General features: G+C 30.3%; 1 protein-coding gene across 1 annotated transcript; it reads left to right on the forward strand.

Moving 5' to 3' along the window:
• The first annotated feature begins 25,365 nt into the window (after positions 1-25,365).
• Positions 25,366-52,318, forward strand: LOC107437901 (pancreatic lipase-related protein 2). Its single transcript, XM_087161705.1, has 8 exons — positions 25,366-25,704; positions 29,193-29,488; positions 31,058-31,204; positions 33,933-34,062; positions 38,473-38,583; positions 44,503-44,625; positions 47,222-47,500; positions 52,074-52,318. The coding sequence occupies exons 1-8, from the start codon at positions 25,650-25,652 to the stop codon at positions 52,106-52,108; spliced, it is 1,176 nt and encodes a 391-aa protein (XP_087017831.1). The 5' UTR covers positions 25,366-25,649; the 3' UTR covers positions 52,109-52,318.
• The last annotated feature ends 19,771 nt before the right edge of the window (positions 52,319-72,089 follow it).

Genomic DNA, 72,089 nt, shown 5'->3' on the forward strand with positions numbered 1-72,089 from the left:
TATTCGCTCATTGTTTATCTTAGAAATGAAACCGCAAATTTTGTTTTCAGAAAGTGCCTCAAAACTGCAAGAGAAGGATCGATTTAAATTACTAATCTCAATTGTAAACACACTGTGTAGTTTTGGCTTCGTTTCTTTCCCACCGAATAATGAATGAATTATCGTTTCATTTCTCAGAGGAGTGGCCCCTAAAAGAGTAATAATTCTCTCACTGATGTAACTGTTTTCACATGCTGAGTCAATTAGAGCAGTGGTGCGCAAACTAGGGGTCGCGACCCCTGTGGGGGTCGCCAGAAGTTTTTTGGGGGTCACCAAATTTTTATGAAATGCATTATCCCTGCATGCTGCATACCATACAGTGTACATATAAAGAGTAAAGCGCCGTCACTCCCTGTTTAATTGCAATTTCATGCCGTCAACTCTTTCTGATGGTGCTGCAGCATTAACAGGTTCGAATAAAGGGCTCAGAGGCTTAATTCAGAAGGTGGCGCCTCATATGGTATTTAATCACTGTATGATTCATCGGCAAGCTCTTGTTGCAAAAGATACGGATAAAGAGTTGCACAACGTATTACAAGACGCTGTTAGTTCAATTAACTACACTCATGGACAAAAAAATTAAGCGCACCAAGAAGGAGTCGTATAAATTAAACAAAATTTTACATACGTAATGACTACTTTGATATAAGTAAATGATTAGAAAATCAAAGAAAAAGGATAATTTATTTCAGAGATAAAGGCAAAAGAATGGAGGAGTTAATACCCCGTTGGACCCCCTCTAGCGCAAATGCACGATGTGATACGATCAGGCATTGAGGCATCTAAGTTCTGTATGATGTCTTGAGACATTTCGCTCCATATTTGCTGTAACCTTGCCTCTAGTTCGTTCAAACTCGTGGGATGCCCAATTCGCCGTCCCAAATGATCCCAGATTAGCTCGATTGGAGACAAATCTGGGGATCGGGCAGGTAACAGTACGGAGACAGTCTTGTGACGCCCTTTCCGCATGAGGCCGAGCATTGTCTTGTTGAAAAATGGTTCCTGGGAGCCGTAGCATGAGTGGCAACACATGTGCCAGCAGGATTTCATGGACATACCGCTGGGCTGTCATGGTGCCACGGAATAATACTAGGGGTGACCGTGTATTGTAGGCAATGGCACCCCATGCAATCACACCAGCTATGGGAGCGGTGTGTCGCTGTACAGCAAAGGCAGGATTGAGGCGTTCACCACGGGGTCTCCACACACGAACACGATTGTCATCACTGCTGAGATTGAATCTGGATTCGTCGCTAAAGACGACTTTGTTCCATTCCGCTGCAATTCAGTTTCCTCGTGCGCGGTCAAACTCTAAACGGAGGTGTCGATAGGTGGGCGTCATGGGCAGCACACGCAATGGGCGCTGCGATACCAACTGTCCTTCAGCCAGGCGCCTTCGTATGGTTCGAGAAGACAGAGGGGCCCCTAGTATTGTTCGGTGGCACCATGACAGCCCGGCGGTATGTCCATGAAATCCTGCAACCGCATGTGTTGCCACTCATGTAACGGCTCCCAGGAGCCATTTTTCAACAAGACAATGCTCGACCTCATACGGAAAGGGTGTCACAAGACTGTGTCCGTACTGTTACTACCCTTCCTTGGCCTGCCCGATCCCCAGATTTGTCTCCCATCGGGAATATCTGGGATTATTTGGGATGGCGAGATGGGCATCCCACAAGTTTGAACGAACTAGAGGGAAGGTTACAGCAAATATGGAACGAAATGTCTCAAGACATCATACAGAACTTAGATGCCTCAATGCCCGATCGTATCGTATCATGCATTCGCGCTAGAGGGTGTCCAACGGGGTATTAACTCCTCCGTTCTTTTGCCTTTATCTCTGAAATAAATTATCCTTTTTCTTTGATTTTCTAATCATTTACTTATATCAAAGTAGTCATTACGTATGTAAAATTTTGTTTCATTTTGACGACTCCTTCTTGGTGCGCTAATTTTTTTGTCCATGAGTGTACATTAAATGCAACAGCCACAACAGCCGTCTCTTTTCAATACTTTGCAATGAGATGGGCTCAACGTATGAGTGATTACTGTTACACACCGAAGTCAGATGGCTTTTACGTGTGAAAATACTACGACGGATATTTGATTTGAGAAATGAAGTGTACATGTTTTTAATCGAAAAGAAACATAGATTGGCAAGTTATTACATCAATGAAGTTTGGCTAGGGAAGCTGAGCTATTTAGTTGATATTTTCGAAAAATCTTAACGACTTAAATTTGAGCTTGCAGGGTGAGAATTCAACTGTCATAACTGCAGCCAGTAAAATTCAAGCTTTTAAGAATAAGCTTAGTCTCTGGCAAACTGAACTGAATAAAAACAACACCATGTTCCCTTGCTTTAACGATTTTATCAAGGAAAATAATATAGATATATTTACATTCAAAAACATCATTTCCAATCACATTGAAAAGTTAAAGAAAATTTTTTCGAGAAGATTCGAGGATTTTCCTGAAAACGATCTTGGTTGGATTCGTGATCCATTTTCCTTTGACATATGCAGTTCAACTCTTCAAATTAGTGAGAAAGAGCAATTGATAGATCTAACTAGTGATTATACTCTTCGAAATCAATTTAAGACTCAGCCTTGACAAAAATTTTGGCTATCCGTGGAAAAACAATATCCCATTTTATGCAAGAATGCCATCGGAGTGTTAATACAATTTGCATCAACGTATTTATGTGAAACTGGATTTAGCAAACTAGTTTCAATAAAAACTAAATACCGCTCGCGTTTAAACCCTGAAGATGATATGCGAATTGCAATTAGCAACATACATCCAAACATGGATGAGATCATTAGAAACTTGCAGCCACATACATCTCATTAAAGGGCAATTTACTGATTTTTGTGTTATACAAAAAGTATTTTCTTAAAATTATAATTAAAATTAATATGAGTCAAATATGATGTTTTTATTCGATGAAACGAAAGAAATGCGCGAAATATACATCTTATTTGTGAACATTTATCTCTAGGGGTCGCCAAAAATTTTCTCTCTACTAAACGGGTCGCAGTCGAAAAAAGTTTGCGCACCACTGAATTAGAGCTCGTATTTTCCTTTCCCTGCCTTTGACCTTAACCCATACACCAAGAGTTTGAAAATAAATTCCTTCGCTTTTATTGCAATTAGATAGAGAGTTATCCGATTTTACGAAAGTTTTTTGATCAGGTTTTTTATCTAATTCCGGGCACATAATTTCAAAATGAGAATAATTACAATTAGAACACTTAATATTATATTTAAGATCACAATTTTTACTTAAATGCCCTGCTTTACTTAAGCATGTAAAACAGGCTCCCTTTTTTAATAACAATTGTTGTTTTGAACTTAAAGACATTTTTTTAGCAGTATAACATTTTTCACTCGCATGATATTTACCACAAAAAACACAATTAGTAATTCTCTTACCTGCAGAATTTTCGGAGCTTACCAGGGCTGACGCAGTCATAACGTCATTCGATTTGATCCTTTCGGGAGGGGTGTCCTTCTTACGAAAATTAGTTCCAAAACCAGACTTCGCTAGCTGAACCATCTCTTCCCCTTGCACTTCTAGGCGAATAAATGTCATTAAATCTTCTAAAGTGCGCGCTCCTTTCGCTTCCGTTTCGTTGTTCCGACGTCTCTCCCAGGCGACCATTACTTCTTCCGGTAAACAGGATTCTACCAAAGGAATAAGAAAGTCTCCGTATTTTTCCTAGGTCCTTCCAAAGCTCTCAGTTTTCCTTCTAATTCGTCGTATAGCGATGGTAAATCTGTTTTCGATCTTCCATGGACAGCATTTTTCATAACTAAACTTTGCAGTTCTCGTACATAAATTTGCACAAGGAGGTCTTCGCGACCGTATCTTTCCTTCAGTTGTTTGATGGCTTTAGTGTACTTTTCCGCATTAGCCGGGAAACTCAATACTAATCTTTCCGCTTTCGACTTGGGTTCGACAGATTGCAATAAATATTGCATTTTGTCTTCATCAGCAATGGTTTTATCATCATGTATCTTTTGGAATTGACTCCAAAAAGTCAAATAATCCTTAGCTTCGCCGCTAAATTTTTTTAGTTCAATTTTTGGTAGTTTAAACCTTCTTTTTTCAATTTCGGTAGGAACAACTGCTTCTTGTAATTTCGAATCAATACGAGAACACATTTCAAGAAAATTGTCTCTATAATTTTCAGCTTTCTTTAAATCGTTTAAAAACAAGTCTTCGGTGTCACTAGATTGTAAGTATGAATTAGATACCTGTTCTTGATTCGTTTCCAGTCTCTGGAATTTATCCAATAGTTGCACTTTCAGAATCGAAAGCTGTTTCAAATCGGCTGTTTCTTTCATCAGTTCAGATTCTATCTTATTCAGGGAAAGGGAAAAGGCCGTTCTAAGACCCTTTCTTTGTGATTTCAAGGCATCTAATTCCATGTTCATAACAATAATTCCAAAGTTCGTATTCGTAATCTAACACACACCGTCCCGCCGAGGGTACCAAATTATGTTGCGAACAACACTAAAATAACTTCATAATTCCAATTCTATGGGCTGCATCTACCAGATGCGGTTGTGTTGTTAGTTTAAAAATAATTCAAGTTCATTTAACAAAAAACAACGTTTATTAAAGTAAAAACGATAGCAAGATCGCGAGCAATAGACGCTCGTGTCATTTCATTCGGTGATCAGAACAATAGTGACTACGTCAGTGGCTCCTTGCAGCGCCACTTACATACGCCAGTTCTCTACAATGGAATAAAGAGTTAACGTGATGTAAAAGTTTTATTTCTATAAATAACAATTTAAAAAGTACTTTGAATACTATACAATATTTCCTTTTCTAGCTGTAATAGGACGCTTTAAAATAATAGAAAAATAAATTATTAGTATTTAGAGATTATTTTAAAAATGTCTGATGAAAATTAAATTTACTTTCGAAAATGTCTTAGTTTTGGAATTGTTTTAAAAAGAGTACATCATTGTTTTCGAATAATTTCGAAATTAAATTAAACCTTTTTAACTTTACTAATAATATAAACTGTTTTAAATGACTGCTTTAAAGTTAAAGCAAGAAGAAGAGGATAATTTTGTATTCGTAATTTTATAAATTGTTCGTAATTTTGTAAATTGTTCGCAATTTTGTAAATTGTTCGCAATTTTATAAATTATTCATAATTTGATAAATTTTCTGAAAAATATTAACTCCAAAATATATCTAATTCTAATATATATTTGCAAATAATTGAATTTTACTAATTTGGAATGGTAATAATTAATTATTAATTAAATACGTCAAAATATTTGTAAGTAATATGCTTTTCATTATTCAGTATATAATAGTAATTAATGAGTAAAGTATATTTTTTTATAATTTTATACAGCCAACCCAATTTTTTGGGTTTGCGACTACTAATGTTCAACTCCATAGCCGTATAATTTTGAGCCCAATCCAGAAGACAAGAAAACTCCTGGATCAAGTACTGGGAGAAATTTACCCTCGTGGAGGACTTTCTGATGGAACTTACCCAGATTTGCTTTACATGGAGAGGAAGACCATGAGAACCTCTCACGGTTAGCCTCACAGTAAGGGGACCTTAACCCATGATCCGTCTACCATTGAGGATATTGCATTTCAGCACTGTGGTCGGTGCAAGCCGGATGCGGAATTAAGGTCTCTTATATGTTCATTGCGCAAAATATAAAAGGACCCCAATAAAAAGCTTTTTATCTAATGATCGGATCTTCACTTTCAAGGACTCAATCTTAATGGGTAGAAAGGGTGATTTCAAAAATGCTAAATATTGTGTGGTGCAGGCGATATTTTAAGTTACGATATTACTCGATTACGACACTTTGACAAAACATATATTTTCTTCGACTGTTTTGGATTTCTAACCCCCAAAAATTATGGAATAGCCGCAATCTGGAAAATATTGTCCTAATAGTTTGGTTAGTAGAGCGGTTCACAGTTTGGACCCCTTAATGTCAATATTTATAAGTGATATACTTTTCATTATTGAGTATATAATAGTAATTAATGAGTAAAGTATATCTTTTTATAATTTTATACAGCCACCCAAATTTTTTGGGTTTACGACTACTAATGTTCAACTCCGTAGCCTTATAATTTTGAACCCATTCCAGAAGACAAAGAAACTCCTGGATCAAGTATTAGGAAACATTTGCCTACGTGGGGAACTTTTTGATGGAACTAATCCGCATTTGCGTTACATGGAGAGGAAAACCACGAAAACCTCCAACGTTTAGCCTGATGCAAGGGGACTCTAGCCCATGACTCATCTACCACTAAGGATATTTTACGTCAGCACTGTGGTCGGTGACAGCTGGGTGCAGTATTCGTATCGACCAGCCATTGCTGGGATTCCATTCCGGTTCATCTCATTGGAAGATGAACGCTCTATCCCTTAAGTCACCATTACTTGAGTAAAGTATTTAGTATATTAAGAGTATATAGTAAATTATGAGTATGGGTATATAGTAAATTATGAGTATGAGTATATAGTAAATTATGAGTATATAGTAAATTATGAGTATGGGTATATAGTAAATTATGAGTATGAGTACATAGTAAATTATGAGTATATAGTAAATTATGAGTATGGGTATATAGTAAATTATGAGTATGAGTATATAGTAAATTATGAGTATGTGCATATTGTAAATAAGTATTATATTAATTGGTCAAGTTCACGAAAGGCAGTGAATTTTTGCTCATTTGCTTGAAAGTTGCCTGAAGTTTTGTTCTTTAACATTATCCGGTGAGCACCTGTTACCGTAGTCATGGAGACAAGCAACAATACCCACTCCACACTATCACAAATACCAGTTCATAGGGTAGGCAATGTTTACGCAACAGAGGACTAGAGAAAGAGATAACTATGCGCTGAGCGGGATTCAAACCCGGAACCTTTGACTTCGCATTCAGGCACGCTAACCGCTCGGCCAGCAGTTCGCGAGACAAAATTTAGCAAATTCGTAAGGGTTAGTTAAATAGTTTTGTTAAAGGAAACGTATATTAAATATGATAATATGCTTAGAAAAACTATGTTTATGTTTTTTTATTAATTAATACAAATTGAAAAACAAAAATTACTTTTATTCGTGCTGTTTATAATGCTATTGCATATATCGAAAATATTTCTTTTACCATTTTTGAAACTAAATTATGAAGTTGGTGTAGTACCATGACTTTTTATAGCTCTTAAAACTCATAAATTGGTGATAAATCAATGGTAGGAAAAAAAAGAATAGGGTTTTCAGTCCTTTAGATTGCTCAAGAAAAGTCAATAAAATTTGATCGCAAATCATTATTTCAAAGTAACGTTGAGCTAAGAAGTTGTTCTAAAAATTCAGTCAATTTAAAAAGCATAAAGAGTATGTTTTGTTTCTGAAAGAGCGCTGAAATAACTATTCATTTTATTCATTTCTTTTTCTTTTTTTCTTTATTTCTTTGAACATTTTATCCTAATAACATTTGTTTATTTTTATATTTTATTTATTTATTTTGTTTTTATTGCTACAAACTTATGTATTTATCATTACTTTTTTTAAACTAATTTTGAACAAATAAATAATGCTAATTAACTTATAAATACATAATTAAAGTCATGATTATCTTAAAAAGTGCAGTCTATGTCAGATTAGTTTTGAGGTAATTCTTTATTTCTTAGATACTTTCCTTTTTGTAAGTTTGCTTCTATTGCACATAGTATCGGAAAATAATTAACTTAAGCACATAATCCTTTACTTTGGAATCTAGAATATACTGAGAGTTTTAATGTGAAAGAGATTGTTGAAGTGTTTTTAAAAACACTTTCCAGTTAGCAATGTTTTGCATCGTGAAGCAGCATAAAATCTAACAACTCTTATCATTTCAAACATATTTCTCGTAGGAATTAAAAGAGGAAACATGAGAAAACGTTTTTTATTGTTTTACTAATTAAATTAATTTGTTACAGACAAGTTAAGTAGCAATTTTCTGTTTACTTTAAAGAAGCAAGCTTCCTTAAACAGGTTTTATTTGAAATTCTAGAAGTTAAACTTGCAGTCAATGAATGTACAGTGCTAAAAAAAAAATAAAAATGAACGGACCACCTTTAATGACTTTTGATCTAATGATCGATCTTCTCGTTCTAGGAATCAATCTTAATGGTTCAAAGTGGTGACCTTAAATATGTTTAGCGCCGACGATAAATTAAGCGCTGAAATCAAAAACGCAAGCGTATTTTTTCTAAATAAATAACCAGAACAAATAACTGAATAATAAACCAGAATTTTTTTTGAGAGTCCTACATATTTTTTTAATCCATTCAACGATAACCAAGCATCTGTCTCCGTTTACGGGCTCCATTTTTTTAAAAAGCCATGGTTGGAATGTAATTTTAACCTGACGAGAACAGCATCTGAGCTGGTTGTGTCACTCCAAATTTCCACACTACAGCCAATAAGAGGGTTTTCAGTCAAGGGAATTTAACGTGCACTTTGCTATACACATATATATGCCTGTTGTTTAGTCGGTTACTAGATCAAACTCATGACAAGATGCTCTTTGCCAGTGTGAAGAGAGCAACGTCCTTCACCGATTGCGCTATCAGTTATATTTTTTAATAAATGGTTGATAATTAGTCAGAGAAATATATATTAATGGTGATTACGAAACCACCTGCATCTATGGTTAAACATTAAATAATCATCGTAATTATCAAAAATATTTAAGATTGCCTTTTAAAAGCAAAATTGAAAAAAAAGGAAAAATACTTTTCATCCAAATTAAATGCTTAAAAAATTCTGTTAGTAAAAATTCTTGCACTTTTTTTTATTTATTGCTCGAAAGTTTTCAAAGAGTTGAAATTCTATGCTGACCATCTGCAAAAAAAATTTTGCTTGAAATAAAATCAGTTACATTGAAAATGGCAGCACTACTTTCTTTTTTAGTATTTGAATAGTAATATAATACAACACTACATGCAATAAAATGGCAATACATAGAATAGCAAAGATAGAATAACTGCATTGAACAGTTTGAAAACATAGAATATCAAACATGGAATAACTACATAGAGTAGTTAAACATAGAATTGCAAAGATAGAATAACTACATAGAACAGTTTGACAACATAGAATATCAAACACGGAATAACTACATAGAGTAGCAAACATGGAATAACTTACATTGAATTGAAACGTAGAATTAAACATAGAGTAGCATAGAATTGAAAGAGTAACATAGAGTAAAAAACATGGAATTGAAAACATACAATATCAAACATGGAATTACTACATAGAGTAGTTAAACACAGAATAGCAGACATAGGATAGCAAACATTGAATAACTACATAGAATAGTTTGAAAACATAGAATAGAAAACATAGAATAACTAAGAATAAGTTGCAAATGGGTATTTAGTCTAGAATTATCCTAACTAATTTATTTCAATTTTTCTATTCATTTGATATCACATTAAGTCTTAGTTAAACACTTTTCATTAAACTGATTCCTTTGAGATTAAAATATGCAAATAAATAATACAACCAAATACAAATAAGATAAAATAACCTAACCAAAGTTTTCTATATCAATGTTTACAAACTTTTTTTTGAATGTAAAACAGGAAGTTTTTTTAAAATACTTACATTGTGTATTCTATAACAAAAATCATCCGTTTAATACGATAAAAGGATACTTTAAAAAAAATCGTTGAAAATAAGCTAATAGATTCAAACATGTATATAAATAATTTAATTTGGTTCAAATATATTCATAAGAAAAGTAAAATGTATTATGGATTAATTCTTTTCTTAAAAGAACTTTCGAATAAATAAAATATTTAAAATCAAATCATATTGCTTTGTTATTCAGTAATATAATTTTATTGAAACTTGTGTCATCGTTTTTTTCTTAAGTGGTTTGAGAAATATGAGGAATTTTACTTTTAATATCAAACAATATTAAACTTATCAAGTTGATTCAAAATATTTAAGATTGCAAATCAAGTTGATTGCAAGTAAGATTGCAAGCAAGTTTAAGATTAATAATAAGTTTTTTCCGCAGCAACAGGATATTATAAAGCTTCCATTGTTCGTTCTGATATACATTTTTTAAAATATATATGGGTGATTCTCACGAAATATGACAATTCACTGTCCCTGTCTCCAAGATCTAATGCTATAATACTGAAATAACTTTTTATTAAAAAAAAATTAATAAATTGCATTGCTGTTAGCATTTTGAAATGACTTTGCACTAGCATTGACTCTTTTGTATAGTTTAAAAGTTTAATTGAACCTCAAAATGTCATTTTCCTAGCATGTCCCAAACAATGCTTCCAATAATAACTAACTTCAAAACTTCCCATAAATTTTTCAATATCTATTTTTTTCTATCTCAACCGGTGTAAGCATTTCTGGAATATACGCAGAGGGTACTATTTACAAAAACTTCGTTTAAAATAATTTTTTCAGTCAATAATTTGTTTGTCCCAAATTAATTTGTCATTTTCCTGGCTACTTTTATTTAGTGGTTTATAACCAAAGTAGATAGAGCCAGCAATCAATATCTTATGTTAATAGATTGATTAGATACCCTCCTATATGAACATGTCTTGTTGCATGAATTGAGAACCAATTTTCGGGTTCAAAATCTGTTTCAAAATATTTTTCACGATGAGTAGGTTTTTGTGTTGTCATTTTCCTGGCTTCTTGAAATCATAAATAACATAAACTACATAGATTTATCTGAGTTATTTTAAGAGATCCCGTTGTTTTCTGCAGAATGTAAATGTCTTAGGCCAAAATATTAAATTAAAGTTCTATACAATGGCGAATTTGTCATTATACTGGCTGTCATTTTCCTGGCTTATGAATGCCTGGATATTGAAGTGTTACCAGAAATTCTTTTTAACTGCTAATACTGTAAAGAGGAAAAGCAAATATAAACCTAATACCAAGTTTATGTATGATTATAATATGGTTGGATGTAATCAAAGTTATTTATTTATTTAATGATTGATTATTACACACAATTTTATTCTGTACATATCAGTAACAAAAAAAATTATTCTTTCTACGGTGGATAAAAAGAATTAATTTAAGCAATTTATGGTTCATCTAACATAAAGACTTAAGTTGAGTTACTTACTATTAACTTAAAATGACTGTTTCTTAAACTTCTAAGCTAATATGTCATTTTCTCGGCATTCAAGATTTGGTGAATTTCTATTTTTTTTTTTTTTCTCGAGCAATGTCAATAAACTGCACTGCTGTCTGTAAGATATTAATAAATGTAACTAAAGAAATATACACAAAAAATTTTAGATTAGTTTGAAGACTTTGAATTTGAAGAAATTTTTTGGTCCGAATTGTCATGTTTAAAAAGAATCACTCATATATTTGAATATTAGTGCTTGTCCTGGTGGTTTAAAATTAATTTGAAGTTGCAAATTACAAATTAGTTACAATGAAGCCACAAATTAATTATAATTAGCTACAAAAAGCAATCATAGGATAACATACATTGACGTCCTCATATCATATTAAAAACACTGATTACATTCTTTTTAATATAGTTTTCTAGATTTTCTTTGAGAAAACATAGCTTTGTCTTATTATTTAATTTATTTTTATACAAAGTTATTCAATAGTTCACTATGTATATAAAATTTAATTCCAGAGCTGTTTTTTTAAAATAATAAATAATTTAATAATAAATAATTTAATAATGAATAGTTTAATAATAAATAGTTTAATAATAAATAGCTTAATAATGTTACAACTTAATAGGGACTCAATTGCTTGATGCTTAACCTACTACCAGAAGAATTTTTGAAGGCAGAATATTCATTATAAATTTAATTTGCAACATGTATCATGCAGAAAAGAAATTTAATTGTTATTGGTGGTGATAATATAGAACAAGATGGTACAATAAGATCACTTCTTTATCGATAATTTATATGGGAATAAGATTTTCTATTAAAATGAAAACTAATGACTTAGAACTCTTAATTGATTTTTAAAATTGAAGATAAATATGACTTTCTACACAGCATGGCTTTCATTTCAAGTATGGCTAACAGATAAATATGACTTTCTAAAAGTGAAGGACAATAATGTAACGAATTCAATTCATTCGTCATGAAAAGACCGGATTTGAGACGAAACTGGAACTCTCATATGTAGTACGAAAATGTTTCCTCAACTTGAAATCTCATAATAATGCATTTACCAGTTTGCTAACTAGAATGGCGAAACTATTGATCCAGCTATATGGTGCCCACGATAACATGATTATAAGGAAAGCTAGGTACATTAGGCACTACAAGGCATGTTTTTTTTTTCTTTTTTGTGGAAAAAATAGAATGATGAAGTATTTCTTTACTATTGATGAAATTCATTTCGTCGATGAAATAACAATTGTTATTTCGTCACTTTGATGAAATGTTCACTCGGAGCATATAACAGGAAACGGTTCGGTTGAAAACGAAGAAAGTTTCATGAAATTTGACTATCCAGTTTTGTACAGTGTAATAAAACATCTTGCATAAATTGAAAATAAATCGTTTAGTAGCATTACGTTAGTTACCAAAAAAACTCATTTTTAAACTCATCTCCGGCCAGTTCTTGCTTGTTTTACTTACTACACGAGAAATTGCTGTAATGCTTACCGTGCTCACTAATTTTTCTGCTCCAATTTTCGTTTCTACAGAAGGAAAAGATTTTATTCGTAGTGTTCAAGATTTTGCATAGTATGTATTGTCAACCAAACACTCTGTAGCGAAGGGGTAACAGGTTCAAATTCTGCCGCAACCCCTAATGTATCCTCGAGCTACCTTTCTCTGAATTGGCTATCTGTTTCAATATTTGTCGGAGGCTTACAAGCCGTACTCATGTAATTGAGCACACAAGCCTGCATACACATGTGTATCAATAAATAAGATAAATTTGCATAAATTTATATTCTGCTTTTCAAAATAAGAATTTTAGGATTTATTAGAGTTACAGGCGTTTTCCATATATATATCGTCTTATATATTTACCAAATGCTCATCTGTCAGCGAGCTAAAATGCTTCCTGGTAATCATATAAGAAAAGCAGCTGTAATGCTACTTACAAATTTATAGTGTAATATATTTAATGTTGTAATACTATTTTGAAGGAAATTGAGTGGTTTACTATAATATATATATATATATATATATATATATATATATATATATATATATATATATATATATATATATATATATATATATATATATATATATATATATATATATATATATATATATATATATGAAATTTAAGTGAAAAAAATCAATTTGTGAGAAAATAACTGTAATCTGGAGCAATCTGGAATAGTGACAAAACAATTAAAATAGGCCGAATCCAGAAAAATTAAGTTACTGTATTAAAGTTATTCTAAATTTAGAAGAAAAAAGATTTGAATTTGATAAAACCGAAACGATTTTTAATGGTATATTACAATAAACGAGCAGTAATATTTCTACTTTCAACGTAAATATCTCTATAATAGAACAATCATTTTCAAATTAATGAGCAATTACATTTCATTTAAGAAATATTTAAGAAAAATGAAGGATAAAGCCATCATTAAAAAAACTCAATATTTTTTAAAGCTTTAAGATTCTATCATGTTAGCATTTTACGATTTAATGATGCAAGCTCTTTATTCAAAGAAAACATTCTGCTGTTGAATATACATTGTAAAAAAAGACTTTAATCTGAAAAAATAATTTTTTATTGCTCTAAGAGAAAAAAAAATGCGTTCACAAAAGGGATTGATCTATATCTTGGTTGCGAATTTGTTATATTCTAAAGACCTTTGTTAGATAGAGTGCTTTTTTTACGTGATAGCACAGTTAAGTATCTTCTAGATAACAAAAGATGCCTAAGGTTATAAATAACAATTAATTCTTTTTTAACGGTTACCCGAGTAAAAATATTTAAGAAAGCAGTATTTTTCATTTATTTTATAATTTAACCATCGTGTTTGCATTTATTGTTTTATATATTAAACAATGTGCAAACAAGATTTATGTGAAGTTTCTTACCACAGAAATACTATTAATATTTTAAGTTAATAAATTTTGCATTATTTAATGAACAAGCAATAGTAAATTCCAAAGTTATGATTGAAAAATATTTCTATACTCTGATATTTGCTTAATTTATAATTTCTTGTTAAAGCAGCGCAAAAATTTATCGTTAATATTTCAGTATTCTTTTTAGCTTCCCAAAATCATAACATAATTTCCGCGAGAATGGATTGAAAAAAATATTTGATAATTAGAATAACAATACTGTAATAAAAAATAAATTAATTTTAATACTAAGTTATTAAAATATACATTCTATTTAATATACGTACGTATTTTAATGTATTGGAATAGTAGGAAGCAATTGACGCCCAAAAAAATAGAATTAAACTAAGGATTAATCCCAAAGGAATAAATGGAAATTAGCAACAGGAAACGAATCATCCTAGATCATGTTTCATCAGAGAAGTAATCCGGTCGTGACAAGGGGATTCATCAAGAAATGACAGCGTCTTTTGTCTTTCACAATTAAACAGCTCTTAATCTCATCTATATGCATCACATATATTACATGTTTTTTTCCTTTGTTTTCGGATATCCAGCCATTTTGATAGTTAAAAAAATGTTTAAATGAAAAATCATTACAGAAGACAATAGTAACTCTTTAGATAAGATAAAAACTCACATAAATGATGTTTTCATCAAAAAACCTAAGAAGCTCTGGCAGGACGGGAATTAGATATTGTCTATTAAATGGAAAAGGGTTGAGAAAGAAAATGGTCCCAATATAAATTCTTAATATGCTACCTTTACAAAAAACTTAAATTATGACTCTCATACAAAAACTTAATTGATAATTCCTATACAAGAACTTAAATGTGCTGCCTTTAAATCTTTCTTCAAAACTGGCAAGAACTTTCCAGGCGGCATCATGAGATCTCCGCGTATTTAGCAAGGTTGAAACATAGCTAATGAAACATGACTAATGGTTGAAATATGATTTAGCAGGGTTGACTAATGTTTAACTAATAACTAATGTTTAAAATGGTTAAACTAATGACTAATGTTTCAAATGACTAATGTTTAAAACTCACACATTTATTTATGAATCAATTAATTTTAACTACAACATCAGAGTTCAAGGGAATATGTATTGCGAAATTCTGAATGAATAAGATAAAATACTTTCCTGTAAAAAAGTGGTATGCTGTTATTGTCACAAACATACACATAAATGTAGTTTATCACATTACATTGAAACATGTCAAAACCTGATCTCAACTGTTCACTAATATATAAAAACACTTGATTTTCACTGATCACATTTTTACGGTAAACATAATGTACCTAATTAAATGGAGAAAACTAAAACAACAATTCTACCTTATCTAGAAAGAAGTTAAATAAAATGATATATTTTAATATTTGTATAATAATATATCTTCGTTTATTTTTCAGAAGCATCATTGAGTTAACTAATAATGCAACACAAATAAACTACTATACAGAATATACATTAACTTTTATGCGAGCTGTATCCATTATTAACTAGATCTGTTAACACCAGACAGCCAAAAACTATTATAAAAACATATAACCTTCATAGAATAGTTCAGCTCTGGCCACAAGGGATGTTTAAAGGTTTTCTTGGTGACATATCTAAGGCTTTTTTTCCCTTTTCCTGCGCTAAATTGAAGGGAAGTAGTTCACTTCTTATGTTCCATATCTCACCAGATTGCTTTTCGCTCAATAAAGCAAATGTAATAAACTTGGTGGGAATCGATTGTTCTCAGGAGAAGTAATTTGTCTTATCCGGATTTCACCTCTAAGTAAAACTTTTCTCATGAAAAGCGCTGATGTTTTATAACCTTTAGCATGGATGGTATATATAAAATGTAGGGCAGAGTGTTGCATCACGGGAAAGGGACAATTTTTAAAGCTATTATGGTAACAGCAAAATTTCAATATCTAATAATGTTTTTCTAGTCAAACAATGGCATCACAGCAATAATTTGCATTTGAAGTCTTTCATTAATATTTTGATGAGAGAAGGAACACTTCAACACTTTAAATTAACATTTTTAATTTTATTTTATTTTCAAAATATGAATTTATAAAAATATGCAACAGAGTAAAATTTCAAAAGTGATAGTCATTGCAGATTTTTTAGTACAGCAAAAGCAATTTTTTAGTAATGAGTTCATTTGTATCTCGACCCGCCCTATTTAAGGGCATACGAGAGTAGATACATACATAAAACATACATTATAAATACGTAGAACTCAAAAAGTTACATCAACAACTAGTATAAAAATCAGAATATCTGAAATAATGATCAATACAAATCTATTAAAGCAAGTATAAACTCATTAAAATAGTAAAGGGGTTAAAAAACGAAATAACCCAAAAATCCAATTAATGTTAAAACTTTACAGAAGCATGTAAAACAGTAATAAAATATTAGAAGTTAAAATTCGGTATAAAAGTTCAAAAGCATAACAAGTTAAGAATCAAAACAATCAGTTTAAAATTGATTCAAAAAAATTCAAGTTAAATCCTAGAGAAGTTTAAAATGATGGTAGATAAAAACCCAAGACACCAGCAATAGTGTTCGCATTCTCCGAGCAGAGTTAAATGTGGTTCAGAATGTCCTCCAATGTTGCTTTTATAATTTTTTTAACAATGTTTCTACAGACCAAGTTAGCAAAGCATTGAGGCAAAGTTTGTCCTGCAAGATGGTTTCCACGGAGTGTCTGGAAGTGTGGGCAGTTCATGATCAAGTGTTCGATTGTTTGATTGTCCCCACAGTAGGTACAGTTTGGGTTCTTATTGAAAAGTCTATTTTGTTATTCTCCCAACACTCCGTGTCCTGTAAGTAATTGGCTTAGGTAAAAGTTGGCCTGTAGTCGTTTGGTGGAAGGGTCTTTAAAAAATATAGGTTTGTCTACCTCTCTCGGAGCTCTGCCACTCTGATTTCCATCGATTTAGGTTGTTGGATTTAACGATTGTTTTGATCTGGGCCTTGGAACTTGGGACCTCTAAATTGATTTGGCTGAGACTGACGGCTTCCTTGGCTGCCTGATCCGCCTCCTCGTTGCCTAGGATACCAATGTGCGCCCTGACCCAGTTACATGTGATGTTTGGCCTCCATAGTAGTTTAGTATTTTCTGTTTCCTTATTATTTGGAGTTGTTAGTTACAATTCAAAAGAATAGACATACTTATATGTTAAAAATATTAGAAAATTTCAAAAATTTGTAATAAGCACATTGATACAGAGCGTTGCTCTTCGTTCCTTTTGCAAATGTTGTCACTGACTGTGTACTTGTTTCGACTTATTCATCGGTATCACTTTGCACTTCTTCAGCTTTTACTACCGTTTCTTAAACCGACAACTCCCACGTTTTAATATATAAACAAAACCGTAACAAATTATTATATTTTCTTCATTATTAGTATAAGACTTACTATTTTACTTTTGAAAACAAAAATATCTCCCAGAATTTCTTAACGATAGACGCGAGAATTTTCTAGTTTCGAAAACGATTTAAACGGGTGTTATTCTCATTATAAGAATAGCATTTTGTGATGGCACCGTTAAAAATTTACGATACATACTGGAAACGTAAGATGCGGAATCGAGGTTCGTCTGTATGCATAATTTATATATATATATGGGTCATTCTCACGAAAATTGACATTTTTCAGTTCATAAAATCCCAAAAAAGTAAAGTGAATAAAAAGCTCTGAAACTTTTTATATTAATAGAAATATGTAATGGCATTATAAAGAAAGTATATATCCTATAAATTATACTTAATATTTAAATTAATTAATTTTTTAAATAACTAATTTATAATTAATTAATTTATAATAATTAATTAATTAATTTAATAAATAAATTAATTTAATAAATTTATTTATTAATTTTTTAATTTATTTTTCAAATTAATTAATAAGTAAATTAATTATTTTCACTATTTAAAAAGTGAGGGAATGACACTAATAGTGAGGGAATGATATTTTATTTTAATACATGTTTTTATCTAAGTTACATCTACCTGAAGTTTGAAAATGATAACATACTAAGTATATCTAATATTTATTATAATTTAGTCTTATATATTTAATAGGTTTTACAGGTTTGGGAAATAAAATTGGCTGGCACGATTGAACAAAACAAAATTTAATAATATACTCATCTTGAATCATTCCCTCACTTCAGCGTCATTTCCTCACTTTATACACTAGTGAGGGAATGACGAATTCAATAAAATTTAAAAATAAAAGTTAGGCCTAATTAATTTCTGAAGTCAATCACATACAATTATATTCATACAAGAAAGCAACATATAATTATCCACTTTCTCGATGAAGTTGTATTTTATTTTATTCTAAAAAATGACATGAGGGAATGACAAATGTAAAAAATTTTACCTGATTTGATTCATTCAAAATTATTCCACAGCAAAGCTTCTTTAAGTTGAAGATGGAAACATACTGCAATTTTGTTCTATGATGCCAGTTGTTAACTTCTGAAGTTTTTATTAAAATATTTTTATTCTAAGAAGATTGCAGGTGATAAGAACATTGTTGTGAGGGAATGACGCGAAACACTGGGGACAAAGTTTAAAATAGTGCTGTGTTAATATTTTTATCAGAAATTAAATTTAAAATTGATTTTCTGAATTCTATATTTCAGTATTCTGAAATAAAAAACACGCATTTGTAAAAAAAAAATTTTTATTTCTGAAACAATTTTTTTCTTTTTTTTAAATCAGCAGTGGGGACAAGTGAGGGAATGACATATTGGTATATATTTTAATTACCTAAAATAAATAAAAAATAAAAATTGATAATTTTACTTTTATTCTTTTGTTAGCTTGCATTCTGAAGGACACTTTCCCTGAATTTTTTTTTTCGTAAGCTGTAAAACAAACATAAAATATACCGGGGACATGAAAATGACTGTTTTTGTGAGAATGACCCATATATATATATATATATATATATATATATAAAGAGAGTCACAAATACAAATTTTTCTTACTTTCAGACTTCGCAGTATGCAAAGTTTGAGTTTGATGTCGAAGACGAGGCCTTAGGTGGCAACGAAATTAAGTAAGCTTTCAACTTAATGTAACACAAAGCTGAAAAGAATAACTGTCATACAGTAAGCTCATTGTTTCGATGAGTGCAATGTCTCAACGAAGTTATTTAACCGGATCAGAAGCCTGGAGAGTTGTTGGTCGGTTTGAAGACGGTCAAACACAAGCCGAAGTAGCAGAAGCCATTGAATGTGATTTCCAGGATCTGGATCAGTTTCTTGGAGACTGGAAATGCAGGCTGAAGGTCACGGCAAGGGCGTAGGAGTGCAACAACGCCAAAAGGACATCGTTATTTAACGCTAGCGGCTCGGAGGCACCGAAATAATAATACCACTCTTCTTCAACTTTTGCTCATCTACTGGCACCATAGTTTCAACATGTCCACTACCGCCTACACGCTGTATGCTCGCCCACCAATAGTGTGTATCACGTTAACAGCAAGGTACCGGCACGTCCTCAGGTAGTGGGGAACAGAGTATGTGAACTGGAGGAGTAATGAATGGTGTCCTTTCTCTGGCGAATCCTGTTTTTCTGTTCATCCTGATAATAGGCGTATTTTCATCTGGAAGGAACGTGGCACTAGAAACAATCCTGCTTTCGTGCACGAAAGTGTAAGATTTGGCGGTGGTGGTGATGGTCTGTGATGGCATCTTCATTGCTGGAAGCGCTGATCTCCATATCATTCGAAATGGAGCTCTGACCGGTCGCCGATATAGGGATGAGTCCTATTGTACTCCCTTACGCTGCAGCAATTGGATATGATGACAATTACAGGCCTCATTTACTTGGTGGATAATTTTCTTTTGGAGGAAGGAATCATACGAACGGATCGACCAGCGAGCTCTCTGGACATGAACCCAATCGAGCATGGACATTCAGGGCAGACAAATAGCTGGACACCAACCACTCCCACAAACTCTCCAGGATCAGGAAAGAGCTCTTCTTGAGGACTGGGAAATAATACCCTAGCCCCTCATTAATAACCCTCATTGACTCGAAGCCTCAAAGGTGTTTAATGTTGCTGGTCGTCCGGAAAAAGCATATCCCGTACTTAAAACGAATTTTTTTTAAAGAAAACATCTTTTTTTAATTTGTTTTATCATATGCACAAACTGTGTTTTTTTCCCCTTTTGTACCTAAATGCTCAGTAAAACGCATTTATTTCTGCCAAACAAAGATGATTTTTATCTCATATAGCCTACTCCGTCTGCGCATAATGTATCAATCATTCAAACAATTTTCCAGGTGCTAGATCAACCCACAACCTCAGCATCATTTAATTGTCTTCAGTAGTGTATATAATAAATCATTTATATTATAAGAATAAAACTTGCCCATAAAAGTGAAGATAAATAATTTTTAAAAAATGAAAAGCCGCTCAATAAACCTGACTTCAAGTGAATTAAACTATGCATTCAAAGTAAAAGATAAATACACATTCAAACGTCATAAACACTAAAAAAGTTCACCAAATGTGTTGAATGGATAGTTTGTAGTTTCAAAGTTAGTAGCAGTTTTAAAATTACTGAAAAGGTCTTGTTTCTAAAATGTGTCTCTAAGTAATATTTGGAATCTTTAAATGAAAGCTCAAAGGAATAAAAAAGTTTTTTTAAATTTCTGTTCAAATAATTTAGCTGGATTTTATTCAAATTAAATAAACCGTACATAGCTCTTTTATCTAAAATTCCTTTTTCGTTAGCGACTGAAGCGACGAACTGATATGAATGAAAAAATATGAATGATGAATATTTCCTTTTTAACGCAACTTCAAAAGTAACCACCTTAAAATCTTTTCAGTTTGATATTTGTTTAATTTCTACTTTTGTGACCATTGCAAATAAAGTGCATTGTATAGAAAGAAACCTAAAATATTTACTATTCATACTAAAATGAAATGTGTGAAATAAGTTTTGTCATGAATTAAGTATTTTTTTTTATGAAACTTTAAACAGAGGAGTTGTTGTAATACCATATGCCGCTTTTCATCTATTTATTTGTTTATTTATTTCTGCCTAGGGTAATGATATTTCAATTTATTTCTAAAAGTTGTCTACCTCGTTGTACAGCATTTTTACTATTTCCCTAATTGTTTAGTTCTTTCAGAGATGAAAATACACTAAGCCTTTTATTTTATGAAATATACTTTATTTAAGTGTGAAGTTTTGACATTTTAAATTCATTGGCACTCATTTTGCTATTGAAAAGAAAAACATAATTATTTCTTAATAATGAATAGGTCAAAATTAATATTCAAGAGAAAAATAAGTACAAAAGTAACGCGATAAATTCCTACTTATTAATGTAAAGTAAAATAAATTCTAACAATCAAGGGTAAATATTATGAAAGAACCATATTAAAAAAAATAGGAGTTAAGGCACAAGTCTTAAAGGAAACAAAAAAATTCTTATTGTCCTTTTTTTAATTTAGAAAAAATAAGGAATTTTTTATGTGAATGCAATACTACAATACAATTCATTAAGCATCTTTTTATTGGTCTGTTACACTGTTATAAATTTCTCGAAAAAAATGGCTAAATAACAACTTAAATGTTATTTTACCATATTCAAACAGAAATAGCAAATAACCGTAAATTAGATGGCATTCAAACTGTTAAATGTGAGAAAAACCGTTTATGTTAACTGTTTTTAACTAATACTGCTAAGGAAACTGAATTTTATCTCACCAACTAGGCCCACTTACTGAAGCCATTTAGTTCCTCCAATCCTCCTCATAGCTGGGGTACATATTATTGCCGAGAGGGCAATAATATCTAAATCCAGTGTCCAGTACACTCTAATACCTTGACGAAAAGTATAGTTCCTGTGTCCAGTTAAATTTCCATTCCATGGTCTTAAAATAATAATAATGTAATTCTAATAACGAAAATGGTGAAAAAAAACTGATATGGTTATAAAATTTAAAATGGGAATGTAATGGTTAAAAAAATCGCAGTATGCGTAAAAAAACTGAATAATTTTGTATCCAAGGTAATTATAACCATACAAAATTGTAAACGGTTTCAAAACCGTAAAAAATGTTCTTCACTGTAAACTTTACGGTTAGTTGGATTAACAAGCTGCTGTCGGCTATTTTACCGTAATTTGGGAATGAGAAATTCTTGATGTTGAGAGAATGATTTCCTTGATCCCTTTGAAGGATTTTCCTTTAATTTTATAATTTCGGTATGTTGTCATGTTCAATTTAAGAATTACATAATAAATTGATCTTTCCTCAACGATTTTATTTATTTTTCTGAAATAAATATATCTACATCATATCCAAATGAAGCTGTATCTGAAACGGTCATAATACTTTAAGTATAAAAGAAACTACATTCCATTAACCACTATGGACTAAGAATCTGGAATAAACAGCTACAATAATCTATATTCACGTTCCTAAATGATGCGATATATATATATATATATATATATATATATATATATATATATATATATATATATATATATATATATATATATATATATATATATATATATATATATATATATATATATATATATATATATATCGCATCATTTAGGAACGTGAATATAGATTATTGTAGCTGTTTATTCCAGATTCTTAGTCCATAGTGGTTAATGGAATGTAGTTTCTTTTATACTTAAAGTATTATGACCGTTTCAGATATATATATATATATATATATATATATATATAGATAGATAGATAGAATGAAGATGAAACAAAGGAAAATTACAGACACATGAAAAAAAGGGGGGGGGGGAATAATAATTAAAAAAATAACGAGCAACTGATTAAAAAAATATATGTATATATAAAAAGAGATATACGTAAATTTTATTTTAAAAAAACCGGAAAAATAAGATATAATCTTTTCATATGCCCACACGATTATATCCGCAAAAAAGAGTGGTTTCTGATATTGTATCAATATAGCCAAAGCCAAATATATTAATACAATAGTGTGAGGAGCACTCAAAAAACATTTTTACAAAAATTACAACAAATAAAATAGAACACAATAAGTAAAAATAATACGTCAAAACAGAAAATGAGATAAAATAAAAAGAAAAAACAGTATAAAACAAAAACAATAACTATAAAGCGAGTAGCGAAATCAGATGTACTTACATAAACGGGAAATTTTTCAAGAATGATTTAAAAATATTTTCGCAACAAGATTGCCAGATTACAAAATATGAAAACATAAGCGCAAATTGAGTGTAACGAGGGATTTTGTATATATATGTGTGTGTGTGTAGGTATTTATACTTACGGTGGGTGAAAACACTTTTAACAGAATTAGAACATTGTAATGCTGTTGTACGTCCTTAATTGTTTTCTAGTGGCGCCATCTATGGTCAAGAATTCGATTTCTGCCACACTCATACGTCATACTAGTTAATAGGGTGGATCCATTCTTATATCCATTCATTCATCCTCAAATCGTATTTTGACCGGAAATAGTGAACGATCAGTCTCCAGTCCAATACCCCCAGACGCATGTGCGAACATGAAGAACTTTGTGAACCGACCGTTTTAACTTGCACCAGTTACCATTTACTACGCAAGGAATCTTCGGTTGGTTGGATTCGAATACTCGAAATATACAGCTGTAGTTTTCATTCATTAACATATTCACTTTATTACTTGTAAATTTTATTAAAAATCTTCGAAAATATGCTCAGTAAAAAAATTAGCTCAGCAATAGATTTTGATGAGGAAGTCAAAAATAGAAAAGCATGAATTCGAAGTAATATGTAAGTTTCAGAAGCATTTTATCATCACTAAATTTTAGTATTTATTTTACGATTCAAGAAATTTTGAAAGAAGTCTGACGCAATTTTTCAATGATTTAAGTAGCACGTTCGAACTGTTTAAACTCAGATGTTGGAAAAGATTAAAGCTATACTAAATATGCAAATGTCTGAGAGAAGTTAAGTTTTGCTATATTCAAGGAATCAAACGAAAAGTTCTTAATAAAGTTTTATCCATGTTTCAAATAGCAAGTTCAAGATACCCACGTTTAAATGTTTAAAATGTTGGAAGCACTGTTAAATATGGGAAAATTTTTAAAAAACGAATAATTGTCATGGACAAAGAACCAAATGGTAAGTTTAAATTACAGTTTTATCAATATTTTAATATATTAAAAAGACGACGATTAAATCTGTAAAATTTTGACGAAAGTAACAAGGTCGGGAAACAAAGCCTTAAGGTTTTTACTAAATTATGTAAATAATTAAATCAATGTTAGAAATAACAAACTCAACTGTTAGAAATATTAGAAACGCAATTAATTCTGCATGTAGCCTTTTTTTTGTTTCATAATTATATTTCATGATGTGTTTTTAAAATATTTATACAACATGTCCTGACTGACAATTAAGCTGACTGTTTAAGAAAAGAAAATCTTGCTAAGAGAAATCTTTCTGCAAATTTATGTGAAAGGACATAAATGTCCCCTTTGATTAATTTAAAACCTTTATGACAAATTGCACAGCGGGCAATTGACATTTAAACCAGAGTAAAAAAATATATCTCATATCAAAAAATGTCGCAATAATATGATAGTAAGATGTCACATTATATAATAGATGTAATATTTTAAATATTGAGAGAAATTTGCCTTCGTTGAAGACTTTTTAATAGAACTAACTCGCGTTTGCGTTACATGGACAGGAAAACCTCGAAAACCCTCCAAAGTTAGCCTGACGGCGAAGTGGGGACTCTAACCCATGATCCGACTACCACTGAGGATATTTTAAATCAGCACTATGGTCGGTGCAAGCCGGGTGCGGAATTCGAATCAACCAGCTATTGCCGGGATTCGAACCCGGTTCATCTCATTGGGAGGCGAGCTCTCTATTCCCTGAGCATATTTATTCTCGTTTAGTTTGTTCATATTTAGTTTACTATTCGTACATGTTAATACGTTTTTGTTTTGATTTATAAGTTAAAATCATCTACATAAATTCGCATAAATTTAAGATAGCTCGTTAATTAAGAGAGCACGTAATCCAATCATTATTTCTGGCGTTATTCAAGAGTCAAAATGTATCTTTTGTCAACAGAGTTTTAGTTTAATGACTCTCCGCTTTCATGCAATCTCTAAGATTACAGGAATTAAAGATTTTTCCTTGTCATGAATTTGTAGTTTCTTGTGACAGACAAAATACTTTCGGATATTTTTCAGCTTTAGATCACGAAATTCAACTTAACTTCCTTATTTAAGTAATGAAGTAGGAAATTTTTCATTATTTTCTGTCGAATTCTTTTCGACAGAAGAATAAATTATCTCTCATTAAAAATTTGAGGTTACCGTATGAATGCTTGAATGAAAAGTTTAATTTACATTTCGTTTTTTTACATAAGCTAAGCTAATTTCCAAGACATTACTTAAACTGTTTTTTTTTTCTCATGCTGACGTTTTTGCAATGAAATAATGGTGATTTTATTAGACATAATTCTGCTCATATCACTGTTCGCCAATATCTCACGTAAGTGTAAAACTATATTTTTGTTGTATTTACTTTAGAAACTTTGATTTAAAAAAAAAAAAACGTTTTTAGTGTTGCATGAAGAATCGCAATAAAAATGTAGTATGAACTAAAGAATCCTATTAATCTCTCTTATCGATAGAGACCGATTATCTCTGTTAGATATGCAACAGAGATTATTTGTCTTAAGGTTTGGTTTCTTAGGACAGGACGCCGTCAGCTAGAAATCAGCGCTAACCTCTGATTGGTCCATTTGTGAGTTTGATAAACGTCATCGAACGCTCATCTGGAACTACAATTGCCGTCCAACTCAACTGCAGTTGGATTACAACGTGACGTTAACCACAGAAGCAATGGCGGACAACATCCAAGAGCACTTTGAAATCAGCCAAGATTTTGATTTTGACATTAAACATAGCACTCTTCATTTAGCTCAGCTATAATGTGTTTTTTCTTGCACAAAGTCATTATTTGTTCTCTAAAACACTGGTCGACAATAACAAAATCAATACAAATTCAAAATAAATATTCGTTTACGTTATTAACTCAGGCGCAATGAGAGATAATGTCTGCGTTGGACCGACTGCTCATGCTGAGCTAACAAAAAAGTATTTTTTTAGCGTCAGCTCTACGTCAACTTTCCGCTGACGCCCAGATAAGGCGCTTGTCCTAAGAAACCAGACCTTTAGTGCAACCCATCTAGATCTCAAGTTAAAATCTCATAACCAACATAAACCAACACAGAATTTGCCTACAGTTGTTGTTGTTGTCATAGGGCCATTAAGGCACTGGGGGTGCGATTCTTCTTGTATTCCAGTGGCGCCATCTATGACCAAAAATTCGACTTCTGCCTCACCCATAAGTCACACTTCTTTATACAGCGGATCAACTCATACATCCATTCATTAATCCACAGATCGTAATTTTGACCTGAATCAGAGAACGATCAATCTCCAATCCAGTACCCTCAGAGGTTTAATTTGTTATGGGAACATGAAAGACCTTGTGACCCAACAGATTCAACGTGCCCCAATACTACATGGGTAGTCTTTGGCCGGCTGAATTCGAACTCCCTTTTTCATGGGCGTGACTCCAGTTCCCAACCAATCAGGATATCCCGGCAAATTTGCCTACAGTGTTCCTAAATAACGAATTTATTGTTGCATTAGACAAAAGAACCACTTCATGCCTCAGTTGTAAATGATAAATATAAGCCCTCTCTTAAAAGAAAAACTAGGATTACATTCAGTATAATTTCAGTTACTACGTAGGTTCAGTATATTTTTGTTTCAAAAATAAATGTAGATGCTTACTATAACTATTTTGCTTGTTACTGTTTTCACTAGTTAAAGACGAATATGTTTGCAATTAGAGTACTATTGAAAGGCCAGACTGGTTTGGTCCATGTGCAATGGAGAAGAAGAAAACCGGACAGCCCAAAATAGCTTTTGATCTAACGATAGGATCTTTTCGTTCTAGGACTCAATCTTAATGGTTCAAAGAAAGTGACATCAACTATGCTAATTAATAAGTATAGACGATATTTTAAGAAACGAAATCAGGCACAAAAACGTACTTTCTCTGGATAAACATATCTTTCTTTTGACAGATTCTGATTTCTGATCACCAAAATATAGAGATTAGCCGCAATCTGGGAAATATGGTCCTAATAGTTTGGTCAGGAAAGCACCTTAAAGCTTGGACTCCTTAATGTTACTCTGCGTATTTCGGTATATCTCGAGAAATTTTTAAGCAAATTAAAACATATTTGCACACAATAATGATGGTAGAAAAAATGTTGAACTGTAAGGTATACAAAATCTGGCATCATATCAAAGAATATAATTTTTCAAGGCAAAATGCAAATTTTGAACAAAATCGGTCAAATAGTTCCTGATAAACTGAATTTTAAATATCTGACTGAAATTTTTTATTTTGCCATAAAAAATTATATTCTGCAAAATAATGCAAAAATTTGTATACCTAAAAATTCCAAAATTTTATCGTCCATTATCAAATAAAATAATAAAAAATAATAAATATTTTTAATAGTTATGTCTTGCAAGGAATTATCCTCAGATAAAAGAATTTCATAGTTGTGAGTAAAAATTCTTCAATTCGCTTATAAAGTTCTCGAGTTACAGCGAAATAAGAAAGAAGTAAAATGAACATTAAGTGGTCCAATTTTTCAGTCGACTGACAATAACTGTAGAGACTATATTTCCTAGATCTCGACTAACCTATATATTTTGGGGGTCAGAAATCAGAATTCCTCGAAAAAAAGGCATGTTAATTCATAGAAAGTACGATTAGGTGTCTGATTTCGATATTGTCTGCACTTATTAATTAGCATATTTGAGGTCAGCCTCGAAAAAAAATTTCAAAACCAGGTTAGTTGAAAATGGTTTTAAAACCAGGTTAGTTGAAAGTGGTTTCAAAACCAGGTTAGTTGAAAATGATTTCAAAACCATAATGGAAAGAAATGTTCTTTACCGTAATTCCATTATTTTACCATAATTTCAGAAGAAAATATCTAACCTTGTCTTTCTTTTATTATTATTACTTTTATTATTGTTTTTATTATTATTGTCATATTGTTTTTATTTGTGATCGAAACGATTTTAAAGAGATAAATTGAATTTTTTAAAATTTTATTTTAAAATCTGAATTTTAATGATTTTTTTAAAATCGAAATTAGCCTAAAAATGGTTACGCTTGCCGGAAAACTGGTCGAAATTTAGACAGCAAGATTTCATCATTAAAGATCGAAAGTAAAATTATTAAAAACCAAATGAAAGTCTCGTAAGCAGTCGTGCTTGCAAAGAACTGAAATTCTATAGAAATTACACTTAGAATCGAGAGATTTAATATAAAGGTTCAACGTATAAAGTTTGATAAAACTTTAATTCAAATTAACGATGACAAAATGTCGAATCGTTAACGATGTCAAAATGTCGTTCATCGTCCTTCACATGTAAATTCATTCATTCTTATTTGTACTATGTATTTTTTTTAAATTTCTTTTTACTTTTAGCTTCATTCTTTTCCCGTTTTCTTCCTATTTTCGTGTTAAGCATGCAAGGCAACGAACATTAAAAAGACAAAGCGAAAAAGTATGGTATTTCTCCTAGTTTAACTAATAATTATCTAATAGTAGAGTTTATCTAATAGTTCTCATACAACTTATACTATGTTGTAGAATGATTCAGTAGCGAGTGGGTGCATTGAATAAAAAAAACCATATGTAATAACAAGCAAATTTAATAATCGTAAAACAATAAAACAATATGAGTGTATGAAATAGGGCTTTCCAATAAGCCATCCAGTTGAATCCATTGCCTGTCTAATAAGTGATTACAGAATTATTGTGAGTGATTACAACGCTCTCTTTCGGTCAGGCAGAAATTCGAAACAAACTGCAATAGCGCCAGATTCTCTTAACATATTCTTAACTAGGGTTATAATAAAGTATTTTTTATCCCCCATAGCCTATGATCTGTTCGAAGGACTCTTCCAACAGAGAAACCCCTGTTTTGAAGTAGTTCATGGCGATTATTGTGATAAAACATTATCTGAAGTTTACTCACCTTCTTATAAGGGATCAAACATCAACAATACGGATACGCAACTTTGGCTCTTCACTGTTAAAAACCCAGAAAAGGGAGAACCCTTGCATAAATGTGGTGGAAAACTGCCAGAAGACACTGACTTCGACGCAACTGCAGATACAGTGGTTATTGTTCATGGCTGGTTGGATGGAGTGTGTCGAACTGCTTGGATGAGGGTAAACTATTATAATGTTTATACTAGAGAGTTAATTTTGCTAGTTTATAACAAAATGGCTTAGATTTCGTATTCCTTTCATCCATTTTTAAGAAATTTTCGAGAAGGATACTGAAACTCGTGGAAGAACCAAGTATAGGGAAAGAACCGAAGTCTTCGACAACTTAATCGTTTAGATTTCGTATTCCTTTCATCCGTTTTTAAGAAATTTTCAAGAGGGACATTGAAACTCATGGAGGAACCAACTATAGGGAAAGAACCGAAGTCTTCGACAACTTATAAGGCATTCAGCTGGTTTTCAAATTTGGGATGGAATTCCAGAATTTGTTAGGAAACTTGGGGTCATTGCTGTATTAGGTCATTGCTGTATTAGGTCATTGCTGGGGTCATTAGTTAGGGTCATTGCAGTATTCAAGAAATTTGGTTCTTGAAGAAATATGTAGCTAATGAATTTATAATCCTAAGACCCTGAATTCATTGAGATAGTTTGCATTGTAAAAAAGTTAGTTTTTAAGTAGGACTTCGTGGTGATATTGAAAATGCAGTAGCCATCGCTACAGCAACACTACATTTTCAGGGTTAAAAATTAAGGTAAGAAATGTCCACAACAGACTGCATTTAACTATAAATAACCACTTCGCAGGAGAGCATGGATGGCCTTCCATTTTAGAGGGCGGAACTTAATAAAATACAAAACTGCAATAATGCTCTAAATTCCCCCACATTGCAAAAATGGGATTTAGCAAAGAATGTGTCCACTCCTTCCGGATATGCATTGGTTTCATACAATGTTCTTGAGAAAGTGAATTTCAAAAAAGTAGGATATTTAAAATTTGATTTTTCAGGAACTATTCGACCGATTTTGCTCAAATTTTGTATTTTCCATCTAAAATTCGATACTTAAAAATGATATAAAACATTGTACACTTTACAAATTCAAAATTTTCCGAGTTTTATTTAATAAAATAATAAAAAATATTTGTTAAAATTTATTTTTTTGCATGAAATTGTCATGGGATATATCAATTTTATAATTGAATGCAAAACTTTTTCAAGTCGTTTAAAAAATTCTCGAGACATAGCAAATAAAGTAAAATTAACATTAGGGGGTCAAGAGTTTGGATCGCTCTCCGGTCCTAACTATTAGGTCCATATTTCCCAGATTGCGGTTGCTCCCTATATGTTGGGGGTTAGAATTCATAATCCGTCGTAAAAAGATTTGTTTATTTAGAGAAAGTACGTTTTCGTGTCTGATTTTGTAACTTAAAATATCGTCTGCACTAAATAGTTACCATATTTGAAGTTACCCCCTTGAACCATTAACCCCTTGAACGTGAAGACCCGATCATTAGATCAAAAGTTATTTAAAATGGTTCGTTTTTTTATTTATACTTTTTTTGACTCACTGTACAGTCAATGGAGTTAGGTTGGAGTAGAATTTGTTTTAATTGTGTGTTTCGTTCTAAATTACTTCAAATGTATATTTCTCAAGGTATGTAACACTTCACATACTTTTCGCACTTTGCACATTAACCAATTAAAAAGTTTCTGTATTTTGATATTACTTCAGGAGATAAAAGAACAACTCTTCCAACGCGAGAAATACAATGTTATATTAGTAGACTGGACCTGGGGTAACACTCTTGATTATGCTGAAGCCTCTGCCAATTCAATTGTGGTTGGTCAAGACATTGCTTTTGTGGTTATGAATATCATGGTATTGTATAATATTTATGCTTAATGATTTTCAAAAATCACCATATAATTTCAGTATAGAATATATTGTACTTCATCCTAAATTTATTTTTATGTAGAAATTTGTAAAGCCTTTCAAAAAATATATATAAGTCAAATTCTGAATTTGACTTATATATTTTTTTTTATCCTCTTTTTAATTACTTGAATATTTCACCCTCAGAATGTGGGAGGTAGTTGCAATGTAAAAAATATAGTCCAAATATGTATTTTAGGAAAGTGGTTAAAGGCTTAATAGTGCTAATTTTACTTTTTGAAGGCTTTACTATTTTTCCAGAACTTTTGAAAAGATTAAAAAATGTTTTTCACACAATTACTAACCGTGACAATGTAAAATTTTATTTCTTATAATTATTTATCATTTTTCAGCATTTAATTTACTAAAGATTCGAAAAATATCATTTATAAGATGTTAAATTATTATAAGATGCAAAAGTTTTACTCTAAATTTATTTGCCTTATTTTAGATGATTAAATCTAAACTTTTATACAAATCGGACGAATAGTTCTTGACGAATAAAAATTTGAAAAATGATACTTTTTTTGCATAACAACATGCTCAGTTTACATTCGGAGGTTCAATCTTTCGATCTCTATGTTGCAAATTTCAGGAAAAATTATGGTCGCATATTAAAATTTAGGCGAGGAAACTAAAAACGTTGTCAAAATCAGCGAATGTAGGAGATTGAGATAAGAAATCTCAAATATAAGTGATACATTGCTTTGGAGATGGAATTCCCACACGATCTGTAGGTCATTAGGAAATATAATTCCTTGCAGAAGCATAAAAAGATATATAAGAGATATAAAAGTCGAGCAAACTGAATTCTTAACTATAAGTGCGTGGTGCTTGGCTATTGACAATGCCAACCGTCATCTCTTTAAAGGTACCTTTAGATAGAATCAAGTTACCATTTCTTATATACTAGTGAATTGGAATTGAATGATTGTAGTGGTAACTACACTACAATACTCCCAAACCAGAATTTTATCCGGGATAGAATTCGATGAAAGGATATTTCTAGTTAATTCATTGCTGTTTTGGTAGTATCCCAAAGAGCTGTATTAAGGTAACCAGAATTTAGAGAGCTAGTCGTGAGAGATGTATTAAGATCACGGTTGTGTGTGTTGACTCTCTTATGTTGCTATTAGCAGGAGAGTGTATACAGACCCCCGTATTGAGTGATCAAGACTGAGTAGGAGGACAATGCCGCAGTGACAAATATCAAGTGATGACAAATATCACTGTGTTCCATCCATCAAACTAAGCATGTTCATGTCGAAGTGGGCGTTTTTGTTGAGGTGGGAGAGTTCAGATCAAGTTACCAACGCGGAAATAGGCAACCAGCAATATCAACCGTCATCCATTTAAAGGTACCTCCAGATAGACTGGCAGTCGTACTGGTTGGCTGGAGTGGCCTTTTACCCATTCAACATCAGGTGAGGATTGTTGAGGTGGAAAGCTTCTAGCCTTTGTAGCCTAGAAATAAAAGTGGAATCAAGTCCTAATCCTAGTGCTGTCGGTTGGTCAGGGTACCTGAGGCCGAAGTGGCCCTTTACCCCTTCATTATTAATTTAAGGATCATTGTGGTGGTTCCTTACGGTCCTAATAGCCCAAAAATAAAAGAAGAGAAATAATTATGAGCTCGAGTAATATCATTAAATAATGATGTATTTTTACATAAACATTTAAATAAATACTGGAGAAAAAGAATAATAGAAGTATACTTCCTGTAAGAAGTTTGTCAAACTTTATTATATATCTCTCAAATACAATACACTTTCTCATATCACATTCTCAACAATCACATACTCTTTACTAATTGGTCGGTGCAAGCCAGATACGGAATTCGTATCAACTGGGATTCGAACCCAGCTCGCCTCATTGGAAGGCGAACGCTCTATTCCCTGAGCAATCGTGGCTTCCCCGCCTTTCTTGGGATTAACTGTGCTCAGTTGCATACGTATAGGTAAACTGTTGCGTGAGTTCTGTGTCTTTAAAATGTTCAAATTTAATAAATCGTCTTCTTTTCTCGAGATACTGCGAGTGATGCGTTTTAGTCGGCAAAAAGCATGTCTGTTGCATACATTCACTGGCAGATTTGTGAAGTAGCAAAATTCCCTGTCAGCTATGACAAAGAACCTCTCCGCACGTCAGGTCCCAGCTTTATTGGACTCTTTTGGTAGGGAAGGATTTGACCATCCCTCCCTATAGCCCAGACATTGAGCTCAGTGATTTTCATCTTTTCCGACATTTCAAACATCATATTGGCGACAATCATTGAACGATGACGAAAGCGGGAGAACAGTCGTGACCTCTTGGTTAACGGAGCAGGCGGCAAGTTTATTCAAAGAGGGTATTATAAATCTAGTTGTAAGGTGTGATAAGTGTTTAAACAAACTTTTCAGCCATGCTGGGAAAAAAAGAGAAACCCATGTGGAATCTATAAATAAATTTGCTACTGGAAAATTTTCTTTCGTTTGGTGCTATTTTTAATCGACCCTCACCTTAAAAATAACCCTCGTATTTCACTACTCTTTAAAAAAAAGTTTTTTTCAAAAAGCAGCAAATCTATGTTACTAGATGCTTGTAATTATATCTCTAAAAACATAATATTGTTATTCGTCATAACAATAGTTTTAATATTCGTCATATTAATTCCTTAAATAAGCTCTTTATTTCCTTTTAGAAACAAACGAAGATGACCAATGGTAATAGATTTCATTTCATAGGTCATAGTTTTGGGTCGTTTGCAGTGAGCGAAGCTGCAAGATTTATATTAAAAAGGAAACCACAGTATAAAATTCGAAGAATGACGCGTAAGTATGAACATAGAATTACAAGTACAAACCCTTCAATAAGCATCCTATTGAGAAAAGATAAGATTTCTGACCCTCCATATCGACGGAGCAGAACTAAGAGAAAGCTATTCAATAAGAAACTTAATTCTATTGTTAAAGAGTGCGAAAGTTCTTAAATCTCTCCCCTGCATTCTTGATTTTCATGCCGAACGCAAAAGTTTGCCCATTGCCATTGATAATCTTAAATTGAATGTTCTAACGATTCTTGACACTAAAGCTCAAAGCTCTGTATCTGTTTGATTTACACAACTACAGATAGTTCAACTATCAAATTAGTTAATGAAGGCATTATTCCCATTGATGGTGATCAATTCCCCTGCATATCATAAATCTGACTTTAAATAATCCATTAATCGTAAAAAAGCTTTCAAGAACCTGGGAGGAATCTGTTGACTCCTCAGAGGGAAATAGCATTTCTTTTAACACCAGAATCAATATAAATAATAGTGTTATACCTGAGTTACAAATATTTAGTACAAGTCCTGCCTTTCTATTCATGTCTACAAACTTCATGGTGGAAGACGCTGTGACAATGACCGAAAGTTCTACTGGAATTACCCTCTTGTGTACAAGTTGATCAGTAACAAATGTTCCTAGTAAAATTCCATTAGGAACTTTTGTTATTGTCTGTCCGATTGCAAATTGTAATTGTTTATTCTATCTGTCTGACTCACTCCTAATAAATAGGTCATTACCAGATGGTCATTACTTTCTCAAACAATAAGATTTCAGGCCCATCCTCAGCGAAGAAGGAGTTCAATACATTTAAGGGCACCAGGCACTTAAAATAGACCAAAATTTCAACTTTCTTTTCTAATTTAGTTTGATAGATGGCACTTTTCTGAATCGATTGACATATAGTATGAGGTATTTTTGAATTTAATTTACGTAAAAAATTCAAAAAAGCAAATGTAAGCAAAAATGCCACTCCCCCTAAATTTGACATGTTATAGTTTTCATAGGATTTTAAGTCTGGTATTTTATCTTTTTTCTTAATAAAAATTTTTGCGATTTATGATTGATAGTTCCTTCTAACTGCAACTTATCTCATTAACTTTAACTTCGACTGCAAATTTTTGAAGCTTGCTTGTTTTGATTTTCCCTATTGTCTTGCTGCATTTAAAAAAAAACGTAATTGTTGATAGATAAGTTACATTTTGATATCTTACTTTATTTTATTTTTGTTTTCTTCTATATATTGCATTATATATATATTGTTATGGCTCGTTCGAAGAAGTTTGGTTGAAAGTATACCGGTAACCAATTTTCTAAGCCAAAACAGTGCCATGATACTATTAATCCTGAAACATCTACAAATACATCTAAGAGGAAATGTTCAGTTACACTTTAGTTAAACAATCGTGAGTGTGGAAAAAACATCCTAGTGTATCTAGATATACTATCTAATTTGTTAAATGCTTTTGTAATGTGCAAAAATTGCAAAAGTCTCTCTTCTCAGTTGATAAACAGCTTATTTTGCCAAAGGACCTCCCCCATTACCTCAAAAGGCAATGGATTTTCCTATTTTGCTAAACAATGAGAGTTTTAGATATTCTCATAAAACATTAATGAATATTAAGTTTGTAGAGTTATAGTGCTAAAATCTTCTCCTATTGCCAATCAAATGTTGAATTTTTTTTGATCTCCATACCAAAGTTTTTAAACAACACCCTTATAAAAAATGTTTCTTATAAATTTATGACAGAATAAGAAAATAATATAGCTTTCTGAAAATCTATTTTTTGAAAGGTTTTAATTGTTGTTTTTCGGGGGGGGGGGTCACTGCACGCCAGCAGTCAGGGTACAGTGACGCAATGTTAGACCCATTATTTCTGCAATTTTTCAAGAATTAGGATATTGTTAAAAAAAACTAACTGTACCGGTACTAACAAAGGTGTATTTAATAACTAAAAATAATAATAAGTGCTAAAATTAAAATAATGCAATAATACAAGATTGAAAGTGTGTATTAATTGTATTTTTATTGTATTATTATGGCTAGGTAAAAAATACTGAATTTTGTTTCATTGTGCCCCATTTTCATCTATTAATTTTTTTATAAATTACGAAATAATGATAAAGAAAAAATCCATTAACTAATTCATGAACAACATTACAGTTAAATTTCTGAACTTTCTATCTCAATTTTATACACTTTTGATTCCAAAGAGTTGTCAAAATTGAAAAAATAGTGTTTTCTGAAGAAATTAATTTAATTTTTAGTGTCTATGGGCATTCTCTCCATACCTTATGCATAAATATATAAAGATTTAATAAAATAAAATAAAGTTCTGAGATTAAAATTGACAATGACACGTTATAAAGCCTTAAATTTTGACTGCTTTTCTCAGTGGGGACTAAAATATGAAAGATGCTATAGTTAGAACTGTCTACATACTTGTAATAATTTAAATTAGAATACAAATTAAATTTTTCAAAATAAAGAAATTTTATTCCTTTGCTGTTAAAATATTATTCAATTTTTAAAGAAGATTTAATCCAATAAGCTAACAAGTCTAACATCCAATTTTGGTTCCTGGTATTTTTTATTTTTTCATTTTTTTTTGCTACAGACTACCAACAACTTTCTATTTTTCGGTATTTTCTAAGGCTGACCCCCATCATTCTAAATAGGTATTTAGTCTGTTCTTACATTAAGTTTTTTATATGTTTAAGAATAATTTTAAAGATGATCTTAAATTGTAAAATTTGGTTTAGTCTTGGTTAATCTGTAATATGTAAGAGAATGTTTGTTAAGTATTCCACGGTTGATGAATTCTTGGTGATAGATGGCGAGATTGAAAAAAACAAGAAACCCTCTGCCTTAAATTCTTTTGGTTTCCTATAGCAGGCTTGCGGGTGTTGATAAATGGAGTAAGAAACAACAACAACAGTGGTTAAAGGAAAATGCAATGAATTTTTTTTCCGTTAAGGGACTTTATCTTTTGAAGTAGAAAAAATTCTTTAGTTTCACCGTCAATAGCACGATCTTCTCATGGATGCTAAGCAACGGATTTTTCTGCGGACAGAAAATATTTCAACCAGTTTTATCAACCAGGAAAGGAATTCTCCCGTACACCCTATTTACACGAAGCCGGGCATCAATTTCGCGACTCCACGCGACGAACAGAAACGTGATTTTTTACCTCCTATTCTTCTATCCTGCCTTCGGACAAGCATTGAAGATCAAAAACAACTGCGAGTCAGGCTGGAATTCAGGCTCGTCATGATTGACTCTTTGCGTGGGGTTCTTAATATAAGGAATGGGGTTCTAATATAAGGAGTTATAATAAAATGGCGTTCTTAATATAAGGAATGGTGAAAAATTGTCAACTTCTTTTTTCAAGCTTATTATGATGCCGGAAAACTTCGTCCATACGCATTTTTTCCCTAAATAGAGTGTTACCCAAACCAAAATTTTTGATTTTTTTCCATTGATGAACCATCATAATCGTGATAGTAACCATCAATAATTCCTCCATCAACCATTATATTTTTGATAATTACCAACATGGGGACCCATTAACCCAAAGTAGGAAGTCGAACTGATTTATGATGGTCCAACATAAGAATATCAACTTATTTTGATGGTTTGTTCATGTTCAACCATAAGAAATTTCCATCATAGAATCTTAGAAATCAAATGTTGGATCCATCATAAACACCCATCATCCCAATGTAGGAATTCGGACTGATTTATGATGGTCCAATCTAAAAGAAAACTAAATTGTTTTGATGGTATATTCCTCAAAACCAACAAGAATTCCCATTAAACTATAATAGAAATGCATTGTTGTAACCAGCATAAACTTTCATGGTTCATCATGGATTGTTGGTCCATGATTGTCCAGATGCGGATGCAACAATCATCTTTAATACTAAGATTGTTGATCATAGTATTAAAGTAGTTTTTCCATCAAGGAATGATGGATATTTGTTGACATATCAAAAACCATGAACACATAATGGAAAATGTTGGATGATGGTGACCATCAAATGATGTTGGACCATCGTGAATCGCACTGAAGCCAACATAAAGCATTGAATTGCTTCGAGATTGGGTAGCATAGAATTGATTCTTTACAAATTACTCTGAATTTCCCTTATAATTTGTAGATATTGTGTTGTGTTATGTAAGAACTATTGTTAAGTATGTTTAAAGTGTATGTTTAAAGTGTATGATTAAACTATTTATTTGTTAAGGGTTTTGCTACATTGTTAGCTACTTTGCCAATAATAAGAAAATTTCTTTTCAAAATATTTGCGGCTTATAATTATCTCCGAATAAAATTTTCAAAGATATAGAGCCTTCTTCATATGTAAATAAAATTCCTTAAGATAAATGTAATTCTTTTTATGTAATGATAGTCTTGGATCCTGCTGTTGCGCCTTTTAGACATGGTGATCCTGGAAGATTTTTAGACGCTGAAAATGCTCAATTTACAGACGTCATTCATAGCAATGCAGGAGATTGCTTCCGTAAGTAGCATTTTTTTTTAAAATTAAGTTTTCTTTTTTTATCCTCAAGACATTGTATTTCAAATTGTATTGATATACCTCCAGCTTTTCAGAAAAAACAGAAATGTGGAAAACTTCTTAAATTGATTGTTTTTCGATAAACCTTCTTTAACATACGTTTTTATCAGAATGAAAGCTGGGCTTGGATATCAGTTATTCGAAAATAAACATTGTGTAAATTTAGCATTATTTAACATGTATTTCAAGATGATTTAAAAGTCAGACATAGATATTTAACAGTTGAAAATAAGTCATACTAATTGAACAATCGCTTATCCTTTATTTTCATTTGTTCAAACAACAGAGTTGCTTATAATATATTTTTAATTTCATTTATCGAAAATAATTTGAAAAACTCAAATAGTGTTTTAAAATAGTGTTTAACTTTTTCACAAACTCGATGTAATTTAATATTTATTTATTTAAAAAAAATATCAGCACATATATTACGTTAATATAATTTTCATTGTCAAAAAAATGGTTTGTTCTAAAAAGTTTATTATTCACTAAGGTTCTATTATACTTCATGCTTACCACGTTTAATAATTTAATGAAAACGTTATAAGCACTGGCCAAATGAAAGATGCCACGAAGTGCAGAATTAATTGATATCGAGAAAAATGTAACCGTCGTCTATCACAAAAATGGCCGATTCTTAGCCAACATATTTAGCGAGTTCAATTACTCGAAATTACCATTGGCTTATGTGATTTAGAAGGTGAGTGGTGGTGGTTGAATGTACTTCGACCCTTAGGAAAATTTGCCACAGGTTTTCCATTAAAAATTTCCATAGGATAGTCCTATGGAGTTTTGCCTATGGTAAAATATTGCCATTAACGCACGGCGAAATTTTGCCATATGCCTATGCCGTCACGCGCATGCCTTACCGTCGATCTGTCAGTAGTGGAAATTCTAGAAGTTGAAATGCTGTTTTTTTCGTTGAAATAATAGAAAATAATTTTAAATAACTATAAATTTTTATGAGGTGGACAAATTTTATTAAAAAGTCCCGTTGTTTTCGATGGATTAGTTTAATTAACGCAAAATTCATATGGATCGTCGGAGTTCCAGTAAAACACGCCTGCTCCCTTCACCAACTTCACCCACCACTCTCCCATATGAAGCATGCGTATAGTGGGTTTCTATTAGTTTGCCATATGCCTATGGCACTTACCCTTAATCGTACTATAAGACAATGTTGTCCCGGCATATAACGCCATACAAATTCTATGGTTACCATAGGCTTCTGGTGTTTTGCCATAGGAATACCATGCAAATGTCTATGGTAATCATAGGTGTAAGGTGTCTTGCCACATAAATACCATACGTATTTCTATGGCTACCTTAGTCTTAAGGTATCTTGCCATATAAGTTTCTATTGTTGCCATAGGTTACTTTTGGCGTGTCTATGGAAAATTTTCCTAAGGGGAATCGGCCACTAGGAAATGGTAGCAGACGGATACTTAAAATGCCACTATTTTGTGCTTGTAAACGAATATGTAACATTTTCGATTTCTCTTCGATCCTCTTGTTTTAAAAAATAATTTAAATATTTCGATTTGTGAATTATGAGCACATTTATGAAAAACAGATTTAATTGCTGTTATTAAATTTATTAAATTTTCTAACAGAATCTATAAATGAAATTATAAATATAACTATAAATGAATCGAGTCTATATATCGAGTCTAAAAAGTGAACACAAAGATGGCGACACTACATTATCAATAAATTATAATTTGTGGAGTGTTTACTTTTCAAATCTACAGCCCGAACTAGTGGTTTTCTTCTATATTGATAGGGGGTCCTTTTTCAGAAAAGAATGAAAAAAAATTTGACAAAAGTTTTGTAAAAATGTTTCAGAGGAATGATAGTGTAGAATAAACAAAGATTTATATGAGAATGGCGTAACAGGAACTGGAAATTAGCTTGCCATTGTGAAATTCAAAAAAAAAAAATGAACGAACTGCCCTGAATATTTTTTGATCTAATAATTGGGCATTCACATTGTAGGAGTCAATCTTAATGTCTATATTATTTAGTGTCAATCCGAATTTTCCTGAATGACAAAGTTCCTGAATGGCAAAGTTCCGAAATGGCAAAGTTTATATTTTGCCATTCTTTAAAGTGATGTAAAAAATGCATATTTTGCATTTCCAAGGATTTTCTGCTATTATTAAATAAAATTATAAAAAAATGATCAAAATTTGCTAAAAGTTATTTTTTACATGGAATCGTCTTTGGATAGATGGCGTTTAAAATAGTGTGCAAAAATTTTTTAATTCGCTTAAAAACAGAAATACGCAAAGAGAATATGAAAGGAAAAAAAGTGAATATAGGGAAATACGCAAAAAGTAAAATTAATTTTAAGGGATCCAAACCTTGGTCCGCTGTCCTGACCAAACTATCGGGACCATATTTCTTTGATTACGCCACCCCCTATATGTTGGAGTCAGAAATACGAATTGATCAAAAAAAAGCTTGTTTATTCAGAGATAATTTGTATTGGAGTCTGATTTCGTAACAATTAATTAGCTTATTATATCCCTTCGAACATTTATGTTTGAGTCATAAAAAGTGAAGATCAAATCATTGGATCAAAAGTAATTCAGGGTGGTCTGTTTTTTTTTAACGCGTGTTCAAAATGTGACGAGTATTGATGCACTGCTATGCGAATAAGAAGCATAATTTTCAACTTCAATTTCTAACAAACTACTTTCATAAAATTCAATTTCACAGGAGCTGTTCAACCGATTTCGTTAAAATGTTTGCTGCATTAAATTATATTATTTAAAATGATGTAAAAAGTTGTTTCAATTTTTTTTATTATTATTTAATAAAATAATAAAAAGTAATAACTAAACATTAAAAATTATTTATTGTCTAGAACTATTTCTGCATAAACAATTTTGTAATTAATTGGGTACAAAAGTTTTTCGATTCATTTAAAAAATTCTCGAGTTATGGTGAACTATGCGATAAGTCTAATTAACATTTCGAAGTTAAAACTTTCTCCTGACCAAACTATTAGGACCTTATTTTCCAGATTGCAGCTATCCTTTATATTTTTAAATTCCGAAAATCTAATCCATGAAATAAAAGGCATGTTTATTTAAAAAATGTACGTTTTTACATATTGGCAAAATGGATGTTGTTTTGGGTTTGATGGCGTGCGCATATTTGGACGTCATCACACTTTTCAACTGCGTTCAAGAGTAAAAGTAAACAGTGCGCATGCGTCGTCATTGCCTGTGTTGCTATGGCGACCGCTGCTGTTTAATAATTTTGTTAGAATTCCTTTTTTCACTTTTAATTTTGTTATGCATTAAGTTGGTGAATTTATTTTTGAGATATGGGACCAGAGTACTCCCATAAATACATCTTGAGTTGTGAATAAAAGAGAATTTCATCATTTGAATGTTATTTTTGTTTTTATTGTTCTAATTAAGAATCAGAAACTCTAACCTAAAGTTCAAACTGGATCGTTTTCAATACTAATTCAGGTGAATATCACAAATAAAGAGAGTCCCAAACTGATTGACACAGTCCCAAAGGTTAGAGTTGAAGCAAGAAAACAAAAAGGATGCTAAGGCCTAAACTTACTGAGGCTTAAAAACGCAAGCCCGTTCTTCACAAAACTACGTGAATCATGAAAATGAATTTGATCTATAGGTAAAAAGAGAAGAATATATAGACAGCAACCATTTTGCCAATGGGTAACCTGTGATCGTGTTTCGGTGATCACAATTTTTTTTTTAATTTTAGCTTAATATGGGAGAAAAATTTGCAATTATTTAATAAAAAGTAACTAAAATAAAATATTTCTTTGTTATGTTTGATTTCGTTACTTAAACTGTCTTCTGCACTTTGAGGTAGAATAAATGAAGTATGTAGACTATAAACATTGTAATACATAAAACATAAACATATAGACTATAAACATAAGACCTGTAGACTATAAACATTGAGTTCTAGTACGTGAATGTCTAATCACTAGGTCAAAAACTATTCAGGCCATTCGGTTAATTTTTTTTCACACTGAACATAAACTCGCAGAAGAACAATTAAAAGAATACGGAGGTCTTTTAATCAATATAATTTAAAAAGTAATATTATAAAACTAGGAGGCTTCGCCCCCTGCTCGCTGGCGCTCACCAACCCCCGGAACTGCTTTCACAGTTCGTTTCGGATTGCTTCGCAATCCAATGCTCGCTTTGCTCGCTCATTGGATACGTTCTTAACGTCTAGTTTTTGTATACTTTTTTGACTACTGAAGTTCCGAAAACTTTTCCCTGTAGAAAATTCTAAACCTGTACATTTCAATATTAATTTGAAATTGCAAGCAGTTCACATATTTTTCTTAATCACACTATTCTAAATTTCAGTTGTTGAGAAAAGTAACTGTTGTAAGTTTTGTTTTAAAGTCTTTCCCACCAGAGGGCTAAAGCCATGTGTTGTAAAACAATATGAAATAGTAGCCTGCCACTGAACGCCGGATGTAAAGTATCGGCTTTGATGAAGATAATTTTGTATTTTTAATTCTCTGAAGGGCGCCACCTTAATAATATGGAATTTGTGAAATAAATGTATATATTTCTGATTGTTGATGAAGCCCATCATTTTGTGTTTTCATCAATGTTCAGAAGCACAGCAACTATAAGTTTTTTATTTTATCACAAAAAATAAAATGTATAAAAAACAAAGAAAAGAGTAAGAAAATGAGTATAGTCATAGAAAAAGTTAAAATCACAATATAGTATTTGTCAGTTAAAATAAAACTTTTTGTTTAAGTCATTGCTAACAATTCAAATTTCTCCGAGGCAATTCTAAAGTATAAATTAAGGTAGTATTGTTAAGTTGAAACACAATATTTTTAGTTTTGAATGTCTTCAATTCAATTTTTCACAAAAACGATTGTTTTCATTGTTAAGTTAAATGTCAACAATTCAAATTTTTCTGAGGCAACACTTAACCTCTAAATATTATTTTTTTATGTACACATTTCTAAATGTCAGTATTCATCTACAAAACAACATAAAGTCCTCAAATTTAGCATGAAGTTGCAAAATGTAATGAAAGAGGGTCATAGCAATAATGAAAGTAGAAGTAAAGTTACTACTGTAAAATTAAAACAACATTTTTAATCAATGAGCCAAGTTCTTCAAGAAGCGGTTGTAGAAGTAGGTTTTTTATTTAAAACTTTTCATAGAATTTCGTTTAGAACACAATTGTTAATTTGGGCATTTGGCGATACAACACTTTTAGAATTGAAGGATTTGTTACGTCAAGCGCTCAGGTATCATAATTTTGATCTAGTTGCGCTTCTATGTCATTTTGATTTATGTTGCTAAGTTAACTTTCAAAAAATTCAATGGCTGGCAACGGCATTTTTATTTTTCAAGTTGTTTATTTTTCTTTTCTTTTAGAATTCGTTATTTTTTTAGCGAAGTGTTTTTTAACCTAACAGAATTCTTTTCCGACTGTTTTCTCTATGAATGAAGAAAATAAAGTAAATATTCAACTGTTGTGAAAAGAATCTTATTTAGTTGTACGAAATACTTCAGCCAAAATTTGGGAGCCACGTAAGAGAATTATATATATTAGATCAGAAACACATCATTAAAAGGCAGAATGCTTTGGTGTTTTCAAAACAAAGCAAACGTTGCCACCGGCGGAAAAGAAATACAGCCAAAATTTGGGAGACACGTAAGAGAATTATATATAAATAGATGTGAAATTTTTGCACTCATATTGCATCCACTGAATATGATTATTTTAACAAGTTTCTACACTGCCGCCACGCAGTCAGTGAGAAATTTTGCTTTTATTATGATTTTATTATTATTTGCAGACGGCTTAATAATTTTTTTTCTATTATAGCAATTAGCATTGGAATACAGAATGCTGTTGGCCATGCTGATTTTTACCCAAATGGGGGTAGCTTTCAAATATCTTGCTACACTTACGCAATTTCAACTTTACTGAAAGGGGATTATATATTCGGTACGTAATAAAAATAACATGTGTCTTTATATCTAGCATGTAAAAACATTTCATATCGGTTACGATTCTTGTATGATCATGTGATTGCTAAAACATATCTAGACATCTTAATTGTAGTTATTATTCAAATATTCTAAGTAAGAAAATGGTGCTTTCTTACATTTTGTAATGCATCATTTTTAATATTCATGTCTTATGTTTCACTAAAACCACAATTTTTTTTATCTAAGTTGGTAACACTTCAGCCATTCGCAAATGCGCCAAATGTATTAAGATTTTTTTTAAAAATACATGAATCTAGCACATGCAAAAAAATACAAAATTTTAAGCAGAATCTTGTTGTTGTTATTTGTTGCCACTTGCAATGGTTGTTGCCCCTTGCCAATGCTAGCAAGCCTGCTTGGTGAAACTAAGCGAATTTAAGGTAGTATGTACCTTTTTGCTTTTCAGTGGCGCCATCTATGACCAAGAATACGACTTTAGCCCAGCCCAGGTCACTGCCCATTTATAGGGCAGATCCTTTTATACACCCATCCACAGATTGCAATTTTGACTAGAACCAGAGAACGATCAATCTCCATTTAATACCCCCCGTAGGTATGATTTGTTATGAAAACATGAACGACTTTGTGACCCGACTGATTTAATGTGCACCAGCGGGTATAAATCCCACTCGGGGCATGGATATTTCTCTCTGTGTGTTGGCCTCAGTTGTGTGATGTTTGAATGTGGCGTATCCTATGAAGAGATCTGTGGCAGTAAGGCGTGGGTAATTTGCTCAGTAGACCCACCGCGTACATGCTCGTAAAATCTGTGGAATCAAAAGTCTTGCGATTGGTCGCTGAGGGATCTGGAGAAAATTTCCTTTCCCTTCTGACCTATGAATAAATTGAGGAAGTGGCCTCACGAATGAAGAGTGCTACCATTTATCCATGAGATTCTGAGCTAATAAGACATACTTTCACCCTTGCGGTGCTCTCTTGCCAAATAAAAAGTGTTCATTCTTGGCTTAACTCGAAAAAGGTCAATGACTTCCGAATATAAGGCATCGGGAGATACTGCCGGAACAGAGTAAATTTCCGCCACCAGTTTATTTGTGAAAAACGAATACTGTTTGTCTACGATAGGTACTCTGAAAGACATTCGTCTGGAGGGGTGTCGGTGACTATGGTAACGAGGTATGATTATTTCAAGTAGGGGTGCGGGGTCCCTCTTTAGGACTGGTTTCGGTGGGAGAAAAGGAGACTTCTTTCTTCGGTCTATTGTATTAGCCCTAGAGTGAAGAGAAATGAGCATTCGCGCCTGAAACATCGTTTACAGGGTTCGATTCCTTTTTTAATCTTTTCTCTTTTTCAAAAGCTTCTGTTTTAGAAACCGTGTTTCTACCGTTTTTTTACAAAAGAAACATTAGTAAAGAACATTTTCAAAATTTCAGGAATTCTTTCATTAATTATTAAATTTAATAGCTTGAATAAATTGTTCCTTTTTATGTTTCAGCTCTCATCGATACTATTTATCCAAATACAATGACAAATTGAAATTGTTATTTCTATGAATAACGATTGATAAACAGGATATGTATGGAAATTGTATAAAATTGTTTAAAGCAGTTCAATGTTTTATTCATAAATAACTCTTCTATAAATTTATCATACATAGTAAATTGGTTATTAAGAAATAAATAAATTTGCTAATAAAAACTGTTTTTAATAAATAGTGAAAAAAACTATACAGGTTACAATAAAATATGAATAAGAAAACGTAATTTAAGCAAAAAAAAATATATATATATAAAAAATAAATAAATAAATATTTAAAAATTAATAATAAAAACAAAGATATTTAATATTTCTCCGGCACAGATAACGTGAACTATTTTTATTTTCAACAAAAGTTTTATCTCCTTTTAAAATCAGAGTTATTAAGTTTAAGCTCTTCACTTTTTCCAGAAAATTCAAGTTATAAAAGCAATTAACTGCTTTAAAAAATGTGCAAGTATAGAAATTAAACCATCTAACAATCAGTGAACATTCATAATAAATATCGTAAAATTAAAAAGTAACATTAAGAAAACCTTAATGTCAGAATTTGTTCACTTTTTTTCCTTTGTATTAACAACCGATTGAATAGAGAGAATTATTTTAAGTAAGAAAGAAATATTCATGCGAATCTTAAAAAAAGCTCTTGAATCAGATTAAATAAGTCGCCTACAGGTGGCTGAGTCAGCCAATCTGGTATACTCCCCATACAAGCTATCATCGAAGCTACCCTCCCTAAAATGCCCTCTTCTTGTTTCCATAGCACCAGACTGCCGTAGACTTTGAGGCAGTCAGAATACCTATCGTAGACAAACAGTAAGCTTAATTAAAAGTATATTTAGTATTTTTTTTTCATACCAGTTTTCAACTCTTCGATGATTGAGTTCGATAGAGAAAAGTAAGGACTCTTAAGGAACAATTTGCAAATAGTAAGTAAACCTGGTTCGTATTTTTTCCTAGACGTAGTTAAAATGTGCTAAAAACTAACTCAAACAATTAATCTTCCAAATTTGTTTTTGTATTGATTCAATTAACACAAAGCTATTTTATTTCAACAGCTTTAGGCTTACTCTCTTATCTTCCTCTGTGCACTCATTTACAAGGAATTCAGTATTTTAAAGTATCCATCAATCATCCTCAGGGTTTGTTCATCGGAGTTGAGTGTAAAAGTTACTCGGATTTCTTGCATGGTGATTGCTACAGATGTTGCAAGAAAGATTGGTCAAAATGCGCTGTTATGGGAATGGATGCAGAAAAATATTTCCCTTATCTGTATCAACCTAAGATGAAAAACAGGACTTATTACATGAACTTGGATTTTGAATGTCCTTATTATGGTAAGACAATTGCTTTAAAAAATTTTAAAAATAATAATAATACATTTTACCCAAGCGTCACTTGGTAACTAGCTCTTAAGAATAGCTTATTTGTCAGGAATTATTTCGTTATCACATAAATGAAATGAAAATGTATAGCGTTTTACTTCATCTCATTTGTATCAACCTAAAAACACAGACTTATTACTCAAAACTGGGTTTAATGCGTCTTTACAAATGTAAGGAGTTTGTTTTGAAAATTTAAAATTGAAAGGAATAATAATAAGGTGCCCAGATCCATTGGGTCCATTCGCCAGAGGACGTGTGAGCTGACATCGTGGCAGCTACCCACTGCAGCATGGGAAGACCAAGTAATTGTGGACTCTCAGGCATGGCATATGTACCAGTATCAGAGGAGACCAGTCGAAGCACGAATATCCTAACTCAAACCCACGGGGTGGTGGTGCCAATCCAACTGCAGTTGAAAACTAGGTTGAGTCGGCAGCAGAGGGACCCCGCTATCCATCGAAGGATCCTCCGCCTAGAAGACTTACAAACCTAGAAAACACTTCATGAACATCTTTAAAAAAGTGAAAATATGGGTACAAACATTTAAAGAGGTGGAAAGCAGAGTAGGCCAAAAAAGTAATCGATTACATTTTTTGATTACAGTAATCAATTACTTGTAATCATGATTACAATTTTCAAAAATTTTGATTACAGCTGTAATCATGATTACAATATTGATTACAGTAATCAATTACTTGTAATCGTGATTACAAAGTTTGATTACAGCTGTAATCATGATTACATAGTCGATTACAGTAATCAATTACTTGTAATCATGATTACAACTTTCAAAAAATTTTGATTACAGCTGTAATCATGATTACAATTTTGATTACAGTAATCAATTACTTGTAATCATGATTCCAAGTAATTGCGATTACAAGTAATCACAACAAAAACGATTACAAGTAATTATGATTACAAGTAATCAAAATATATGATTACATGTAATCTAAATACACGATTACAAGACTGTTGTATTCTTATAAATGATTATATTTTACAGTAGATAGTAGAATGTATTTTATAATGATACATTTTGCACGTATTAACATGTACGTACGTCATTTTGTACGTATTTGTATACGTACAAATGAGTGTAACTAAAATGTATGTACATATGATTTTATCTAGTGCATATGTTCAGACATTTTAGTTTCACACACATGTACATGCACTTATATTGTAGGTATAAAATATATGTACGTATGTATATAAATAATAATTACGTATGTATGTGCAAACAATGCAGACATGTACATTTATACACAATGAATATATGCATTTTATGCAATTATTTGTGTATGTAAAATGTATATCTATGTTCATGCACGCATGTATATACAAGTACTTGTGTTTGTACGAACATACATGCATTGTCTGTACAATGTATGTCCCATGCATGCATGTGCAATTTATTTATGAACAGTATAATATATGTATGTATGTACAATATAGGTATATCTGTAGAATGTACAATATATGCATGTATACATGTACATGATATGCATGTCCAGTGTATTTATGTACATATACATAATATGTTCATGCTCAATGTATGTATCCAAATATGCATAATACATTTGTGTACGATTGTACGTACATTTGGCGTATTTATATTTTACATATATTCATACATACATTCGTCATGCATAACGTACGTACATACACACATTTGAGATGCATATATTGTACAGATGTATATACATATAGCGTGCAGATGTATATTCATATAATGTACATATGATGAAATGAACATATAATGTTCATATAATGTACATATGTGTGTACATATACAGTACATATGTGCATAAATATATTGGGCATAATTCTTTCGTACAAATTTTACATGTGTACTTGCATACTATCCCTATCTATGCATATGGTGCAATGTATATATGTCCAATGAATGTATCCACACATGTACAATACACGTATGTTCCATGTATGCATATCCATATGTACTATATATGCACGTACAATACATGAATGTATGTACATACATTGTACATGCGTACATACATTACACATATACATATGTACATTACATTTATGTCTAAATATGTGTACAATGCAATAAATAAAATGCATGTAAGTTAACTTTTAATGACTCAAGCAAGTTAAATGACAAAATCAAACGATATTTAAATTTAGTTTTCAGCTTTAATTGTTCGATATCATTTTGAAATTCTCTGAATAAAAAATTATTTTCAGGTATTTTCATGAAATGTTTGACAATACAGATTTATTTTTTTATAACATAATGCATGATTCATAGAAATTTTTTAAATGGTAAGAAAAACGGTAAATTTTATGTGTGGAATTAATATTCAGAAATTCAAAATAAAATTATCGTTTGCTTTCTAAAAAATACGAGGTCGAGTTTCATATGCCTTAGAATAAGTTTTAAAACAAATTTTAATAACTTTACTCATATAAATTTTTTTAATGTATGCACAATGTATGAGTATATTGTAATTACATATATTTAAATGTACGCATGTATTTGTACATTACTTGTAATTATGTACTTGTATACGTTGTATGTACATGCGTACATTGTGCATATAACTATTTTTTTGTACATCAATGCATTACATGTGCATAAGTATTAACAAAGTATGTAGTTATACAAGTACATACGTAAGTTGTGCATAAGTACATACTCTGCGTGCACAAAATCGATGTACATATAAATATGCATGCATACATGTACGCATTTTATTTACGCAACTATGTGCATATATTGCACCTTTAAATAACATTCTTACATATTGTACGTAAATACGTACAATTTTATATACATACGTACATTGTATATACGTGCTATTTATCGTAAATTTATACAATATATGTACTTAAGTACATAAAAGCATGCAAACGCATAAACATTATTTTCATATGCGCTCATACATACATTGTCTATGTATACAAAGATACAAAACATTGCCTTTTTGTACAAACTAACATACATGCGTACATGTATCATAAATGCATAATTATATGTACTAAGCATATGCGCATTGCATTAAGTATATTACAATAAAATTATGAATATTGTACGTACAAACAACGTTTGTGCATACATTGAATGTATAGGAATCGCAAATTGTACGTTCATGCGTGTGTACATTCTATGTACATAAAAATATGTAAACACATGAATACTTACATAAAAATTTGACTATAGTATACAATCGTAATAACTTGTAATCGTATAGTTTGATTACAAGTAATCACAATTACATGTAATCAAATTACATGTAATCATGATTACATGTAATCATATATTTTGATTACTTGTAATCATAATTACTCGTAATCGTTTTTGTTGTGATTGTTGTGATCGTTTTGTTGTGTAATCGCAATTACTTGGAATCATGATTACAAGTAATTGATTACTGTAATCAAAATTGTAATCATAATTACAGCTGTAATCAAAATTTTTTGAAAGTTGTAATCACGATTATAAGTAATTGATTACTTGTAATCGTGATTACAAGTAATTGATTACTGTAATCAAAATTGTAATCATGATTACAGCTGTAATCAAAATTTTTTGAAAGTTGTAATCACGATTACAAGTAATTGATTACTTGTAATCGTGATTACAAGTAATTGATTACATAGCTGTAATTATCTGTAATCAATTACAGTTGTAATCGATTACTGTAATCAACGGCCAACTCTGGTGGAAAGCACGTATGACATAGTAACAGAATAATCTGGTATTTGCCGGTTTTATTTAATATTTGGAATGAGTGAAGAATTGTAATACTTTTCCCTCACCTAAACAAAATACAGATTATAAGAACACGGGGGGGGGGGATTGAGCGATTTTTGTTTAACATTATACGAACTATCTAATGGCTCAAACCTACGTAATGAGCAACAGCTCTTGTATTTGACTCGGGTCTATCAGCCGCAACGTTTAAGATGCTTTCTTCCAGGCTTGAACAGCGTACAACTCTTCGTCAACCAGCTTCATGTCTGGTGACGTGGAACGAACCAGTGTCACAAAGTTAATGAGGTAACTGCTGAAAGATTCTGTGATTCGTCGATCAGAAAACTGTGCGTGATATTTCGTAGCGCAGCTCTGCCGTTGCCATTTTCACAGCTGCACATATAATGCATATCTGCGTTTTCGACATACATTATGTCTCCCATTGTACACGTTAGCACAATTGTGAATGGCACTTTCCCTTACTGAGAAGCATCATGCTGAACAGCAGTTAGACATCTACTGCCCTCTACCGGCAACACAACCAACCGATAACTCTCCGTTTCTCTTTTCTTTTTTCCCCTGTTTGCACCTCACAGCGTAATTTGCGCCCATACATCCCTATACAATAAATGATTGTTACAATGTCCTATATATATATCCTTAAAATTTGTACAATGAATTCGGGACCACAATATATATATATATATATATATATATATATATATATATATATATATATATATATATATATATATATATATATAATTACTTATTTTAATTTTCTTTTATTATTTATTTTAGAGGATTATAAATTCAGCACTAACCATGACTGCTAATAAAAAGGTTTTTGTGAAGAAATGAATCATGGGCTGGATTGCTAATTGTAAATATCAATTAAGAGAATTGTTAGATATGAATAGTTTGTGTGAAATTTTGAAATGTGATGAAATTTATGGTATACAATATTGCAGTGTTATGCAATTTATGATTTAAAATGTAATAATGTAATATCTTTTTCTCTATATTAAAAGAATTGTAAGAGTTGATTTTTTCCTCCGATGTCTTAGGTGCTCAACCTAACTTTACATTTTGTAGTATTTATAATTTTACAAAAAGTCATTACCACCGTTCTACAGTAAAATTTACATTACTTTTGATGATCACATTAATTTTTGACAGCCAGGTAACAAGGTAAATTTTCCTTATCTCTGGTAGTTTCTACTCCATTTTTTTCTCTGTGTTGGAATGCTAGGTTTTTATGTTTATTCACATACAATTTTGGTAGTTTTTTATTCATGTAAATATCTAAATAAAATGTGACACGAAAAACAAACTCGGAAGAAAGGCTGTGGTCACTGTATATACTTAACTGAATAAAAAATTCTTTAAATAACATAGGGATTATTTCATTTTTATATAAATTAAATAAATGGACGAGCCCCAATAACGAAAGCCAATAATTTCAGTCCTATTTTCCCTAAAAAAAATTCTGATTTTAAGAAATTGGGCCACCTTGTTTGCAAAATATATAATACTATCCGTCTGCGGTGATCACAGCTGGTCGACCAAAGAGAGCTCACCATTTCGTGGCTCCATGATTATTCCTGCTGTCCTCTGCAATACTGATCTGAATCATCGTCATTCAAATATTAAGTGAAAATTAGGCCTTGAATTCCCCTGAGGTGGCCATCGTCTTCCTAAACGAGCTTACCGCTTTGAGGTTCCACATAGTCATCAACCTGCACAAATTCGAGGTTTAAATAAGACACAAAAACAAGAGTCGACTATGCCAAACAAAAGGAGATAATTAATTGAAATAAGGTATTTAACATGTCTGTCAATTAGGCTAATTACCACAATAGTCACAAAATATTAAAATGAAGTTTTTTTAAGTTTTTCGTTATCTTTGATAAAAACCACGTGATTCAAAATTGAGATTTCCATCTCGGTAAAAACATGTCACTTAGAGTAACTGTCTATTTGGCTAATTAACCCTTACTATCCCAATAATTACAAATTGGTGAAATTAATTTATTTTTAGATTTTCTTTTTATCTGGTAAAAGCACATGTTCAAATTTGAGACTACTATCGATGTAAAAATGTTTCATAGTTACTGGTAATTTGGCTAACTGCACCGTTAAACTACAATTATTGCAAATATCAAAATGAAATTTTTTTAATCTGTTTATTTATGTCATAAAGAACACATTGCCGAAATTTAAAATAGCCATTTTGGTAAAATTGGGGCTTTTTATCATTTCTATCATTTTTAGGTTATTTACCTCCAATTACTTTGATAAGTACAAATAATCGAAATAAATTTTTTTCAGTTTTTCTTTATATAAGAAAGAAATATATAAGAAATACATGGCCCAAATTTGAGACTGTGAAAAGATTCCTCAACTTCTCAAATTGTTCGAAATTGAGGAATTGGCCTCTTGTCAAGAAGTTCTCGGGTTCGTATACTTCTTTGGGTATGGGTGTAATTTCTCTATCTAATCTTATGTTGTTGGGGTGACGTATATGGTACCCACGGAAACGAGATAAACAGTACCGTTCGTTAAGTAACAGGAAGCTATATGTTGTCAAAATTGATGGGCATTGGGAAAAGCGTTATTCAGCGTTACTGTCAATTAAGCTAATTACCACATTAGTTGCAAAATTTTGAGAAAAATCATAAATAGCCTATGGTTCAAATTTTAGTTTTCTAACTTAAGGAGAATTATTAATGAGTGAGTGAAGGCTTTGCATTTTATATGCACAACAAACTATTTGAAAGACTTAAGCGTTTTCAGCATTACTTTTCATCGTTAGTATTAAATATTTCCTCCAACAATTTTAACAATATAAAACTGTAACTATGTAAGACTATAACTATATAAACCAATTATAAAAAGTTTAGATTGCCTATCCCGTACCTATGTCTTGAACTATTTGAAAATATAAAAAGAAATATTTTGCTATAGTAGGATGCGGAATTCGTATTGCCAATAAATGTAAGCATTTTATGATTGAAAACAAAGACTTTCGTTCGATTTTAATAAAGCTGTCCATATATTAATTTGTATTTTGCAATTATTAATGCTAGTGGCTCATTAAAAACTCTACTGCTATTATTGCTGAAAAATTTCATACTTTATAAAATTGGATTTTTTACAAATATATTAAAAATCTATTTTTTTACCTGAAGTCCTAGTGGACAAATATAAAAAAGATATATATCATGTTTAAAAGAGATAGTTTTTAAAGAACTTGTATGAGATTGCACTGTTTTCGACTGATTTTTAATTTTTAAACCCCCAAAATATAGGATTTGCCAATCTGCAAACTACGGCCCCTATAGTTTAAGCAGGAGAACATTGAAAAGTTTGAGCTTCTTTTGAATAATTTTATTAAATGCGCATTTCTCCATGTTTGGGGCAGTTATAAAATAAACCAAAAAACGCCAAGCAATTATAAAACTTGTTTACATAAAGCTAATTTTTAAAATAATGTATTATGTTTTATTAAATTTATTACATGTTATTATTCATAATTTAACTCTAATTCAATGTTTTACATTTTTAGTCTGATTTCTTAATGTAAAATATCGTCTGTACTATTTATTTAGCATATTTCAGTCTAGGATCTTGATATATTTTTATTGAGTTCTAGCACGCTAAAATCCGACCATTAGATCAAAGGTTTTTTAGAGTGTTCCCTTTTTTGATCACTTTTTGCACAGTATTTTCAATATCAACTTATCCATTTATTCCAAAGTTCTCTAAATTTTTATTTCTACAGAATAAAATAGAAAATCATTTTGCTATACATTGTTCAAAGCTAGTAACTTATTGCGTGAATGTTCTTTCTATTTCGTTATCGAAGCAAGTATTTTTTTTATTATTTTTTTTTTAGTTGAAGGGTAGTAGTGCATTGACTTGAAAAGGTAACTCAGCATTTTTTATTTCTTTTAAAGTGCTTTTACTCGGTGAAGCATGATTTTTTTTGAATTGTTCTTGTTAGGATATATTTTCAAGGCCTTTCACGGAATTTTTGCTTCAGGGTAAATTGAGTAAGTATATTTTTAAGTCTTTAGGGCAGATTTCTTCTCCTAAGAAAATAAATATTAATTTAGTATAAGCATTTGATATCATATTATTGAGTTTGACATTTATATTACATTGAGATTCATTTGAATTCTAAATTACATATTTAGAAAGTCACTTTCACACTTAGCTGTGAGTTACGAAGAAGTATCGCAATTGTTCCTTTTGTCTTAAAAATTTTATTGAAATCTCACTTATCGAATGCGTAACTATTATAAAAGGCAGTCTGCTGAAATTCCTCATAGTTTATTATTAAAATTCTTGCCAAAAAGAAGCATAAACAATTATTGATTTAGCTAAGTTTCAGCGTGATGAATTAAAGTTTTAGCTATGTATGAAACAAATCTGCTCGTTTTCGTTTGTCGTAGCAGGGAAGAAGGTGTGGCAATACCTTTTTGTTATCAAAATTAATCAAATTTATCTGCGGTCAGTCGTAATACGGCTAATAAATCGTAATTTTAAAAGTGATATCTAAATCTGGCAAATAATTTCTGAAGAAAACTCGAGTTTAACACAAGAAATCAAATATTGTTGCGGGAAGAGTTGAAAGATGATTATCAAAATCACCTTTAAATTAAATCGGTATTTAAAGAGGTTTCGATGTTGAGTAAACTTGCCTTTATCAAAAAGAGTCTATTAGAATTGGATTATGTCTTAGGCTTTTGTCAATGGCTAAAACGCTACTTTAAGGTCTCTTCTATGTTCAGTGCACAAAATATAAGCAGGACCTCAATGAACAACTTTTGATTTAATGATCAGATCTTCACTTTCTGGGACTCAATCTTAATGGGTCGAAAGGGTGATTTCAAAAATGCTAAATATTGTGTGGTGCAGGCGATATTTTAAGTTACGATATTAGACACTCATCTTTTCTTCGACTGTTACGGATTCCTGACCCCCAAAATGTATGGGGTAGCTGCAATCTGTAAAATATGGTCCTAATATTTCGGTCAGTAGAGCAGTCCACAGTTTGGACCCCTTAATGTCAATTTTACTTTTTGCGTATTTCGGCATGTCTCGAGAACTTTTTAAGCGAATTAAAAAAAAATTACACAGAATTATAAAATTCGATTGCGTAAAGATGATTTCGTCCAAAAAATAGATTTTAGTAAATATTTATTGTTTATTTTATTTAATTACAGTCGAAAAAATTTTGAATTATAAGGTATATATAATTTCTTATATCACTTTAAAGTATTTTCGTACGTTTTGTAACACATGTGACATGTTTTGTAACATTTCGTAAAGTAGATTAGTTGGCATATAATTAATTAGCATATTCGAGATCACTCCCTTGAACCATTAAGATGGAACCCTAGAACGTGAAGATCCGATCATTAGATCAAAAGTTATTTAGAGTGGTTTGATTTCTTTTTGGAGCACTGTGCATTTTTTTTTGTTCGCTTATGAAAGCATCTATATTAAAATATATCAATCTTAAGGTGTAATAATAAGATATTTCTAAATATCTATATTAAGTTATATCAATATGGAACACACGGTAAGTCTTATTCCTACTATATGAAATTAAATAGCTACGTATTTGATGCATATGTAACTGTATATTCATAATTTCAATATCATAACAATTTATTTAGAGAAACAGTTCGAGAAATTATTTATATTATCAAATAAAAGTTTTATACAGTCAAATGAGGCAAATATTTTTTTTTATAAAACAGTAATAATTTAAAATTGTATTTGCCGAGCAAGTTCTTAAATTGTTACTTCAAAGAGAAAACTTAAGCAGGAGGATGTTAAGCAATTTCCACAACTTCATTACTATTAAAAACAACTATCAAGCAACTTCAACAACAAAATTGTAATGCGTTTTCTTATGAGGAAATATTCGCTTTAAGTATAAATGACTAAAATTGTATATTGATGTATACAGTTAATGATTTAGTTAATGATCATTTTGTTATTAATGACGATTTATAACAAAATGTGACAAATAAATTTGCTTATATTTATGTACTTTAAATTGTTACTTAATGCCAAAAATATGATTTTATACTATTATTTTAAATTATTTTAATTATTTTAATTATTTTAAAATTATTTTAAATTATTTTAATTATTTAATTATTTAATTATTTAATTAATTTAATTATTTTAAATTATTTTAAATATTTTATGTTTCTAAATTTAAGAAAAAACTATCTAATTAACTTTATAATTATTCCAGCTATTTTGAAATGCTTTTACATGAGTTTAAAACTGAGATACAATCAAAAGACTAAATCCATAACCACTATGCTTTAAATGTTGACATTTTTTAAAGCATGTTTCTCTCAATTTAATGTTAAAAATGTTTCATTTCCTTGAATAATTTTTCTAATTTGGCTTGACATATTGACAGATTCAATTAAGAAAATATTAAATACTTAAAAATAAATAAATTAATAAAATGTCTTAAATAAGCTAAACGTCTTAAATATAAAGAAATGCAATTGTGATTTTTTTTGTCACATATATTCTATTAGGCAAATGAAGTTTACCACTTCAAAAAAAGAAATTAAATCAAAAAAGCAAATTTATCTTGTGCGTTAGAAGAAATTTTAAATGATTTTTTTCTCAAGAAAAAAAAGCATAGAACACTTCAAGCTTTTTTTTTAAATAAGAGAAACATATTTCAAAACTTAAAAGAAGAAACATATATTTGAAGAAAAGGGTTCGTAGTAAAAAAATGTTAATAAGTAATTTGTTATGTATAGCAAATTATTTAAATATAAAAATGGTGTCCGAATTCCTAGCAAAAATGCAGTTAAAATTCCAATCATACTAAAAAATTATTATCATTAATATTTTACAGAGCCAACAATTTTGAGGTTTCATGCATTTTTATAATATTTTCTTTTTAATGAAAAATTAAATACATATAAATATAGTTGTTTCTTTAATAATTTTTTCGATAAAAATTCGACCATTAAATAAATAATTGTGAAACTAAAACTTATATATGTTGACTGCTTTTTTTATTTATAACTACTAACTACATATTGTTGCATCGTTCATCTACTTTTGAAAAAATAATATGTTAATATTTTATTGCAGTGTTATTTATAATAATTGTAAATATTCAAGTTTCTATTTAAATTTTATCTTCTTCACGAAAATAGAGTGTTCTTTATAAACAGCGTAATTTGTTTAACGCAGTGACAATACCATAATGGTTTTTACGGTCATAATTTTTATTTTTAGAGATAAATGACGTAAAAGGGTGTGGTGGAAGTGCCTTTTGTTAATAGAATAACACTCAAAATTTGGCAAGATAACGATAAATCAGTAACTCTAAGAGGATGAATAAATATTCAAATTTGCCATTATTGCTGCATAATCTAATTCATTTTACATGCTTTATTGCTTTTTGGGAAACTATAAAAAACTAAAAAAAATAATATTCACAAATAAAGTATTTTTGCATATTAGGTATGTTAATGTAAAACAGTTCAGAGCACGATCTTTTATTAGTGCTGTTAAGCGGGACTGAATGCGAGGCTGAATTTTTAAAAAAAATATTGAATCAGAAATATGTTTCCGATACATTAAATATATTTTATTTATTTTTCATTTAAAATAGTTTATTTTTCCTTAAATTGAGTTATTGGCATAAAAATTTCGTTCCTAAGGTGCTGTGTGCCTTTGTTAAGCATACAACAAGTGCGCGTGAAGTACCGGAATTCAGGGTTATTTGGTAAAATTAAAGATATTTTACTAAATAGCTTTAGGAATGGAGTCTTTCAGGTCCTGTGCACTGTAAAAATTCTGAATCAAATTACAGTATAGTACCCGCCCTTTGGGTACACCATATATAAAATCAACCACGAACAAAATCTGATTCACAGTTTCTGAGAAAGCTCAAATGATTTCATTCAAACTTTGTATATTTTTTTTCGTAAATTTACAATCTTTGCATTAATAAAAATAATGCAAAAAAGTGTAAGCTCTTCAATTCAATTTTCTTACTGTTACAAAAAATAATAAATGTCTATTAAAAATTTATTTCCGCAGGGAATTCGCTTTACGTAAACAAATTTTAAAAATGTGAGCAAAAATATTTCAATTCACATTAAAAGTCATTGAGATATGTAATAACGTGCATGAAATAAAATTAACATTAATGGGTCCAAATTTTCGTCCACTCTCCTGGTTGAACTACTGAGAACATATTTTCCAGATTGAGGCAATCTATTATATCTTGGGACCGGGATAGCCTGGTCGGTAGGGCGCTGGGCCCATATCCAAGAGGTCGTGGGTTCGATCCTCGCCGGCCGAAGACTCCCCGTGTAGTAAATGGTGACTGATGCACGTTAAATCTGTCGAGTCTCAAAGTCCTCCATGTTCCCACAACAAATCAATACCTCTGGGGGTACTGATCCAGGAGTTTCCTTGTCTTCTGGATTGGTTCAAAATTACAAGGCTACGGAGTTGAACGTAAGTAGTCGTAAACCCATGAAATTGGGTCGGCTGTTCAACGACGGTTATAAAATAAAATAAAAATCTATTATATCTTGAGGGTAACGAATCCAAATATATCGGATAAAAGGTATATTAATTCAGCGAAAGTTTGTGTCTGATTTTTTAACTTAAAATATTGTATGCGCTAACATATCAGAATTTTTGAGATTCAGTATGTGAAAATCCGATCATTAGATCATAATTTATTTAGGTTATCTTTCAGCAAATATTCGCCTATCCGTTTAGTTTTCTTTCTTCTTCTTCAAAAGAAAAAAATGGAAATAGTCACTACACTGCTGAAAATGTCTATTTTTCATTATTATTTTAAAAAAATCACTTCATGTGGAATGGGGCCTTAAACTCCTTATGTTATTATAAATACACCCTTAATTAGCTAGAAAAATATACTCATTGAACAGAAACATTTCTACTATTTCATTAATTAATACAAAACATTAAGTTTGTATCTTATGATTTATGATACCAGCAATTATAAGTTTTGCTTTTTCAGTTATTTTCCGCGTTAAAATTGAATAATGATCACTTATAAATTTTTTTACCTTTTTATTCCATGAAAAAAGTTTAAATGAGCTTAAAAATAACTAAAATCTCAGTAAAAACTGAATAATCTTGTACCGTAATGAAGAATAATGTTTCCCTTTAAGAAAAGAGAAAAAGTAATAATCTGCGTTTTCTTCAAAAGAGCAATTTATTCCGAATGCTTAAACAAGTTTTAAGCCATGATTTTATTTTTTGGAACGCACTAGATTTGATAAATGTTAAACATTAAATACTGCATTTGACAAATGACTTTTTGCTTGTAGTGAACCAGAAAATACTTTTAGTCACTTAAAAAAATGTTTATTTTTTCGTGACGTCAAGAAAACATTACTAGTTTTCATTATAAATAGTTTGCTTTGAAGATACATACAATTCATTTTCTTCTTTAATATCGAATAATATTTCTCTAAGTGATATTTTAGTTTATTTTCATTATTTTGTTTTAAATAACGTAATTTTATTGCAGTTGTATTTTAGTAGAGTGCAACTTATTCATATTCAATACATACATTTTTATTACATGGCAATGAAAAAAATCTTAATTTCTTTTTGTATAGAATTGAAATATCAGGGGTTTGAGCTGTCATAAATATGAAGAGTATATATTTACAAATTTCTGAATGAAAATTCTTTTCTCGCGTGGGCAACGAAAAGCTGAAGCAGAACTATAAAATCCTTCACAAAAAATAAGTTGTTTTAGAGGTTGTTTTGAAGTGGACAGTTGTAAGGAAATACACATGAGATAGGAAATGAGGTTATGTTTTGCACCATGAATAATCTCATTATAATCCTCATTTTCAACCACAAAATCAACCTTATATATAACTCTGAAATAATTTTAGCTTAGAACGAATTAATATGAAATTATTCAAGTTTCCGCATTTGCTTGAAGTGTAGGAAACATAATCTGTACATCCCAAAAACAACCTCTCTGAGCTGGTTGCTCTGAACTGGTTGCTCTTTCATCAACCTCAAAAGAACCTAAACTGTGAATGAAATAACTTCTAACGCCTTAATTCGGTACCTTGAGAGATTAAGGTTGTTTTTGAAATCAATTTCAAATAAACCACAAATCAACCATGACCACAACTTAAAACAACCTCAAATAACTTCAAAAATACCTTACATTTCTGTAACGGTTAGGAAGAATTAAAAGGTTAAAGGTACATATCAACAAGCAAATTGTTTTATGTGATGCTTTAAATATACTTATGCAGGTTCAAAGAAAATAATTTTATTTAATATTATTGATATTCATTGAAAAATAAATATTAGTTTTATTGTTTCGCTTTTGAAGAATAATAAGAAAAGACAGAAGAAAGCTTTGATGACACTTATGCAAGACATAACATTGAAAGTGTCCGTAAGAGACACACACATTGCTTTCTTTTTAAATAATAATTATTATTTTGTTTCCGCACGTTTTCTATTGTATGTAATTTATTTCGATCAAAATTTTTTTTATTCCAAAAACTTACGCGCAAAACATTTTAATATTTTAAAGAGGAATTAATTTTAAAAATTTTAATAATTAATTCAAATTAAGGTCCTTGAACTTGAACATCTTTCGCGTGAGTTAAGAGTCGAGCAAAGAGAGCTTGGTTTGCAAAGTAAAGCAATCTTCGGGGTTTGGGAAGAATTGGCAAACACAGGGTAGGACCCACTAGTTAAATTAATGTCACTAATACTGATGGAAAATTGTACTATTTAACTACCAACAGTAAACTACCAAATTGTTATAAATTTCTCGGAAAAATGGTTAAATGCCAATTTATTTAATAGTTATTTTACCATATTCAAACAAAACAGTCAAATAGCCGTAAATAAGATGCTAATCAAACTGTAAACTGCACAAAAAAACCATTTATTAACTACTTTAACCTTATACGGTTAAACAACTAGAATTTTATCGCGTGAACTAAGCCCACCTAATGATGCAACTTAGTTCCTTGCAACTGCGTACATATTATAGCCGAGATGGCTAATCTGTCAATATCATGACCGAAAGTACTACGGTTCGAGTTCCAACGTTGACCTTCACAATATATCCTCCATTGCATTCAACTCATGAAGAGTTTCCAGTGTCTTGTACTCCACAATTTGTGCCTCCATTCTCCAATGCCCAATACCCAATGAAAATCCGAGCTGCTATGTCCAATTAAATTCCTTTTCAACGGTTTTGAAACAATGCTAGTTGTAAATGGCTAAAAATCCGCACAGTTTGGTATTCGTGGTTTTTTAACTGTACTAGTTGTAAATGGTTTTAATGCCGTAAAGGTAAAAAAAAAAAATTACGGTTAATCGGATGGACAGACAGCTGTCGCTTATTTTACCATAATTTTAGAATGAAAATTCTAACAGTGCATAATATTACAATCTACAGAAGAGGAAATATTTCGCAATATAATAATTCAAAATGACTTTAAACAGCAATCGGAGGTTAGTGTTGCAATTTTTTCCCCCTTGATCTGTAATTGGCAGAGCACAATTGTGTAAAAATATACAAGACTGTTGTCAGACTTCAAGCAGTCTTGAACAACCGAGTCTGAAAACGTCATTATTTGCCCTGAATATTTCTTTTACTCTGTAGAAAAAGTCTTAGTACGCTAGTTTATTTATGCATAATTTATTTTTATTTGCTAAATAATATATGGTTCAAAATCATATAGAACATTCTAAATATCAATGCATATGTTATTACTTATAACACGAATCATAATTACACTTGAAAATACAAATTTAGTTTTTATTTATTTATTTTATGGGAATTGTTATTTTTAGCTCGAAACATGTAGAGCATTTTAAATATCAATCTATAAGATGTTCAGTAGTGACTACTCACAAAGTATATGTTTAGAATCTCTATCTGAAAATAAATAAATAATGTATACATCGCAAATTAAAATTACAGAAAAGAATAAGCAAGAACCGAATGGAAATTGAGTAAATTACAATCACTACTGAAGGAAGACGTGGCTAATCACATTAAAGTCAGTCAAATTACCGGACAAAGGAAATAGAATTTGAAAGGCGATTATTAGAAACACCTCCGAATTCCATCACGCTTAACAAGTTACTCGACAGACTTCGGTATCGATATCTTTCTTCCTCGCTTACCCATAAACTTACAACCTATTAAACATAGGTATTCTCTGTTTCACGACATTTTTAAGAAATATCATAAAATATACATCTATAAAGGGTGTTTTTTACGAAACACCATTATTTTTTAATCGCTATCTGCTCTTATTATTTGACAGAAAAACTGAGTTGTAATATTTTTTTAAAAATCATTTTGATGCTTTTATTACTGAAATTGATTATTTTTTCACCCGGAAAAAAAATCAGGTAAAATTATCTTACTGTTAGGTAATAACACTTGCGATAAAAAAAAAATAACAACTTAATTTTTGATAAAAAAATCTAAAACATATGGTATTTAAATTATTTATTTGGTAATTTTCTGTTCATATGGCATATGGATGCATAGTTGACCGGAAAGTTTTGCTTACAAAATTATAGTTTGTATTTCTACCCATTTAGTAGAAAATATAAACTTGAAAAGTTAATTTAACCGAATAAAAGGTTTTTATGCCAAGCTCTAAGGCAGAGGTCGCCAAAGTGGTCTATATAGACCCCCAGGGGTCTATTTAACATAAGCGGGGGTCGATCTGAGCCAAGGGGTCGAATGGGGGTCGATCCAAACCGGAAGGGTCGATTGGTCGAAGGATTATCAGTATTTTTCAGGTATGTGACAATTAGAAATAAAAGAAGAAGACTTGGAAATAGATACAGGTAATCTTCAAAAATTGAGCGACGATTTTAAACTGCGTTTTGCTGATTTGGAAAACATTGACATCCCTGATTGGATTATTGTGCCATTTTCTGCTCAAATTGAAAACGTGGGCATCAACCTGAAAGATGAGCTTGCTGAATTATTATGGGGATTTGAAGCAAAGACGCTTTTCAAAAATTTAACAATAAGCAAATTTTGGACAAATATAAATATAATGCAAAAATATGTAAGACTTTACGAAATAGTTCAGCCATTTATGATAGCATTTCCAAGTTCCTATATGGTTGAAGCCGTGTAAATTCAATCTTAACTAAGAACAGAAATAAATTAAATGTAGAGTTTCGAGGGGATTTAAGATTAAAATTGACCAATTTTGAACCCAATATAACGAACCTTGTAAAAAAAAAAAAAAACACCAGACACACCCATGTCATTGATTAAGAAGCAAGAAATCCGTAGCTACTTTACTTATTATTTCTACTTACATATAATTACGTATTATTTCATAAATATTAAAGTATTTATATTTCAACATTAATATATTTTTCATATAATTATTGTTACACTATGTACTATTACTCTAATAAATGTTCAAAATCATAAAATAAATGTACAAACACAGTATCTAATACAGTTTTATTTTAATTAACAGGAAATTACTTTTATGGGGGTCGATGGAGATTTCGAAAAATTATGTAGGGGTCGATGATCAAAAAAGTTTGGCAACCCCTGCTCTAAGGTATCATGATAAAATTACCAAATGTTACCACATTTACCAAATTTTTTCTCATATTATAAAACTAAATTTTATTGTTAATGTTACGAAAATCATTACCAATGAAGAGCTTTTTTGGTGCTCTTATAGATTTAGAAACCCGGTAAATATTACCGTATTCTGATAGTTTTAACCATTCTTTTTTTCAATTGAAGTTGATTAAATTTTTTCTTTACATCGATGCTTTTAATTGAATTAAACTAAAATTTACTAATAATTGAAACGTACTGAGAGTAGTTTAAAGTGATTATAAACATATTATAGTAATAAAGTGATTATTAACATGATTATAGTAATCCGCGTTTCACCAGATGATCAACCTTGTCTTCTATATTTTTAATCCTCTCAAATTTAGTATATATTCGACAGACATCGGTAACGTTTTTGTTTATTTTTTTCCTTCGTTGCTTAAATTATAAATTTTGACCCCTAACGTGCATTTTCTCAAACCATTTTTGACTCTCTAAAAAGCATATATTAAGTTTGGTGGTTATGAAATACCCTATTGTTTACCCTCTTTGTTTATTCAGTGACTCACATATACACTTATGAAAAAGAAATTAAAATCTTCCTCTTAAAAGCCTCTTTAAAACACAGTCGATTACAGACTTCAAATATAAATATTTCATTTTAAATATGATTCAATACTTTTTATTTCATAAAGTTTTCTTAAAGATGCGTAGCTCAAAATTTTTATTTATTATCTGGAAAAATAATCGAGTCATAACTTACAATTATCATTAAAATTTTTTCAATAAATGTGTCAGAATATAAATAAACACCAAGCAAAATTTTAAGATACGCATGTTAGCAAAAACAGTACTTCATCAGGGGACACACTGTCAAGTTGATGGCACGATAAATGTTTACTAATGAAGTAATGTTTATGGTTACAAAGCACCCTATTGTTTATGGTCATTGTTTACAGGGCGAGTCAAAAATACACTTATGAAAAGGCTATAAAATCTTCTAGTCAAAAGTCTCTTGAAAATAAAACATAATCGATTACAGACTTCAAATATAAATATTTCATTTTAAATATGATTCAATACTTTTTATTTCATAATGTTTTCTTAAAGATGCGTAGTTTGAAATTTTTATTTATTATCTAGGAAAATAATCGAGAAACAACTTACAATTCTGATAAATAATTTAAATGAAAATGTGAGAAAGTAAATAAAAAAATCAAACAAATTTTAAGAAACGCATGTTAGCATGAACGCATGTTAGCATGAAATGTTCATCAGGGGACACACTGCCATGTTGACGGCTTAATAAATGTTTACTAATGAAGTACTACTCTTACAAACATGCGTATCTTTAAAATCTGTTCGGCTTTTAATTAAATTCTCACATTTGTATTCAAATTATTTCCTTAAAACAATTTTGGTTTTTGCAGATTACAGCGCTTTCCCATTTTAACTTATTTAATTTAAATCCTGGTCTTCATTTTTGTTTAATTCAATTTTCCTACATATATTAGATTACAATTATCATATGCATAGTTCGTATTGCTCAAACAGTAAGTGCATGTGTATACTATTTAAAATAAAGTGTAGTTTTTACATCTCTCTGAAAATACACTTTGATCAATAGGAATTTCCAGAACTATTTGCAATTAAATTACAGTATTATCTAATAAATCTCTAAAGTGCTTCTGCTAACAGAACAAATGCTTTTTAATACAGCTACCGTTTACTGTCGGAATCAAACATGGATTGAAAAGCTTTCAAGCCGATATTTGTAAATGACAGAATTTACATGATGCGCTTATTCAGAGCGGTGGTTTGTAAGATATTGATCCTCGGAAATTGAGTTATGAGACTTACTGAAGTATGAGGAAACGCCCTAGGATATTTCTCAGAACTTATTGGCAGTTGAATCGTAACTATTATTAACTATTTCACTGATTACCATAGTTGGGGTGCAAGTTTTAAATTTTGAGCTACAGATAATAATTTTTAATTTGATCTTGGTTACTAAGTAGTGACATTTCTATGGAATAGAGAATGCTAAAGCTGTCAGACGTTTCTCTTATTTATAAAAATATGCTGAGTGTAGCTTAAAAACACGGAGTGCCTGAATAAATTTTAATTTAATTAGAATATTTTTATGTACTATGATTAAACCTTAATTATTCGAGGAATTCACATAATTTTAAATATGATGAACAATTTGATTATTAATTACACGATGAAAAATTTTTAAAATTCACGAGATATATATTAGTCCATTTACAACCTTTGGGAAGAAGGGCTATTCAATTATCGAAAAAATATTTTTTTTCGCTCTTTAGTAAATATATATATATATATATGTATATATATATATATATATATATATATATATATATATATATATATATATATATATATATATATATATATATATATATATATATATATATATATATATATATATATATATATATATATATATATATATATATATATATATATATATATATATTTGTATAATATATATATAATTATAATTATTATATATATAATTTGTATATATATATATATATATATATATATATATATATATATATATATATATATATATATATATATATATATATATATATATATATATATATATATAATAAATAAATAAAAACAAGAAAACACTAAGAAAGTTAAGAAAAACAATAAGTAACATTTATTGCGCTTAAGCTGCAAGTAAACAGCACTCATTAGATAAGTTCAAAATGAAGAATAAAACAAAGAAAAATTATAGACATATGAAAAAAAGGGGGTCTTTGTTAATTTTTCTTTGTTAATTTTTCCATGTGCAAATCCATTTCAGGCAAATCCGTGTTAAAAATTATCTATTAAAATTTTTTCTTTGATAATTTAAATAATTTTTCTATGTGCTAATCCATATCGTGCAAATCCGCGGCTAAAATTATTTGCAAAGCAGGCAATTTATGTTTCTCTTTTCTATTTTATATTTTTTCTTAAATAAACATCTATCTTCTAAAACTATTTATGATCAATTTTTAAAATTATCCAGTATAATATTACCTTGTGCACATCCATTTCGGGCCCATCCTTGGTAACTAACAAATCAAAACTCAGAATAACAAATCACTTCAGCAGTGCAGTAAGAACGACACTTTAGAACCCTTTTGTTACACTCAATTTGCGCTTTTGTTTTCATCTTTTGTTTTCATATTTTGTAATCTGGCAATCTTTCTGCGAAAACATTTTTAAATCATTCTTGAAAAATAACTGTCCATGTAAGTTGTTATGATTTTGCTACTCGCTTTATAGTCCCCCCTTTTTAATGTTTTTTATTTTATTTTTTCTTTTTATTTTATTTTATTATCTGTTTTTACATGTTATATTTACTTTTTATGATCTATTTTTATGTAGTTATTTTATAAAAAAATTTTTTGAGTGCTCCTCACACTATTGTATTAATATATTTTGCTTTGGCTTTATTGATACAATATCAGAAAGCACTCTGTTTTGCGGATATAATCGTGTGGGCTGAAGAAAAGATTATATCTTTTTTTTCCCGGCTTTTTTTCCGGTTTTTTAATTAACATTTCACTTTTTTTTTTTTTTTTTTTTACTTATTATTTCCCCCCCCCCTTTTTTTCATATGTCTATAATTTTTCTTTGTTTTATTCTTCATTTTGAACTTATATATATATATATATATATATATAAATATATATATATATTTTTAATATATATATATATATATATATATATATATATATATATATATATATATATATATATATATATATATTAAAAATATATATATATATATATATATTTTTTTTTTTTTATAAAATGTTGTTTGTTGTTTTTTTACTTATTATTTCCCACCCCTTTTTTCATATGTCTTTAATTTTTCTTTGTTTTATTCTTCATTTTGAACTTATATATATATACATATATAGGGGAGAGTCGGGTAGCCCCGCTCACTTAAGGAGTACTGCTTATATTTCTGTATAATACTGAGTAACAATCAACATTTTTGTATGTTTCTATTGTTTTATCATCTAATTAAATAATGCAAAAAGAATAAACCAAAAAAAGAATAGTTTAACTTAAAAAAATAGAAATTTAAAAAAACATGTTTTTCAGCTCTTTTCAAAATGTATCGGGTAGCCCTGCCCAGTTACAAAAATTATGTTTTTTGGCTATTTTTTCAGGTGTAAATGAGAATGACCAATGTATTGACAATAGATAAACCTCATTTATCATTTTTATCACAAAATTATTTTATTTATTACATATTTATATACTTTTAGTGAATTCTATTATTTAATAACAACAAAAGTCATACTTTTTATCATTATTAATGTATATTAATATATTATAATATTAATACATATTTATATTAAATATTTAACGAAAATAATTTAATTTAAGTAACAATAATTAATAACAATAGTTGTTTTTCAATATAAACTTATTTGGTTGATCTCTTCTTATAAACTTAATATAAAATACTTCTTATAAAATTACAATTTCACTTTGTATTTTGATTGCATTCAAATGCTTCTGTAGATTGATTCGTTCACAAATAAGTGAAAATAAATAAGTAAGCAAATAGCTTGTCATAATATTTATGATTTCTTGATTTCAAATTTGATTTGGATATATCAATTAAATTTCAAAAATATTTAATTTTTCATTTTTAAATATATAAATTTATGTTTCATATAATATTAAAACCTATATTTGTTGTTAAAAATGCATATAACATTCAAATTTGAAGCAATAAAATAATAATCTTTGCAACCGTACATTTATCGACGAAATAAAATTGGGCGGTGATTCCCGACATTCATATGAGCGGGGCTACTCGAAATCCATTTTTTTTGTAAATTTGTAATTACTGGAACAATTTTTTACATACAAACTTCTTTCTTTGTGCAAATTAAACTTAAGACTACATACTTTAATGCTGTATGTATAGAAAAAATTATTTTTTTAGTATTAAAATGAAGTTTAATCGAAACATTCAACCTATTTTTCTTAATTTCATGACTACTGTATTCAACATATTTGTTGTTTATCTATTGTTGTTTATCTTTCAACATATCTATTGTTTATCATGTTACCAGCTGCATAAATACTTGAAACTTTGAAAATAATCTTTTTTTAATATAACAATTAACGTCCGATGGCCCATTGACTTGAAAAAATATTCTATACATATGAAATTGACAGTGGGCGGGGGTACCCGACTCTCCCCTACATATATATATATATATATATATATATATATATATATATATATATATATATATATATATATATTCCTTAAGATTACATCTTAGTATTGGGAAACCCGATCATTAGTCAATGAGTTTCTAAGTTGTTTGAAAACTTGTGTTTCGTGCAATAAATTCTCAAAAATAAAAAAAAAGAAATCTTTGCATTTTAATGCTTAAATTTAATATTAATCGGATTTCACTTTTTGAAAAATACACTGAGAAAAAGTACGGGTCAAACTAACTGAATATGGTCAAATTTACCATGTATCTGCCTCAGTGGGAATTCCAAGAAGAATTTTCATTGAAGCGTTGTGGGTAATAATTTTAGTAAAATTAAAACAAAATACAGGATAAAATGTTGTAAAATTCCGTAACTTTATCATGAAACCTAACAGCTTGGCATTAAAATCATTTTTTCGATTAAATTCGCGTTTCATTTTGTAACTTATGCTAAATGCGTGGCAATAAGAATTATAACTTTGAGACTTTGTGGTAAATTGTTACCATAGCAAGAAAAAAAAACCAAATGAATGGTTTAAATACCGCGTATATTATTTACTTGAATTACGGTTTATTTTTACCAGAAATGGCATTACTATAGAGTACGGTAATTTACCAAGATTTTCACCGTGTGGAGTTAACCTTGCTTTTCTGTTTCGACTGCCAAACGAAGAGGACTGGAAAATCAGACAAAATAAGAAAAACATTGAATTTATTTGCTTTAAATGCATGTTTCACAACTCAAAGTAAGATCGCTTTTGCTAAATATAGAAATGAAGTATTTCTATCATGTAATTTTCATCAATAATTTATTCATGTTTTTAAACTAAAAATTTATAAAATAATCTTTTATACAAAAATGTTATAAAATAAACTTGTTTATTATATTGACTTTTTATCATTTGAAACTCTCACATGAGGAAAGATGGTACTTCTCGGGAGCTTATGTATCTCGAAAGAAATTTACGGAATTCTTTCACTAATGTTTATACTATACAAAATTCTAGATCAAATTACGGTAAAAAGTAACAAAACTCAGAATGCCGGTACTTTTTACTCTGAAATTTATTTTTACCGGAACATATTGCGGAACAAAAAATCCGATATACCGTAATTTCTACAGTACATATACATACATATTCCTCTTTTCTCCGGATTGTAGCACAGGGCTTCCTTCGATCATAGCTTTCCAGCTCACTCTATTTTTGACCAGATATTTTGCTTCTTCCCATGTCTTTCCCCTATTGTTTTCAATTCGTTTGCAATCGTCCTGGGCCAAGTATATTAAGCATATATGGCAACGTTACTTATAAAAAGTAACGAGTAAAAGTACAAGTATTTTTAAAAAAAGTAACGAGTAAAAAGTAAAAAGTTCTTTTTTTAAAAAGTAACGAGTAAAAAGTACAAGTACTGAACAAAAAAAGTAACGATTTAAAAGTAAATTCTAGGAAACCGAAAATTCTAAGTAGCATAAAATTTTATTGAATAATGTTCTTATGTTCCTTAATGTTTTTGCAAAATTGTTGTTATTTATTTAATTATTTTTAATTTTGAAAGTTATGAACATTAATTTATTTTTAAATTCGGAATATTATAATATAATTTTATAATATAATCGTATAATATAATTTTTAAATCAACGTATAATATAATTTTTTACGGATTTGCATGAAAAAGAAATTTTATCTATTGATTTTAATTTTTAGTTTATCATTTTTATTTATTTAAATTACCATTGATTTAAAATTGTTTGACTCTATAGAAACGCGTTTTAAAAGCACAAACATAAACAAAGCAAACACAGGGTTTCAGATAGCTTTGTGATCTTTGAGCTAGTAAAAAATAATTGAATGTGCAGTATAAGTTGAAACAGAACAGTCTACAGTTTTA

This window comes from Parasteatoda tepidariorum, chromosome 1, assembly GCF_982258835.1.
Source record: "Parasteatoda tepidariorum strain Cologne lab strain chromosome 1, Ptep-v5.0, whole genome shotgun sequence".
Lineage (NCBI taxonomy): Eukaryota > Metazoa > Arthropoda > Arachnida > Araneae > Theridiidae > Parasteatoda > Parasteatoda tepidariorum.

Coding starts and splice junctions, on each gene's coding strand:
- LOC107437901 (XM_087161705.1), top strand. CDS start 25,650: ATGGTGATTTTATTAGACATAATTCTGCTCATATCACTGTTCGCCAAT. Junction 29,489..31,057: donor GTCGAACTGCTTGGATGAGG/GTAAACTATTAT, acceptor ATATTACTTCAG/GAGATAAAAGAACAACTCTT. Junction 31,205..33,932: donor TTGTGGTTATGAATATCATG/GTATTGTATAAT, acceptor ATTTCCTTTTAG/AAACAAACGAAGATGACCAA.